Raw genomic sequence first — 72,089 nt, 5'->3', positions numbered from 1 at the left:
CTATGTCCTTTTTGAAACCTCCTCCCACCCACACAGTGTGATTCAATCAAGACTTCAATGACATTTCAATTTCTTAGGAAATACACTGAAAAACTGGTACATTTCTGAGACAGTGACCATCTGCAACATAGTTCCTACTCAGATCAGGGGTCAATTAATTAACGTTTCACACTGTTGTACACTGGAACACTGCAGTAACTATGAATTGTAAGGAAGTTTTAATCACCACGATGATAAAAAAGAAAAACTGAGGCATGAAAAATATAAGCCTAATTCTTATTTTTGTGGTGTACTCAGGGCTCATGATGAGGGGCTCAAAAGAGCACTCTGAAAATTGGAAACAGGTTTTACTTTAAGGCCATGAGAAAGCAAAATTGATGGACATCGCTAAATTAATGAGGAAGATGGGGAACATTGTGAACTCAGTGATGCTTTAGTTTAAGTTGGACCAATATTAAGGATGTTATTTCCTACCCATTTGAGGGATAAATCATAAAACATTGTTATTATTATTATTACAATCACATTGAAAGCTACTAGTGACACTTGGTGCTTCATTTTTGTGTTATCTAATTTGAGATGCTTTAAAAGAGTCTGAATTTTCAGACTGTTCTGAGCACCTGAGCTCTGAAGATGAAGTCCAATTAAGGTGGATCAGTTTAGACACTGCCACACTGAATCACCCCAGATCACTGATTACTTTTCAAAATGTAGACCTAAAGTAACATGGTTAAATGAGTAATAATAGAAACCAAAATTGTTAATTAGAAATCAAATTCATTGGGGAAAGGTGACTAATGCTTTCAAACATCCAGGAACATACAATTAAACCTGAAGGTTCAACCTAAACTTTATCCCTTTTTGCTAATGACTTGAGACTTTATATGAGCAAAGAGTTGTCACATAATATAATGCAATGTAATATCACCTCACAGTCTAGAAATTAGTATATGTTGCTTCTGAAACTCAGCAGGATTGAGAACACAGACTAGGCTGAGGAGAGCTTTGGAGTGCAAAGCAGCTTACACACAGTCTTTACACTGCCACCAAGCTGTGCACTCTACCATCTGACCAGCAGCTTAGTTGCTCTGAACTATTCAGGCTGCCTGTGAGAATCAGGGGCAATTACGATGCCTGCTGAAGGCAAAGGATACAAAGAAAAGCACTTCCAATCAGCTTAACCATTTCAAGAGCTGCAGAAAGAGAGAAGCAACACAAGAGTTATTGCACTATTAACAGACAGAGGATTCTACCATGCAATGATCTTCCTATGGCTGTCAACACCAGGTTTAGAAGGTGTTTTATCACAGCACAGTGGTTTAAAACAACTAATGTGAAAGGAAAGACTAGGCCTCCATACAAGAAAACAAACCAAATCTGTGGCAGATCAATTTAATATTTTTTTCAATTTATAAATATTTAAAGCTAAACTGCCAAGATAATGAGACATTGTTTCAAATGAATGGTGGTGAATAATTTTTATAGCCCTAGAATATCTTAAGATGTCAATTTCTTGACATGTCTATGTTATAGAAGCTATTTTAGGTAATTTCTAGTGGTTTATATGTTTTTCCCCCTCAGAGATCTATGCAGTTTGATTGATAATAACATAGCCAATTGATGGGTTGAGGCTGCAAAAAATAATCCTTATAATATGAAACTCTCTAAAATAGTTTCATAATATTTTTTCTTTTAAATGTGTGGTATATGTGGAATGCATAGAGTAACGCATGGAAAGCTGATGTAAGGGTTCGGTGTATTTTTATTTTCATTTTTTTGATGATCTATATGAAAAATAAGTGGCCTCACACTCACAAGTAATGTAGACATAGCAAAATCATACTGAAAAAAAACCCTACTATACTACAGTACCTTTTATTTTCTCTTTCTCTTGCTAAAGTCAATTTTGTAAAGTGTAATAGGGTCCACTTTCTTTGAATGAAAGGTGATCCATAAATGTAGGGCTACTAGCACTGGGCTAGTTAAGCTGTTAAAAGTATCTGTTAAATGGATTACACCACAGACAGGCTAAATTGGAGGCTGTGAGCCCAACAGGATGATAACACCAGTGTAATGGACAAAGCTAAAGACTCTGAGGTAAACTGCTTCTTCACTTGAGAGAGCACAAAAGTGTTTTAGTTCACTCACATACTACCTTTTCCTTCTGTAGAGACAGCTGATGTTAAGTGCTTCCTATTACTCCTTTTTTCCATTTGACATTCTTCTGCTGACTATGGGGTAAACTCTCATATTTTAATATTATGGTTTCACAACAAAGGTAGAATCATTCTGAGAATAGACAATGTATGGTCAGATTAGTTATTCAGGTGTGATGCGAAGCGGGTGCACGCAGGTGCACATGCACCCCCTGAGTATGGTTGTGCACCAGCTGTCAGCAGCACCTGCAGGCAGTCCGCAATCCCCACTGGCCACTGCCACCACTGCCGGCGGTGGCTGCAGGTGGTCACTGACCCTTGGTCAGCACTTGCCACCTCCTCCCTCCTGCCACCAACAGCACCAGTGGTGTCTTTGGGAGTTCCCCACTTAACACCACCACACTCACACCACCATGCTCCCGCCACCACCGTGCCCCACCAGCCGCCAGGGGCACACATTATTCATGCTTATCTTTCTGCATGATGGGACATGGCACCGGGAAAAGAATGGAGACAAAAACACTAGAATAAAAAGAAACAATGGAAAGAGAGACTAAAGAGGTGGAAAGATTTCCTATCCCTTTCAGGTTCAAAGTACTTTAGAATTGTATGTATTTTTCAGACATTTCCAAAGAAAAGCAGTGTTGTTCCTCTCCTTCCAGCTCTTTTTCTCATGTAGGTTTAGAATTCAAAACTAATTTCAAAATTACTTAACTTTCAATAGGAATTTGTGATACCAATGTCAACAAAAATGTGCTCACCTTGTGCATTAGATCAGTGGCTGGCAACTTTCCCAAGCCATGAGCTGGAACAAACTGGGTCTGTTCTCATATGGGCTAGGGTGTTTTGGCAGTGTGTTGGGGAGGGTACTTTGCTTATGCCCAGACCAAGGCTGAGGAGCTAGAAGGTGTGTGCATGCTATAGCCATATTCCACTTCTAGGGCAAGAGCTCTAACCACTAAGCTACTGGGCACAAGGTTGTTTCTTTTCCTGCCCTTGACTAAATAAGAAAATAGCCTTATGACATTAAGCCTAGGCAGAGGGTTATGTTTCTGAATTCCAGAGTAACATAAATGTTTAACTGAGTGCAGCAGGGAATGTATGAATGTTGTTTAACTGAAAGAGATGTGGGGAAGTCTTGGGCTATATTCATTGGCAGCACTAATGTAATACCTGTGGGTAATCTGCAGCACCATGAAAACCCAGTGAGAAATGTGCATATAGGTGACCAAGGGCCTGGTAATCCAGAGCAACACAGAGTGTGGCAAGGGCCTGTACTGCTAGTATTCTGCAGCCATGTGTGTGATGGTGTGCAAAGATCCCAGTGGTGTATTTGGGACCCCCATCTCTGAGGCTGCAAGGACAGCTAACTGCAGAGGAAAGTATCAGCTGGCTGGCTACCCAGGGGACCACATGCACCAGGGATTCTGCCCTCCACTCGTGCTAGGAATGCAAAACCACAGTGCATCTATTCACAACTTCAATGGCCATAATGGCTTATTAATTTCATTTCTAACCTATCCCATCCTACCACCCATGCACCATATGGCTTCTAATCCAGATGATTCTATTTTGACTTGGTTTTATAAAGTTATGAGACAATACAAAATAACCTTAGTCGTGGTTGATTCACTTTCAAATAAATGGAGGGACAAAAATGTAGGGTTTTGTTTGTTTGCCTTTTTCTTACTTCCAAAAGATGAATTCTGACAAACAATGGAATTAGTCACTGAAGTCATGTGGAAAAAGGAGTTTAGGGATGTGAACGCAGAGAAGACCAGGACTTTCTTACAGTCTTTAACAGCACAGAGTTGAAACCTGCCACCACTTCTTCAAAGTGTTCATCCGGGTCCTGTGTGCACTGCTGCATTGTGTGATATACTGCCACACAGACATGACCGGGGTCTCCAATTCACCATCCAGTTTGGAATATGAAAGTCCACAGAAGGAGAGGGAGTGGGGGAGGCTAGCTTCGCTTGGCAGTAAAGGCTTCAGAGACTCCCCTTCATCACAGCCATACCTTTTATGAGTTACAGCAGCCAGTCTTTGCACCAAGAACACACAGACCTCCTGGCTGTGCTACCTTCGTGCAGGGCTCTGACACTACTAGTGCTTCATGAGAGGCATTGAGGAGTTCCTCCTTCACTCTAGCCATCACATTTGCCTCATATAAAAGGAAGGACTAATACATAAGTTCAACTATCCAACATGGAGCCAGGAGGTAAGCAGGGACTGTGGCAAGTAGTGAGGAGCAGTGGTGGGAGGCAGCTGAGTGGAGCCAAGGAGGGTCAAGCACCCCCCAGCTCCTACTTAGTGCAGCCCCCAGGGAGCTGTGCAAACAGAGAGTGCAAACAGGCACACTCTGGCCCTGATGTGTGAGTTAGTGCAGGAGTTCATGCAGCAGGGTGCATGGGCAGGCTATCAGTGTCTGTCCTGAGTTGCCCCCTGGTTGTCCCACACATGGTAGGGCATCCTTCGGGGAACCAAAGCCCCTCCACATGAGGAAATTCCCCTAGCGTTGGACATCAGGTAAAGGGGAGGAGGGACCAACCCTCCCCCCCACTCCAGAGAGGGACCTGGGGACTCTGGGAATCCCCCAGTTTCTTGGGAAGCTGCTCAAGCCTGCCTGTTAAGCTGCAGCACCAGCAGCAGCAGCAGCTAGTGAGGACCACATGGGGGCAATAACCCCCACCTGGTCTTCTGCTTATACAGTCACCTATGCAGCCATGCGACCAGGGTCACCCTGCAATATGGTCATGGGTATGCCCTGCACCTCCAGGCTTCCTGGTTTGGATGGACCACCACCCCCAGTACCTCGGAGGCCTTCATGCAGACAGAGTCTATGGTCCCAGCCCCCATGCAGCTGGAACTCTTGAGTCCAGGCTGAAGGCCTGCCGGCACTCCTGCTGGTTGCTCGGACTGGGGCATGAGCACTGCCAATTGTGGGTTGTGCCCACTGCTGAAGGCTCTGGAGGGCCAGGTAAGGGAGCTAGAGGAGGAGGTGGACAGTCGGATTGTGCCAAAAGGCACTGTTTCGTTCCGCTTTGTCTTCCGTTTCGGCACTTCAACAGAACACTGCTTCATTTTGAGTTTCATTTCATTTTGAAAGCACTGTGCCATTTCATTTTGTCAAAACTGTTTCACTGTTTTGACGCTGTTTTGATGTTTCACCCATAGGCTATAATGAGGAAGCACAAAACTGCCTGTAACTTTGTCATTTATAATCTGATTAGGATAAAACTTGTAGGGATGGTATCCCCTTCTGAGGGCATGAAGCCTCAGTTTCAAGCAGACAGGTGCAGAGGTTTCTGGGAAACTTCACCACAAGGTGCTGACAAGCAAAATTGTCACTTGCCAGCCACAGCAGCCTTCTGTCTTCCAGTAGACAGATCTGGGGGCCTGCACCAAGGAGGGCTGCAGGCCTGCACCAGACTCCTCCCGGGGGTGTGGCTCCCGATTTGCCTTCCGGATGAGAAGAAGCTGCTGCTGCCTGCTGGGTCAGTGGCAGCACCAATCTTCCCAGTGCTGAGTGCAGGCTGTGCCCAGCACCAGTCCCAGACAGCAGGAGCAGCCTCCTGTGATCCAGTAGGCAGATTGGGACCCCCCCCCCATGCCTCCAGGAGGAGTCCGGCAGAACCCCACAGCCCTCCCGGGGGTGCGGGCCCCTGATCTGCCTGCCGGGCAGGGCCCTCAGTGTATTACCATTTAAGTCTACCTTCTGCATACCTTGACTATCTGTCTGACATCTAAATCATTCAAAGTGTTGCTCCTTGATTGAGATGAGAGTTTATTTACAGTTTATTCTTAACTAGGTAAGACTTTGACACCTCCCTATCTACCCAGGGCCTTTACCTCATTCTTGTTGCATTCCTAACATGGGTTAGACAATCAAGCCCTCTCAAGAGGACTTTTCCAAGAAGCTACAATAGGAAGGACTTTATCTTGTCCAGAAAGACAGACAATATGAGCACTGCAGCAATCTGCCTTCCTGGAACAGTGGAGTTCAGTGTGAGTAACAAAGGCATGGGGAGGTAGTGCAGGAGCACAGCCTCCTGGGATGCTGGAGAACCAAGGCACACCCAGTAGTGCTGCATGTAACTGGGTAGGAGTTACATGTGGCACTGGAAATCATCACACTGCTGAGAAGTCGCTACTGTAAAGAAATAATTAGTTTGCAGACCTGCTATATTGTTTTCATGAAAAGACTCTTACATGGCTGTATGCTCACTTTTTGTTGTACTAAAAGGGCTATTTTTTATTGAAATGTAACCCTGCCCATGACCCTAGATGCACTATTCACTTCCCCACTTTTTAATGATTGGCCTATTCATCTCCCTATATAAAGGGAAACTGTACATCCCACCTAGAACTCATTTGGTGTCTCAACTGAAATCCTGAGAAGGAATTAAACCAAAACTTCTGACTTCTGTTCTAACCACAGATGACAGCTTCCCAGAAAATGAATGAACCATATCTACTATACTTAATCATAATCATGAAATGTGAATCCAATTATTTAAACATTTTCATTTAAACAGTTCACCCATTGTATATTAAATACCAATACTTCAATACTAATCAGGAAATACCATTAGAAAAAAATCATTCATTTTGGTAGGAGACAATGAACCTGAGATTGACATCATGTTTTACTTCAAGTCATTAATGAGGTCTAATTAATTAAATCAATATCACTCCTCAGCATGGATAGAACAAAACTTAACAATGCTCTGCTGAATTATAGCCATTAATTTTAGATCATAGGCTATGAAGTGATGACCTAAGTAGGTAGTTTCATTAACAATCATTTTATACAAGTGAAGTTCAGGTTGGTCATAGTGTTTACCAGGCAGGAGGTAGACCTAATAAATCTTCCATGTGCTGCATTCTAATTTTACTTATACAAGGGAAAAATAATTTAAATCTGCTAAGGTTAAAAACAGTTTTATCATGTTTGTGGTCATTTTATTTTTCACAAAACATGTTTTGAAATCTAAATTCTGTAGAGCTGTTACATTTGTATTTTTATGAATATTTTCTCCAGTTTAGCAATAGTTCTAACACATTTAAATATGTACTACACACAGGTTAAAAAATTTTAATATATTAAGATACAACAAGCCAGAACTGCTGAGATATATATGTTCTTCCAATATGCTCTTATCACTTTTTAATTGGTATATATATACACCCATACATGCATGCACACACCTTAGGCCTAAATCTGAAAAAAGCAATAATTAGTTTTGCATGCCTCAATTTATAGGCAATTTATACTCTAGGCATATCTACACCTGCAAATTAATGCATAGCAATAAACTCTGATGCATATCACACTGGAGTTTATTGCTCCCAGGCACTGTGTTTACATGTATGCCTAGGATCATAGCAGTTGAGCTAGGTTGGAGCAACCCCAGCTGGGGACCCGGGGTTCAGCCTGCCAACTCAGGGCTTCTCCGACCTGGTTCAATGAGCTGCAGAGGAGCTGGCTTGGGCACAAGGGTGCTTCAGTGCAAGTCTAGCTGTCAGGAAGCACCCACGGTGAAGCACCTTCATGCCCTAGCCAGCCCTATTAACATTTACACGTGCATGAAAAAACTCTAGCAGGATAGGACTTTCATTTACAAGTGCTACCCTGCTGTGGAGTTTATTCATTTCCTTTGACCTAATAGGGCCACATTTGTAGACAGCCAGATATTTAGTGCCAAGCTAATTAGACAACTCCACAGTAAATGGCTCATGTAGACAAATCCTCTGAACCCTATTTTTCAGAGGTGTCTAGCACCCACAATTCCAGCCAATTCAACATCGTTCATTAGTCTTCAGCATTTCTGAAAATCAACCTCAAGTTTAAAACCTCAAAATCAAAATAAGTGGCTAGTTTTTCAGTTGTGGATTTGTCTGGGGGTTTTTTGTGGGGAGGGAGATAGGACAGTCGGGCAGGTGGGGGCAGTTAAAAATTGGGCCCTGGTAAATACACCTGCAAACAGGGCTGAATAAAGATTTCAAGTTTGGTTCCTGATCCTCTAGAATTCATTTGTTGGTTTTACCAGCAAGGCCATTTCCAAAAGGTTTCTTCAAGGCATACACTCTACGAAATCTAAATTACCACAGGGTGTCCACACCGATTTGCATCATCCAACAGGGCTCCAGCTCTTCACTTTCCAGAATACAAAGGCAATGAGCAATGAGTAGTAAAGAGCAATGCGGCCATGTAACAGTCATATACATACCTCCACTTTCTTTTGTGGAATGGGCCAGTAGTCTAACAACTTACTCCAAGTAACACAATTAGGGGTGGGTAAAGGGAGGTGACTGGGGCCCCAGGTGCCACCTTTGTGCTGGGGAATAAAAATCAGACAACCACATCATCAGCTGATTGCATCACTACTACTGACACAGCAATAGCCAGCACTGCCCCATGTGTCATAGCTGCCCTGGGCATGGAGCTGCATTGCTACCCCTGACTTAGTCCTAAATCAGTTATCTTATAAACATATCAAATATTGTTATTAAGTCAACAACACCTTGTACTTATATTTCGGTGGCTTCTTCCTTGGGGTGAGGGGAAATTCTTCAGGTGTCATAAAGTTTTTGTTCCACCTATCTCTAACTGACTGCTGAGTCAACAGAGCAGACCACTACTCACAACCCCAGGTTTAGAAAAATATCTTGGGTTATAGGGAAGGAAAAAGGGAAACTTCTGTTCCCATTACCATTACAGGCAGCAGAAATAAAGGAAATGCCTCTCATGCAGCATTAATAGAATCAACAAAGGCAATAGTAACCCATAAGGCCTTGAAAGATAGTTAAGTGGCTTGGCGGGATTTGCTGTGTGGTAGAAGCTGAAGCAACACAGTATGATGAAGCATGGGAATGCTACCATTAGATAAATGCTGCATTTGCCATTGCACTAAACTGAGAAAAAACAGTCTTGAATAAATACTGTAAGTCACATTCAACTTGATTAGCAACAAATTCTGCAATTTTTTCTGCTTTCTGCTTGAAACAAAGGAGGCCATTCAAACTAGCAAATGCTACTCAATAGGAATATATTTGCAGAATCTCAAGCTTAGCTTTTCTTCAGAGCCTTTTTATTTTGCTATGTTCCACTAGAAGAGCTGAGAGTTTGCACAGCAAGTGTTAAAATATAAACTTCAGGTTACCACATGAGGTCTCTTGTGTTCCGGTGAGGTACTTTGTATAAACCATGGGACACTGAAAATATTGCAAATCTGGAATCTTTCTATTGCAAATTTTTATCATCTTAACATCATACTGGGCACATCTACATGTGATATTATTATATGACACAATAAACTTCCAGTTAGCACTGCAGTGGAACACCCTTGTGCCCCAGCCAGCCTCTCCACAGCACACTGAGGCAGGTCAGAGCAGCCTCAGGCTGGCAGGCTACCCACCCCCCTCCCCCAATGTGAAAACACGGCACCCAGAAGCAATAAGCCAGAGCTTATTGCTCTGTGCTAAAAGCATGTGTAGATGAATCCACTGAGTACCTACAAATAATCTGAATAGCTCAATGTACTGAGTCCAGTATATAAATCTCAGTATCTTTGAGCATATTTTTTAAAGTGTAAGCAACTGAAACTGAACTTGACTCTATTTCTTTTCCCTATAGTGTAATTACATCACTTAGGGAGCCCTTTCAAGACTTCTTTGAGCAAAGAAAGAAATAATTAGAATAAGAACTGTGAGCATTTTAAAAGAAGTTTCTGAGTTGATGGATCAGTATTTCCCTGTGGCAAAAAAAGAATGACAAAAAAGGAATCTTCGTGGAACTTAAGTGCCTGGATAAGGCAATAAATGAAAGATTTATGCTTTCCACATTATATAATATTGTTCCTGAATTAGCTGAAGCCTGTGTTTTTGCTTCACTTATATTTCAAGTGGGGTTTGGCAGATACTGCTGAATGCTAACAAAGTTCAATTCACAGCACTTTAGAAACTGAGTGCATTAAGGTACACACCTAAAGGCCATGTCTAAACAAGATGCTGACTGCGCAGTCATTATCGTGTAGTAACTTAGTTGTTCGTATTTAGTAACAGGAGTTACTGCACAGTTGCACCAAGGAATGGCTTTTTTTGTGATGGTGACTATGTAGGAGCTCATGACATGTCACATTTCCTGCCATGCAACACTACTGCACAGTAGTCACCAGCTACTGCAGAGTCAGCATCTCATGTAGATTCAGCCAAAGAGACCTGACTTTGATTCTGGTGGCAGCTGTAACTGCTAAGGCTCTGTGAAAATCAGGCCACTTTTAGTTAGGAACTTGAAGGTATATTCAGGTGGGTCAGTTTCAGTTTGAACATTATGTACAATATTTATAGTTTCATAGTAGCTAGGATCAGAAGGGACCTGAACAGATCATCTAGCCTGACCCCTGCCACAGGCAGGAACGAATGCTGGGTTCACAAGACCCCAGACAGGTGATCATCCAGCCTCCTCTTGAATTTCCCCAAGGTAGGGACGAGGACCACTTCCCTGGGAAGTTGGTTCCAGTTTTTGGCCACCTTAACTGTAAAATATTGCCTTCAGATCTCTAACCTAAACCTGTTCACCATCAGTTTATTACTGTTGTTCCCCTTTACCCCAGATGGAGTTGGCCTGACCCCACAGGGCAAGAGGGTGTAACAGTGGTGCTGGGGAGAAAAGGGCTCTACCTATTTGCTGTTGATCTCCCCTGATGAGTTTGTAGGCCTCCACCAGATCCCCCCTCAGCCTCCTCTTCCTGAGGCTGAACAGGTTCAGGTCCCTCAGTCTCTCCTCATAAGGCCTGTCGTGTTGCCCTCTCACCAAGTGGGTGGCCCTCCTCTGAACCCTCTCCAGGCTGGCCACATTGTTTTTAAAGTCTGGTGCCCAGGACTGGACACAGTACTCCAATTGCTGCCTGACCAAAGTTGCATAGAGGGGGAGTATCACCTCTTTGGACCATCTTGAGATGCATCCCGTTCTGCCTCTGTGCTTTCAAGAGGGGAACTCCGCAGCCTGTATGTATGCTGTGGATTCCTTCCCCAAGGTGCAGCACCCTGCATTTGTCTATGTCTAACCCCATCCTATTCTCATTTGCCCGCTTTTGTAGTCTGTCTAAATCTATTTGCAGCCTCTCTCCCCCTTCAAGTGTGTCTACCTCGCCCCACATCTTAGTGTCATCAGCAAACTCAGACAGTGTGCTTTCCACCACCTTGTCCAAGTCACTGATGATGTTAAACAGTGCGGGCCTGAGGACCAAGCCCAGGGGGTATGTTAGAATTACACTTGGGAGTTTGTTTTCAAACAAATTCTATATGCATCATAATACTGCAGGGGCAAAATTATAAGTTCCTGAAAGAATGCAAAGGTTAGATTCAATAATAGATGCATTATTGTACAAGATAATGGGTTGGAAAATGATGCATGCTTTCACAGTGTACTGACTAATAGAAAGAAGCCCCTGACACTCGCTGAAGAAATCTATCAGACCATAAAAGTGAACTTGCATATTTTGATATTAGGAAAGATTAATTCAAATTCCAGGCAAACAGAGGAAAATTATCAAGGGGCATCTTATCCCTCAGCCTCTTTAGGGCTTATGCTAATATCACTCTGGTCAATTTCTGTGTAGATTTGCTCTTTATAAACATCTGTGACTTGCCTAGTGGCTCATCAGTTGAAGGAAAGAGTTGTTTGATGTGTGGAGACATGTTTAGTAACAGGCTACTACTAGCAGAGTTAAAACATTTGGGTGGTTTAGTGAAAGAGGTTGTAATTTAAAGATGGTCCCTAACTAAGGAGACTGAGGAAGTTGCTAACTGGGTGATGGTCCCTCAGGTAAGTAGCTAGCATATTGTAAATCTATAATTTTGTGACTATCGTATGCTCCAGTACTATGCTTAATATTATTGGAAGGCCTAAAGTTGTGACTGCCAGTAAGAGTTCTACACTTTAAGGCGGTAATCTGATGCAGATGTTTGGGGGAGTGCTTTTTGAACCTGTATTTTGTTCCCAAATGCTAACTGAAATTAATTGAAATGAAAAACAAATATGCTAACACTTAGAAAGAGTGGTTGGCAGGGAATGGAAGAAGCACTGTACAATATGCCTGAACCTTCCTAGATTTAAAACACTCCATCTACTCTGTAAGTAGACAGAATACTTATGGCACCATCGATCAACAGCCAAAATATAAATCAACACTCTGATGTGTACACCTATTGATTAAATTTATGAGATTCAGTGCAAAGGTATAACCCATTCCAGAAACAAGCCTGATTGCTACCAAGTTTATCAACAGACTTATAAAACATCCTTTTCTAGAAACATCAGCATTAAAAGCTGAAGATATGTACTATATATATATATATATATATATACACACGCATGCATATGGAAACATATATATAAAAGCATGTATGTATGTACATGTACACATTTCAAGTCAATGATATAACAGCCTTGTTACACGTTAATTTTGGGTGGCTCCTGGAGCTCTTAAGCCCTGGATTGTCCACACATTAACACATGAAACTAGTTTTAAGCACATTTTAGGTGGCTTAAAATTATGCTACTCCAGGGTAGATTTCTGCTCTGTGTTACCAAGCTTATGTTCCACTGATGTGCAGCCACTCCCCACAGATCAGCCATCCAAGTTGCAATATTCCAGTACCCCAAGATATAGCATTCCCTTCCCACTCTCCTGTTCTGTACGGACAAAATTTCCACCCCCTGAACTCTATTACCCAAGGGGCAGTTCTGGCACCAAGCCAACTGCCACTCCTTCCTCCTAAGGGGGATGTTACCTTTTCACACCATGAGGTAAAAGTACATGCAAACAGCCTACAGAACACCTGCCAGCTAGCCAGGTTGCAGGGCATGGACAAATCTAGGGTGGTTGGAGGGGCAGGAGCAAGGTAGGGGGTTGGATTGGGTGGCCTAGAACGAGCTTTATTTTTGGTAGGTATTTGTTTTCAGGAAGCCCACCAAAAGCATGGAGTCTGTGCTTTTTCACGGAGCCTACACATTTTCACAGAGCCTGCCCAAAGTCACAGTTTCCAAGGAAATCACAAAATCAAGATTTCAGTAGGTCCTCAGTTTTTAAGCTCAAAGGTGTCACTTCTCCAAGCTCAAGCTAGCACTGACACTGATCAACTTCTGAGCAGTTCAAAGTGCAACATGGAACAAGGCCCTAAGAGAAGATGATATCTCTTGCAAGATTTAGACCATATCTTGGAGACAATTTGACTAGAACCCGAAACAACACCACACCAGTTTGAGTTTGTACCTAGGTTTCAGCCACACCTTTTACACATATTCATCAGTACTTACAAAACTATTAATTGTTTCACTGTTTTGAAGCATACACCATCCCAACACCCCCTGATTACCATAGGAATAATTGCCTGCTAATGAGCTCCAAGACAAACATTAAAAGTCACAGATGCTCAACAGCCCATAGAATGCTTAAAGCTGTTCTAGGTGCCCTTCCTTTTCTTACACAGGTTTTGACAGAACTGAGCATATGCTTGCCTGTAACAAGGGAGAGGCGTTTGGGGGAGTGATGCTGCCGCACGAGAGAGATGAGAAAGGTACCTGAAGTATTTTTACAGAAATTCCATTTCAACTCAACCAGCCACAATTACTCTATGGGCCTCAGTGTTATGGTTGTCTTTATTTTTCATGCATAAAAAACAAGTCTCCAAGGAACTTATACAACAATACCAAAATGTCACTGCCTTGCATCAGTTAAAGCAGCCAAGTCAATGCGTTTGTGCATGTGCATGATGATTATATTTTCCATTTTCCATTTTAGTTATCGAAGTCATACTTACTGGGAGGGAAAAATAAGCTTTACATTATTCTGCTCCAATATGTATGTGAAAACCATGATTGATGACATTCAATGGCTCAGAGGGATAAGCTTCAATGACATCTGTGGCACAACTATGGGGTTACTAATAACCACAACCGGCGAATTGAGAAAGAAGCCCTTAAAAGTGACTGCTGACAAACACAATGAAAAGGATTTATGGATTGTGTACTTCAAGGGTGCTCATCCCTTGTGGAGTAGATTGTTTGTCTCATTCATTATGTTACTGTGACATGAAAATAGTATTATGCTTTTTTGAGGTCTCAACTGAGTGAATGTCAGAGACTCCCTTCCGGGCAAAATAATAAACACGAATCATCCACCCACTGAAGTTTCAGGGGTTTTAGACCTTCATTCCTGTAATGTTTCAGGAAAACAGGATGTCTTTAGAACCCAACAAAAGGGATATCAGCTTATCAACAGTAGAATCCAGCAGGAGCATTATGTGGCTCTGAAGTCAAAGCCATTTTTAAATCCAATTATCTGGATTCTTACAGACTTTAGTCCTGCCAAGTTTTTGTACTAAATCACTGAGGGTTGATCTCTCCAGTGTTAAATATGCTTGAATTTCACTTAGGTTCTGACAGCTAGGAGCCTCTCTCAAGTGTGTTGTTATAAAAAGTGGCCAAGAATAGAACACTAAGATCTTTTTGTACATTCACAGATATCAGGTGTGTTATCTTGCCTCTCTGGAAAAAGGGTATATGAAAGATAAAAACCACTCATTTGGTCAAATACTTAAAAATAAACATAAATGAAAAACTGATATTGGGAAGACACTTTACACCTGACTATTCCTGGCACCATCACACCCTCCTTGACCCTGCTGGACAAGTATATAACTAAACAAATCTGCAAGAGAAATAGTTATCTTGCCTGTATATTTCAAAGCTTCTCTGTCACCATCCCTAGTCCAATGAAGATATAGGCAGACTTTAGTCCCTTGAAACTGAAGACTAAGCAATTACTGAGAGATCTAGGGCAAAATCCTATTTCACTGTATGCACCCAAAAGGCCAGTTTTCCATAACTGCAGTAGGCTATGTTCCAGCCTGGCAGGGATGCAGGTACTTGAGCAGAAATCCCCAAATTCTACAGGGGAGGCTTCTTCCATGTTTTGGTCCCAATCGCCAAGTGGTTAGTGCCCTCACCCAGGATGTGAGAGATGCAAATGGTATGGCCTTCACAGAGCAGGTTTTAAACTGCATCTTCCTAATGACCTAGAATAATGATATAATGACCCTGACTGTGCCACAGGTCAGTAATTACACAGGGTCTTTTTGAGCCCTTCTCTTGAAGCTGAACCACTGCACCCTGTATTTACTATTTGGAAAAAATAGACAGAGAATAGTGGAGGAGTAAAGGTTCAGGCTAGAACTTGGCTCCATCCAGAGTAGCATCCATAGCACTGAGCCACATGCTCTAGCTTGCTTGCTTTCCCTCTAGCCCCAAACATCTCCCTTTCTTAGCTGCCCAAGGGTCCATCTTTAAAAGGAGGAATAGAGAAGGGCCTTGATAGTGCCTGACCTATGACCTTGTGAATCTAGTACTGGACTGGGAACTTGGAGTGATACAGTTTCAAATCTCAACATGGTGAAAAGGGCCTAAAAGCTGGATCTTCTGCTTCCTGATTACATGATGTAACTACTAAGTTATTTGGTCTAAGACATGGGAAGTTTCTTCTCTGACATCAAAACACTGCTGTTTTTGTTTTGTTTTTTTTTGTGGGGGGGGCGTTCCCAGTGCAATTTCATTACTTTGACTCAGTGTATGTGCATACAGAGCTACATACATGCCCAGTCATGCACAGCATATTGTGCATGCTCAGCAGCCATGTGAATGCTTATGTTCCCACACTGCATAGGGAGTACGAATGCTAATTGTGTGTAAGTGATATCACTTATTTGGCTGGAAGACTGCCATAGAGACACACACAAAAAATCTGCTACTAGAGCAGATACCAAAAGAGAAGAAAAGGCACTTACTGAAAATTTCCACCTCTGAGCACAGGTCAATACCTATTGTGCTATGCAAAGACAGAAGCTATTTTAAAGGAGTTAGTACAAAGTGTCTTCTTCCCAGTTTATATACAATCAGCAATTTCCAAGCTACATAAACCACAGTGACCAAGGAACTTATTTCAAATCTACATTAATAGGTGAGCTGTGACAAGTCAAATCAACCTCTTTATCTATCTATATTCCCACCAATCTCTGAGCACATATCCTACTCCATACCACCTCAAATGTAGTGTAGTGTAGTGTAGTGTAGAACAATTTAACCACAATACATATGCTGGCATCAAAGTACTAGAAAGGGGCAGCTCAAGGCAAGTACATGTGAGCCCATTTATGTGCATGTGCTATTTTGCATTTGCAGCAGTACAACTGTATTGTCTCCTTACTTATTGTTGTCTGAGCATTTTTTTTCTTTTTGATGACACATTTGGTATCAGATGCACAGGTTGTTCAGCTTTTAGCCATCCAAACTATGTCAAAGAGTTGCAGAAAAGACACAAATAGGCATATAATTTGGCTCCTGAATTGACAGGTGCCCAAAGGGCCACATTGCCAAAAGGCAAGGGAATGATAACCTAATACACAGCTATAACCTGAAAAAGGTTGACCTTACCAGCAGACTTTATCAGGACTTGCTTTGTTGATGTAGATTTATTTTGGTTCCTTAAGGATCTAAACAGTATGCCTCAAGTTCCAACAGCAAATAAATACGTTTTTGTCTTGGAGTTCAAATGAGGAAGATCTAGAAATGCCTATAGATTTATTATAACTATTGCAATTGTTATTGTAGCATCTAGGGGCACTTTTACATGTGCTCCAGTGCAGGGCGGGAAGGGGGCGAGCCAGAGCTTTAATTAGAGTGACTCTGAGCTGCTCTATTAAAGCACCACACTGACTTGTGTATCAGCGCTTAAAAGCAATGGTGGGGGCACTTGAAGAACCACTACAGTCATTTTTAAGCATGGGCCGCTGATACGCAAGATTCAGGAGTCTGCTATTAATTGAGTCTGCTCTGACACGCTGTAATTTGGATAACCTCCATGCTTGTGTACAGGTGCCCTAGGAGACTACTCATGGCCCAGAAGCCTGCTCTGCAAGGTAGGTGCTATGAAAACAGAACAACAAACTGGTTTCCTGTGTCAATGCTTTTACATTCTAAATCTAAAACAGGAGGCAACAGGCAGATAGAGAAGGGAAAAAATGGAAAGTAAGGAAGGAAGATAATATTGTTCAGACAGATAATTAATGGTCTCAGTGAACCAACAACCTAAGCATAGTCATGGTATCAAAGCGAAGGAGAGTTTTAAAGGGGGGTTTGAAGAGGAATATATTTGCAAGTGTTTACAAGGCCCTAGACCTAAGCTTGTGGAATTAGACCTGTCAACTAATGGGCATGCATAAAAAAAATAAAATAAAATAAAACAGATCTATAGATTGCTATCATGCTGTACATCTATGCATGACATCCCCAGGAGTTATTACAATTTTTGAGTCATCATTTGCTAGTAGAGTAACGATACCCATTTTGAAAACTATCTTAATGTATAAAATATGTCAGTGGGATCCATTAGAGCCTGTCAGGTAAATAATAATACCTGTTACAAACTTTAAAGGTGTGCATAATATTTTGTTCTAGTTTCAGTAAAATTGAGCTATTTGGGGACATTTTTGTATTTACTAGCAAAAACCTATATAACTTTATTTTTGTCATGGGGAAAGAGTCGTCTTAAATGTACCAGACATTTGTAGCTTATTGGTCTCCTAAAGTCACCTACAGCTACTGAAATGGAAATTTTAAAATGCAGTTGTCCTACACTATTTTCCATATGAATTCCCAATAGGTGGGCAGAAGGCTATGTCTTATATACACAAAGCAAGAACCACATATTTTCTCTCAACTGGTAATAATGCCTATACCTAAGATACCTAGCTTTTATAGAATGAGTCTCATCATTAAATTTCAAAGAACTTTACAAAAGAGATCAGTACTGTTATCCTCATTTTATCAGTAGGGAAACTGATACATATAAAAAGGTGAAGTGGTTGGCTTAAATCACTGAGCTGTACAGAGAGAAGTTAGTTCTCTCTCTCAGGAGAGTTCATCGGTGCTGCACTTACATGGCTACATTACTTCCACTTCAGGAGATAGTTTGAATGGAGTGGATGCAGTATGCCTCACTGCAGCTCTTCCTGGCACAGGACTGATACAGGGTGGATATGGATATTTATTCATCCCAATAAACTGAGTTTCTGTGTTGTTACAACCATCTTGAACTCCCTCATGACACTGCCTAGCTCATCTGGTAGGCAGGGGGTTATTCACATTTGAAAAAAAAGTAGTAACCAGGAAACAGAATCAAAACATCCCCCCATACGTATCTAGTTATAAATGTCAGCACACATCTGCCACTGTAACTGAGAATTACAAGTCCCTTATGGTTTTGTGGATATCCTTTTTCCTCAGTATTATTTTTGTTCTACCAGAACAATAAACTTCATTTTTTCCCCCAAAATTAAAACATCTGCCCTTAGGATGTGGGCTTTCCAATGGATTTTATGCATCTGGCTGGCTGAATAACATTCACTGAATACAGTATCTGGGGTCCTATCATGAGTTCTGCTATGAACTGATCAGGAAAATAGATGAAGATGAGAACCACCCATCCTCCTCATGTTTGCAGATGCCCTATCCTCTGCCTCTTCCTCAGCAGTTACACCACCAAGTGCTTGAAAGTGGTTGCTGACTTAAATCCACTCCTCTTCAATTCTGGGGACCCTCCTGCAAAAAGTCCCATTCTCCTCATTGTCCTTTGGCCCCTCCAGTACCAGCATCTTGTACCTCTTGTCCAAGTAATCTTCCTGGTTATACATGCAATGCAGCATGAATACCCGTGCTTCCAATCTGTGCTTCTGCTCCTCCAGGGCAGGCACCAGCTTACACTTGGTGCACATGAAGTGCTCCTGACCCTCTGGAAGGAACACAAACATGACACATCCCACACAGGTCACCTGACCCAGACTCCATTTGTACCTCCTTTGCTCTCTGTAGCACACCTCTGCTGTTAGGAAAAAAAAAAGAGTGGGGGGGAGGGGGAAAAAAGCCATATGACAAGAACCTGCACGCCAAGCACCTGCACCAGGGTTCTTGACCATGCTCCCACCCACACACAAATGCATGTACACACACAGAATGTCCTGCTCCCTGGCTCCCTCCTGGGTGAACTCCCTGTGCAAGCTCTTTCTGTGTTTGCCACCCTCGGTCCACCATTCCCATGCTTCACTAGAGCTAGGGGCTGCCTCTTTATAAAGCTGCATCCCTCCTAGCTCCACTCCTCAATTACCTAAACCACCCCTGTCACTTAGAAGGGGGAAGAACAAAAAAGGAAGAGAGGAAGGAAGGGTATCTACATGAGATGCTGTGCAGTAACTGAAAAATTATGTGCAGTAGTGCATCACAGCATGGACAATACTAATACACTACTAAGCAGTATTATTAGGCTACTGCTCATTAACATCACCTAAAATATGTTCGCCCATGCTACTGTGCAGTTACTGAGCATGACCTGTCTTCTTCTAGTAGCTCTGTGATGCTCCATATGATGATCTTCCATATGATGAAGTGATCTTCAGCTCCCAAAAGTTTATGCTAGATATATATATCTACTTGGGATAGTCAGTCAAGTGCAAATCTACCATGGCTTCATCTTCCATATGTTCATAGTGAGTCATCAACTAGACAGGGCTGTATTGCCCTATCACAACATTGTATGTAGGCTTGCAACTTGTCAGTAGGATCTCTCTTCCACATATGTGGTATAGAGTGCATAGCTAATAGAAAACTGGCAAACACTCCTGGTCTGTTATCATTCATGTTATCATTGTTATATGGATAATAATATCATTTATCTTTGTTCCTTCTGATGTCTCAGTGTTAGCATCATTGTGTCTTGCAAAAAAAGGTCCAGCTACATTTTGAGTTCTTAACTCGGCTGATAAAATGCAAATTGTTTTTCATTCGCCTTAGTGTGTTTATGGCTGCTTATTACTGCTTGCTATGTCTGCCTGCTGGCAATGAAGCTCTTGCTGTTTCAGCACTGGAAAACCTGGATTTTTCTTAAATCATAGCCTCTCTTATGAGAAACATGTAAATTTTGTGGTCAATACAGCCTTCAGCTACTTACAGCTGTATTCATCATTTTTTTTTTCAATCATACCCTGGAATGGTTATCTGTGCTTTCATTACCTCCAGATTGCATTAATGCAATTCAGTGCTGACTGGTTTGCCTGATAAGACTATACATAAACTCAAAGTGGTGCAGAATGTGACTGACAGTTTTTAAAAGAAAACCAAAAATGAAAAGCACATATCACCTAGCTGGAAAGGGCTGTATTTGACTGCTATTTAAATATATGAATTTTTAAATTATTTCTTTGATATGCTGTATAGAATTTTACATGATCTAATTATAACGCATATCACTTGCTTCTTATGTTCCAGAATGCTTGAGATAGCCATGTCAAATCATCCGCCCAGGTTTCCTTTAGCTGAATTAAGCCTATGGAGATAGTACACAGTCAGTGAAAGTCAAGCGAGCAGTTACTAATAGCAGGAGGTGTTTTCAGGGATTTACTTCAACAACGAAAGACACACGACTACAGAGAAGACTGAATGTTCCAGGTACTCTGTACTTCCAAGATGAACCTGAATTCTGTAGCAAGGTTTATGCAATACTGACTGAGACAGACAAGATAATTCTGGGACATATTTTTCTAAATTTTAAATTGGAGATTTCTCTATAGAATAGAACATAAAACTGAAGCATACAGTCAGTACAGAAACCTGTCATCTAATTTGTTCAAGCTTTCTTAACCTCTGGCCATGTTTTTTATTTTTAGTGTATCTCTACAAATTTGTATACTGATGGCAAGCAGCTGCATCACAGAAGCTGCTGGAAGAGAAACTTAAGCTCCTGGTAGCTGAGTAGGAAACAGGTGGAGCCCTTGGCACTATCAGAGGGCATTTTTTTTTCAAATGAACAGAGTTTGGAAGTACTCCATTCACAAAATTGACAAAAAAAATTTGTTAAAGTGTGTCAAACCATTCTTAAATTAAATGTTTTCCTTGGGGAAAAAACTGAAATGTTTTGTTTTGACATTTCCTAAACAAAGCTATTTACCTTTGATTTTGAAATAGCACACTTCATTTTTTTAAAAATGACAGAAAATTTAATCCAGACAGAAAATAACATTTTGTTTTGATTTTACAAAAATGTTTTGTGTTTCATGACAATTTTCAGTGTTTCTCATGTCTTGGAAATATTTTTTTTTAAAAGGAAGGAAAGAAAAAATCTCTTTCAATTCAACATGAACCAATTTTTTTGGCTTGACTGTTGGAAAAAAGATCCAGCTAGGACCAGATTCTATTCCTCTATTAGGTGCATAAATGGAGTTATGCATTTACATGCCTAAATGCATAAATAACATTTAGGCACATAAATGCAATTGTCACCAATCTTGCTTAAGTCCCTATAAAAAAGTAGGTCCTCCTCCTCCTTCCTACTTTTTTGTGACAGCCTTAAGGATGAAATAAGTGTTTAAAAAGTTTTTGATGTTACATCCACACAAAGATGAATGAGGCAGCTCAGTCATCACTATAGTTTTAGGCTGTCTGCAAAATCAGGAAGACAACATCACTGGCTTAAGTACAACATAGGCATTTTAAGTTGTTGCCTTGTAGGCCTTTGTTGCATGTTTATTTCCACACAGAACCATTTCTTTTTTCTTGCCTTTTACATACTCTTTGACTTGACTTGAAAGCAATTAGTTTTATTCTAAATCACTATTTACTCTTTGTGTTTACCTTTTTTCAATATATTTCCCCATTTGTTTGCCTCTTGTTCTATTTCCTACAAGCCTCTCTGTGCTGTCTTTTCTTTAAATAAAAAGCCTGTTTACTTGTCTTTTGTACCCTGCTTTTCTTAATAGCAAATGATTCTCTTACCTGCTTTATGCCATCTGCTGTTGTCTATTTGTAGGCAAAATTAAAGTAGCACTCTGACTATATCATCATGGACAGCTCACTGAAGACATCTGCTCAACGAGTAGCTGTGGTCAGAAAAGCAAATGAGATGTTAGACTGCATTAGGAAGGGAATAACTAGGAATATTGAATTGATTTTCAGAGGTGCTGAGTACCTGCTGTTGTCGAGACTTAGATGGGAACAAAAGGCACTGAGCACTATTGAAACCAAGTCAAGTATAAAATGTTTCTTCATCTTGAATGTGATATCCAGTTTTACTCCTCTTCGGCTCATACCTACGAGCAAATAGGGACGAAGAGGTCAGAAGCCCATAAACAGTGGGTAACTATGTGTCCTTTTGTGCAGTTTCATGTGGCAACTTTAGAAAACTAGGCCTTTGTGTAATAACAGGAGAGAAAGGGAGAACAGAAGGAGGAAAATGCCCACAGCAGGGTAATGAAATTAATTAGTGCTTTCCTCCTGGCAGGTGCCACAAGGAGCTCAGGTGGCACTGCTCAGCAGGGAGACAGAGGAGCTGTGCTTTAGTCCCACCTCATTTCTCTGTAAATTACTACTGTAAGGTGAAGACTTCCAGTGGAACTATAAAAACTATACTTTACACATAAACCCTTCTTCCCACAGAGGCAATGCACTCAAGCCACCTAGTACTCACCTCTGCCAGCACCGGCGAATTGCTCTCATCCTCATACTCTAATATCTCCAGAGTCTAACCACCATCTTCGCACTCTTTCTCGAGAACCTGCAGACTTGCTTGGACTAGAACTTATGGGAGCAGGTGCAAGCACATGTCAGTGCACCTTAATTTTCAGGTGTGATCAACCAACTTAGCATGTCAAAGGAGGAATGCATGGCTAGGTTAGACTTTTAAAATGTCTTAGCTAGTATATATTAGCTAACATCATACCACATTCCTTTGCACACCTAAGGGCATGTGTAGACAAAATGGGGGCCCTAAATTGAAGCAGTGGATTTTTAAAAACACCGCTTCAAATTAGGGCCCTTTAAATCCCCATGTTATGTACACACCCCACTGACTTACCTGCCTCTCTGGCAGCAGGGAGGGGAGGGCAAGCTTCTGGCAGGCAGAGCAGTCCCTAGGCTGTGGTGGGAGGTGGGTGGTTCCCTCTGTGGCAGCGGTACCCCCTCACCCCGCCCCAGGTGGCACCAGCCCGCAGGCACCCAGCTCAGGTGATTCTGGGGGGCACTGCAGCCGTGGAGAGAAGCACTGGGCCCCTGCACAACTCAGGCAGGCAGGTTCCAAAGGGAGAAAAAAAAGATCAGGCTCACCACTTTTCTTGGGTGGAGCCTGCCTTCCTGGGTTGCTGCTAGGCTGCCTGCAGGGCTTTCTGCAGAGCCCCTGAGCCCAGTGCTTCACTCCACAGCTGTAGGGGCAGCAAACTAAAACTCTTCCTCAGAGTTTTAGTTTGCTATGCCCCAAGTCATTTAAAGCACATTACATGAATTTGCTACAGCAGCTGTAATTAATGCACAATACATTGCCCATGCATGCAAACACTGATACCATTAAAGAGGTGCAAAAGCATTTAGCCCACTTTAAAGTGTTGTGTACACATGCCTCTCACTTCTTCTACACACAACCCTAGTTTAGAGAAGGCCTAAAGTGATGCCATGTAGTTTTCAACTTTTGCAACAAGATATTATAGCATTGAGCTGTGTCCAAAAGTAATAATATTATTTCTATTTGTTATGGTGAAAACAAAGCACCATTTTCTTTTTGCAGTATACCATTAACTATTACATTGTTTAAGCTAACCTGGGTAATAAGCCAATTAAATAATGAGGAAGAGGAAGAAACAATATGGTATTGGCCCTTTAAATCCTCACAAATTATGCTATAATACCTTATTATTCCTATTTGCTGAATATTACAAATAATGACACTCTAAGGTCCCTCCTACACATTAACCAGTTAATCACATCTTAAGGTGTGACCTGGCCATGCATTCAATCAGTTAGTGGCATGATAAAATGAGGAATAAGTCACAAAGTTATTCCACAAAAATGTGTAATAACTTTGTGGTTCATTCCTATAATGCCATTAGTGTTGGCCAGATGCTCTCCTGTGGCTGGGAGCCCCATCAGCTATGGAACTATCAACCAGGGGAGCGTGTGAGGTGCTTCTGCAGCTGCTAGCTCCATCACGTGACAGGACTTCCAGCTGCTCATGGCTATGAGCTTTGTCAGCTGTGGGTTCCCAAACACAGCAGTTTGCTACTTGCCAATGCAGGGGGAGCCTGGGATTGTGATCTCGGGCTCCCTCTGCACTGGCAATAAGGCATGATGGGACCTGATGCTGGATCCCACAGGCCTCCTGCCATGCACATGTGGCAGGGCAGAAGCCGCAATTGTGTAGATTGCACATCAGATCCTATCATGCCTTTACCTGCATATTTGGCAAGGGCCTAGCAGTGTACAATTATTCAGAGCCTGATCTTGCCACCCTTATTCATGTTGATAGTATCCCAGTCATCAAGTTGTCCCATTTAAAAGAAGTAAAGTAAGTGACTGAGGGACACATTTGTTTGTCTCTTGTAAAGATACACAAAGGGTAGACTTTGTTTCAGGCATGTATCCTCGCCTGGTCAGAAGGGGGAAGGAGAACCCTTCTTCAGCCTACTTAGACTGGGTTTTATGTGTTTAAGGGTAAGTATGACAAGTGGAAGATATGTACCAGGTTATTTCATCTCCACTTCCAGGAAAGGCAAAGGAACTGGTAAAACTGTATCACTGATGTTCCTCAGTTTTCTGGCTGGGAGAGAGATTGTTATTTCTGTTAGTCAGAAGTCAGGCAGAAGGCAGGGTTGATGCATCCCTTACAAACAGGAGAACTGAGTCAGTATAGTGGATGAGAGCAATGGAAGACTACTGTTATGGTATATCAGCAAATTATTGCCTACTTGTAGCAGGAAAGGTAATAGGAAAGGTAACAGGATGGATCCACACTTATAAAGTAATTGTGAGGAATGGATATTCTGAGAAATTCACAGACATAATATATGATGTTACAATTTATAGTTCCAATATAAAGCTTTCTTTATGCAAATACCTCTACTGCATTATGAACAAATAGCAATATAGGTGTAACCCACTGTAACACATCTGTTGTAAATGTCATCTTCAAACAAAAAAAAATCCAACTTACCTATTCAAAACATACTTGTTCTAAGTCATAAATAAAGCTAAGATTATTGTATGCCACTGAATACTATGCTAGCCAGTATTATTCCAGGAATACTGGGACCATGTTTCTGCAGCCAGCACTTAGATAAGAATGTGCATTAGTGAGACACAGTGTAATTTATGGGCAAGCCTAAAACAATTTTACCAACTTAACACTGTACTAGCCCTTTGGGGTATTAGTGCTGACTGCTTCCCTGCAAATCAGAAAATGGATAGCTCTATGATGAAGGCATATGAAATTGCAAATAGTTTTACTGCCTGGAATGTTTAACTGCTTTATGAGATGACCAAAATTGCTGAATGATTTGTTGTTTTAAATCCTGTTGTTCAGGATCCCGTTGTTCTCAGAGTAGTATATCAAGAAACTCACTACTCAGAGGCTTACTGAATTTGGAGACTGGAGAAAACACAAGGGTCAAAAGATAAGCAGTTAGGTGTGGACAGTGCCAACCTGTCATTATGTACTGCTTCTGAAATGACAGAGCTGTTATTCTTAACCAAACTGAGCACATCCTGGCTCTACTAACATGGTAATAATAGTTTAAATTTACACCTGGAGATCCCAAAGTGCTTTACAAGGAAAATATTAAGCTTTACAACTACTCTGCAAGTGAACAAATTATTTTCTTCCTAAATTTGTAGAATGAAATTCAGACAGAAAGAAAGTTAGGGCCTTATTTGAAGAGGTGCCAAGCACTATAACTCCCCATTAAAGTTCTGGGACCTCCAAAAAACAAGCTATGAACAATTTGACTTGGGGTTTTGGACCTGTAACGGAGGCTAGAATAGCCCCTATATATTCTGGCACCAAAATGTACGATATAACCACAGTGGTTGTCCTCTATTAGAAAGAATTTTTCTTTTGCTGGAAAAGGAATATTTGACAAGGACATTTTCAGCCCGCAATATTATGTGAATGAATGGTTTAGGCGTACCTTGGCTATATAGCTAATCACTTAAACTAAGTACAGGCACTAAAGAAGCCTCAGCCTGAATTGATTCAATCTTTGCAGGTTAGTCTAACCTGCGTAAATTGAACTGACAAGCAAGTGAATAGAAATTCAGTTTTGATTCTGGAAATGCAGGCACATGCCTACACTGGCTCAGATTAGAAGCTGGAGGGCACTAAAGCAAGCCCTCCCTTCCCTTCAGGCTACAGGGGAAGCCTGGGCAGGCTGAGTATGACTAGAAAGGGGTTTGAACCCCTACCCTGCCCTGCACATTCCCCAGCCAGTGTGCCTGGAGGGAGAGGGGGGTGAAGCAGCCACTGCCAGGGGTCCCCAGACCATCCCCCATACTTGCTCACTCGCTCACTGCTCAAGCAGCAGGTATGGGGGCATGGACAGACCCTAGTAGCCTAAGGTGAAGGTGGGGTGTTTAATGCCCCTATTGCGGTTGGGGGTGGCATGGGCACTGATAGGTTCTGCTTGTGCATCCAGTGCCATGGTGCCCAGATGCCGGTAGCCGGGAGGGGGAAGGTGGGGAATGGCATGGGCACTTAAACACTGGCTCTGTCCCATGTTGAAGATTCCCTCACGCAGGACCCACACCACAGTGTGTGGGCTGAGTCCCTTAAAGGAGCAGCAAGCAGCAGCCAATGCCAATGTGCCTCCAGCCGCAGGAAGCGAGCGAGGAGGAGGGATGTAGCTTGCCTGCAGGCATGGGGGTGGGAGCCAGCCGTAGGGGATGGGGGTCAGCTCCCACCACCTCCTGCCTCAAGCCCCGCATGGGAACTGCAGTTTGCAGGTGGACTACAGCTGGAACGTGGATCTCTGGCCCCTTCCTTCTACTGGCAGTGGTGGCAGAGTGAACCATCATGGCAAATGGAGGTGAGGCACCTAGCACCTGTTGCCTGCTTGTGACAGCACTGGGTGCTTAAGGCAGACTGCCATGGGCTAGTCACTGCCCATGCCTCTGGGCTGCAGGGCTGGGACAAACCAGGCTGCAGCAATCCATTGCCTCCCGCTATTGCTGCCGATGCCCCTGGCCTGCAGCAGCCCACCCTGAGTGCCCAGCTCCAGCACAAGCAGGCAGTGAGTGATAGGTGCCTCACCTCTGCCTGCCATGATGGTTTACTCTGCCACCATCACTGTGAGAGGGAGGGGCTGATACAGCTTCAGTCTGCCTATAAACTGTGGCCCCCATGCGGTACTGGAGGTACGAGGCAGTGCATGATGACCCGACCCTCTAGGATCACCCTTGCCTGGGCTGCACTTCTGCAGCAGGAGGTATCAGTGAGTTGGGCTCGATGATTAGCCCTTGTTCCCCCCCAGGCCCCTTCACACTTGTAGCCAGGTCACATCCCCCCTCCCTGCAGCAAGATCCACCTTGGCATTGGGTGCTGCTCGCCGCTTCTCTGAAGGACTTGACCCAGGCACTGCAGCACTGACTAGAAAATATCACTAGTGACCAAATCCCATAAGAATTACTCTACCCTTCCATTGGTTTTAATGGGATTATTTGTATGAAAAGGCAAGCAGAACTTGGCCATAGGAATACAATGGAAAAACTAGCCTCAAATGGCTGATGTTTAGGGATAAAAAAATCAACTAAAATGACTCGTTACTGCAGATATTTTGTATTGCAGGGGTCTTGTAGAAGCAACTGGCACATGATGTAGTGAAAGGGTAGGAAGCTTGTTTGATTGCTGAAATGACTTAGAGAACACCTATATTGTGAATGACCATACAAGGTGGTGCCATGATGAAATATGTCACATTGTCCCATATGCACCACCACCCAAACAGAAAGTTCATAGATTCATAGATTCATAGATGCTAGGGTCGGAAGGGACCTCAATAGATCATCGAGTCCGACCCCCTGCATAAGCAGGAAAGAGTGCTGGGCCTACATTACCCCAGCTAGATACACATCCAACCTTCTCTTGAATACCCCCAGGGTAGGGGAGAGCACCACCTCCCTTGGGAGCCCGTTCCAGACCTTGGCCACTCGAACTGTGAAGAAGTTCCTCCTAATATCCAATCTAAATCTGCTCTCCTCTAGCTTGTGGCCGTTATTTCTTGTAACCCCCGGGGGCGCCTTGGTGAATAAATACTCACCAATTCCCTTCTGTGCCCCCCTGACGAACTTATAGGCAGCCACCAGGTTATTTAGTTTATTTAATTGTTTTGGTGTACCGTGACAGAAGGCATTATTAGCAGGAGTCGCAGTGTGGACCTGGCTATAGGACTGACTAACATTTTGGGCAGCAGTGCACACAGAGCAGCTTGGAGTACTTCAGCACAGGGTGACCTCATATGGTTAATTAAGGGCAGTTTACACTCTAAAGGCAATTCCTATGAATTTTTCAGCTCTCATAAATTAAAAAGGTAAGTGCAAGGTAAATTTGTATATCAACTACATAACAATCAAACTTTCAACTCTTAGTGACAGTAGTAAAATCCAGGGTCTTTCACAGCTAAACAGATTTGGAAGAAATTCAAGCAGACACAAAAAAAAATGGGACCTGACTTTCTAATGACTTGCACTTTGGACTGTCATTTATACATATAAAAATATGTATAAAAATGAGTGTGATACACTCATTCTCATTGAATGCAGTTTTCTATCCAACCTACATACCTATAATTATAAAGTGCTGTCAGGTACACTAGAAGTCAACATCAGACTTATTTCAGCTGAAAATTCAAGTTCTCTGATGGCCGAGGAAAATCAGAAAAATCAGCTATGAGCACTGTCCATCCTGCCATGCTGTCTCATTCTTTGCTGAGTTGCAACATTTACTGTAAAATATAAGCCAAAATCATTATTTCTGCACTGAACGGAATGACACTAACCTTAGCATAGCTTCCATTATTAAGCTCATTAATAATATAGAAAAAAATTCAGAATGCCAAAGCAGTTCTTCCCCATGGAAATAATTTTAGAGCAAGTTGCTTCTATAGTAGCCATGACTCCTGTATGTTAATATCTCAGACTCAAAAATAGATCATTAAATTAGTTTTAAGTTAGTTTGTCTCTGCTTAAATTCAGGAAACCAGCTCTTGCTTAAATTAAGAGTATACCAAAGGATTCTATACCATTAAACACTCTTAAGTGAAAAACAGCAAAATCTCCATAAGCTTGAAAACCTCCTAGAACTCTTTTTGAAACAGTTCTATTTAAATCAGATGAGAAATTAAAATAATAATCAGGTTGGCCTCTAGTGGTAAAAGTTTATGTATAATACCAAAAAGACACTGAAAGTGAAAAACACAACAAATAAGTTATGGAGGTCATTTCAGTTGCATGAAAAATAGATAAACATTGACTAGAAGAGATAACTAAATCTAAGTTATGGGTGCTCCCACATGGACCTGAAGTAGTACATTGGAACAATTCATTATTTCTTAAAGAAAGAAATAGCATGAAAAACTGTCATTTACATTATAAGAGCAGCAATTTTCTGCTCATAAATAATAAAGTATGTTGTAACTGCCAGGTCATACAAAAATTTAGAAAAATCCATTTTAAAAGGCTGATGCAGTGGAGAGAGAAATGCCAAGAAAGTGAGCAATAAGATATTCAAATGAATGTAAAGTCTTCAATCAGGGGTTCCAGACTTGTATCATGGCCTCATAACATACAACATGATTTTACGGAGGGTGGAAACGGATGTCACATTTTGTCATTTTTATGCTGCCATAAACCCAGAGCTGCCTGAACTCTCCAGTCTCCAAGGCAGCTGCTCCCAAGGCTGGAGGGGCTCAGCCTAGGAATTGCTGCACAGAACTGGGCCCCTCTAGCCCTGCGACCCACTGCCTGGCATTCTCCACTTCCAGAGGTGCACTCTCAGGATCTCTGAGGTATACAGGGTCTCTGGAATACATCACCCACTGTCCCTCCCACTGAGATCAATAGGTGGGGCAATGGGTGATGTATGTTTGGCCCAATGAAGCAGATTAGCTATGCCAAGACACATCCTATAATTCTATCTATTCTTTCCAATACTCTTTAGTCCTTCTTGCTGACCAGTAAGAAAAAATGCCAAAGTGCTTTCAGTTCATGAAGGATAAGGTCCTTTAGAATATATGAATGTAATACTGGAAAGGATCTCCTGAGAAATTGAGTCTGATCCCAAACTGAGACCTTATTCTCAGTGATTGTAAAAAACCCTAATTCTACTTGAATCAATTGCACTGCCAACTGAGCACCTGGCTGAGGAGAACTTAATTCCAAAGATATATTTCACAAAGTTCAATCCTATTCCTCTGTTTACTAAAGCAAGTAATCAAATGGCATTGGAGGGCAACAGATGCTGATTTCAAATGGGGAACAAAGAGGATAGAGGTACCTAAGAACAGAGCATCTGATGAAGATCACTTTAAATAATAAATCTCATTAGACTAAAAAATAATTGACTTTTCAATTTCTTGTCAAATCCAAAATATTGAGGAAAAGAATGTTTCTGGTTGACCTGAAATAATTTTTTGTCCTAAAAGGTTTGCCAAAATCATGACACTAAGGCTAAGTCCAGACATTCAAAAAGCCCCTGGCAGAAGCACTCTATCACACTTTATTTAAAACACAATAAATCAGAGCGGGAGTGAACCAAACAGATGTTCACTGTTCACTGGAGGGGCCTCAGAGCCTTCCAGCACTGGCCAAGGCCAGTGGGTAGGGGGCTCTCCTGCACATCTGTCAGGAGGCTGCCAGAATGGCCCCCTCCCAAGCCCTGCCCCACCAGCTGGTAACTGTCAGCAGGAGCTGGGGAGGCAGTGTGGTGGGGAGGGAGCCAACATGCCATGTGCCCCCCCCCCAGATTGTCGGGTCAGAACTTTGGGGGGCCAGGCAGGGTCCACACAGCAAGCCTACCCCCTCCCCCCAGCCTCTGTGCAGAGAGGAGACAGAGCCTTTTATGCCATGATAGCCTGGGGGTGGGACTGGACTGGTACTTGCCTGGAGGAGATGAGCAGCAGCCAAGGTTAGCTGCCCAGCAAGATGCCACTGGGATGCTGGGAAAATGTGACCTACATTAAAATAAGATGGATGTTCAAAAACACACTGTAACCTAAAGCACTTTAGTCTGATAACACATCCATTGAAGCTTAACTTAGAGCGGGGTCCACCATTTTAAAATCATTTTATGTGCTGTGAATATCTGTTCCGTTACAGCTATAAAGTGCTTTCTGCATACTTAATGCATAGTAAATGTAACATCTATACCTAGCCGTAAATTCAAACCCCAAGATTTGTTTTGGTCAAATGAAAAAAAAGGAGATACCAATGATTATGGGGATTTTGAAAGGTGTTAGAATTAGTCTGACACAATGAAACCAAAATAGGAACACAGGAATGGAAGAAATCTGCTGGGCCACCAAGCCCAGTCCTCTGCAATTGCTATTTGAAGGAATCCCCAAAATTACCATATCAAACCCTTATCCAGATTCAATGAATTATATTTAAAACACCAAACATACTCTATAAAATGCTATAAGAAAGGCAATGATGGTAAGAGCAGGTTCATATATGCTCAGAAGTGTCTATGAAAAGGACCATAGGCCATACTACAGAGGAAGGTAAAAACCCCACAGTCTGTTCAGTCTGACCTAAGGGGAAAATTCCTTCCTGACCTCAAATGTGGTGATCAGTGTGACTGAGTGGAAGGGCAACACTCTTTTACCAAGAACTTCTGGGCTTTCTAGTACTAAGAGGAGCATCAGCACACCTCAATCAAAACCCTCTATCCTTTGCTACAGCTAACATCTTTTTGCTTCAAAGGAAAGTGACACCTTGCCCCTGACAAGGAGTCAGGAGTCTTCCTGATATTGAAGGAAAAAAACAGTCTTTCCTGGCCCCAACTAGAATCCGTCAACATCCCTAAGGCATGCTGAGCTACACTGGTAGATGTTGCCAGTAGGTCAAGGGAAGTGATTAGTCCCCTCTATTCAGCATTGGTGAGGCCACATTTGGAGTATTGTGTTCCAGTTTGTGCCCTTTGCTAGAGAAAGGACAAATTGGAGAGAGGCCAGAGGAAGGCAACAAAAATGGTGATGGGGCTGGGGGACATGACTTATGAGGAAACTGGGATTATTTAGTCTAGAGAACAGAAGACTGAAGGGGGACTTAATACCAGCCTTCAACTATCTGAAGAGGGGTTCAAGAGAGGATGCAGCTAAACTGTTTTGAGTGGTGGCAGATGGCAGAACAAGGAGCAATGGTTTCAAGTTGCAGCAAGGGATGTTTAAGTTAGATATTAGGAAGAATTTTCTCAGTAGGAGGGTAGTATGAAAGTGGAACGGGTTACCCAGACAGATGGTGGAAGCTCCATCCTTGGAGATTTTCAAAACCCAGCTAGATAAAGCTTTGATTAGGCTGACCTAGTGAGGACAGTCCTGCTTTGAGCAGGAAGTAGGACTAGATGACCTCCTTGAAACCCCAACTTTCTACAATTCTATGGGATTACCATATCCCTTCTACTCCTATGCCCCTTAGGGACCTTAAATAGATAACTTTGTACACCAGAAATCCGTATCCTATCATACCCTACCTTCCATAAATACAAGAAATTGGTGAAACCAAAATGAATTTATAGAGCATGTTGGTATTGCTGTATTTTTCACCAAAAGTGTTTTATCCACAAATTTAATCTAAAAATGTTTCTATAACTGTACATTAGCACTGATAGGCAACTCCTGTTAGAATTAGAGATGCAGGCAGAAGATTTTTGAGATTGACAGGTGCAATTGTCTGAAGCAAGATGCAGGTGAAATTATATCTTTCTATAAAGTATGCATAATGAAGTACGTTGATGGTATTATTGTTGTAGCAAATGAAACTGATTGTGATAATAATACAAGAGTCATAAAGAAACAAAGTCTAACAGAGAAAAGTTACCATATAACTGTACTGTAGATGAAGCACACAGCACTTGTGAGGCTCCAGTGGGAGTTAAACTGTGATAATGCAAAGGTTAGAGTTATATAACTCAAATGGCAGCTCCCATAGATCATAGATGAAAAACAGTTTTACAGCCACTATTTTCTGTGTTCAGTTAGTGCACATAGGATATTTCAAGAGACACTGATATCATTGCATTTTGAGTACACTTTTAAGTAAAGGGATTATGTGGTAGGTACCCCAAAAGAAAATACACTTGCAATAGTAATTACAATGATGATTAACTCTCAGCAACATACATATCCTGATCCTGCATGTTGTGACTAGGACTAATGGTCCTACCACTATTGATTCAAGTAGATGCACTAAAAATGGGGTGAATGTTAAAACTTATGCAAAACATTTTCCCACTATCATCTATTCTAGATCTTTCTTTTCTGCTAACAAAATTGTGAGCAAAATTTTGTGAGCAAAATGTAGCTGTTTGAAAATTCCTTGTTGAAAGATAAATATTAGCATAAAATAAATGTAAATGTAATGGATTTTTCGTCACATTTAGTTTCTGTTTCATCCAACTCTATTAGAATCAAGAGCCTTAGTGGCTTTCTCGGTTTATGCAACTAGTGGCTGAAACAGACTGTAACAGTGAACCCTTACCATATTACTGGATGGAGAAAAAAGAGGAATGGAGGGACAGGGAACAGAGGGGTTAAAGATAAGAGGCTAACAAAAGGGAGATCAGTGGGAGAATAGAGGATCCTCCCTCTGGGCTAGGAACAGACAGACATTTAAACAGCTTGATCCTGAATGAATTGCAGGTTAGTCTAACCTGACTAGGCTAAATCAGTTTGTAAGCAGACAGACATCCCAGAACTGCAGGCACATGCCTGCAATGCCTCAGGCTAGAAGCTGGGGGGCACTAGAGCAGCATTCCCTTCCTTCCACATCATGGAGCTGAGGCTGCAGCTCTGATTAGCCCAACAGGGAATTGATAACAGTGTTTATCACCCAATTTAGAAAACAACAGAGGGACATTAGGAGCTACATGTTGATTCTGCCTGTTGATTGTACCTGTTAATTCAGCACAGACCATAGCCAGCAAGTGGTCCTGCTTTATAAGGCTGTCATGCTGACCACCCTCCTCTACTGCACTGAAGCCTGGACAATCTACTTATGCCACATTAAGACCCTTGAGAGCTTTCACCAGCAGTGCTTGTGTCAAATCCTTGGGATCAAACGGGAGGACTGCCAGACCAGTGCAAGCATCCTCCGTGAAGCTGGGTCCAACAGCATCGAAGACTTTCTCTTGAGAAATCAACTCCAATGGGTGGGGCACTGCATTTGGGTGTCCAAAAACTGCCTCTCTCACCAGATTCTCTTCTCCCAGCTTTCTGTTGGCCAATGCTCAAAGGGCAGCCAAAGGAAATGGTACAAAGACACACTCAAGGTTGCCCTCAAGCATGGAGGCATTGACACCAACAACTGGGAGGAGCAAGCTGCTGACTGTTTGGTATAGAGCCAACTGGTTCACCAAGGTGTGCACCACTTTGAGGCCCAACGACTTAATACTGAGGCAGAATGGTGGCAGAAGAGGAAGGACAAGAAAACCAATTCAGGCCTGTGAATTCCAATCCCCCACGCAGCAACATGCACCCATAGCTGAAGAATGCGTGCATCCAGAATGAGGGTCCTCAGTCACCTGAGGACGCATCAAGCCAGACGGATCTCATCCCCAACTTTGAGGGACCACCAATGAATACACAGACACCTCCTTAGAAAGGCAGAGCAGAGTGGGGAGTGATAAGTGGGGGAGCTGCAGCCAAGGAGCAGAGGGGAGAGTGGTGGCAAATGGCCCTGCTGTGGAGCAGAGAGCCCCACCCAGCCCAGAGAGCAGCTGGGATACTGGGGGACTCTGATTTATCTTAAACCAGCAAAGGGTCTGGGACAGACACTGCATAGACCGATTTGAGCCAAATCAGTTAAGTCTGATACTACATTCAACCAGATTTATCTCAAACCAGTTTCAGCCATTCTGAAACTGGTTTATGTGAACTGAACATCTGTTCTGTTACAGTGTGAAAGAGTAAATAGTGACGCGGCAAAAAAAGCCAGAGAATGCCACTTCCAGAGCTATTACCATACTAGTATAGAAGTTCCAGGAAAAGACAAAAAAGAGAAGGGAGTCTCAGAAAGGGGGGGAGGGGGGGAAGAGCATCTGAAAGAGAAAGTGAGGGAGAAAGAAGATCTCCAGGAGATAAGACACTTACCTCAGGATTTTTCTTGTCACTGGAGAAAGCGGAGCTCTGAGAAAGAGGGGCGAATCCTGAAAGAGGCACCAGAGACGTGGCTGGCAGCCACGCTGAAAAGTAAACAAACAAACAAAAAAAGAGAAAAGTGAATTGACTCACTCCCACAAGCTTAATGAAAACAACTGAGTGTTGACCACAAGGATTCAAGGCTTCAGGCACCCACCAGATAAAAGGTACACACTCAGGATAGCAAAAGTAAAGAGAGAGAAATAACAAGGCTTGAAGAGAAAAGCCTCCTCTAAAAAAAAAATAAAGGGAAATAAACAGAGAAACCAGAGTTAAAGGGACTTTGTTTACCAACACCAAGTTCGGTCCAATCAAACTGATAAAGGTTAAATAAAAACAGTATGTAGATAGAATTATAAAGTTGATATAATTGCTTTAAAAAAAAAAGAGAGAAAAAAGGACCACTCCTGTTTAAAGATAATGGAAGTTTGTACAGTGTTATAAAGAATAAAGATTAAGACTAGTGTTAATTTGCATCTGATTGTGAATATATATATCAGCAAGTATGTGGGAATAATTGAGTGAAGTTTTCCTCTATAATACCGAGATTCCTAATAGAGACACCAAAAGAGCAAAATAAAACAACAAATATATATATAACAACCCTCCTGAGAAGTGACATCATAAAGCAGAACATATTATAATAACATCTAAGACATGGCAGGTGGGAAAGTCAGGGTACTTACAGCTTTTTGGGAGATTATAAAAGGATACAGAGAGGCAAGGTCCACCATCACAGTGGTGCATTGGCCGGGAAGCGACGATGGCCTGATCAGAAGACAGCATGGATAGACAACCAAACCCCATGGGGAGTCTAGAGCCTCTACAAGAAACCATGCATCTAGTAGGGTAATTACTACAACAACAACAAGCCACTTGACAAATCGCACTTGAAGAAAAATGGATACAGCAACAAAGATGGGCTCAACAACACCAGGTCGAATTACAAGTCCCGAAAATGACCCCTCAAGATGACCCAGAGGCCATCCTTGAAAGCTTCGAAAGAGCAGCATTAGCATACAGGTTAGAGTGCAGCCGGTGGGCTGACCATTTAGGTGTACTTTTGATAGGAAGAGCACAAGCGGCTTATCAGGCGATGGTACGAGGTGAAGCGACGGACTATGATAAGGTCAGGAAAGAGATTCTGTGTCATTTGAATATTAACCCAGAAAATTATCGACAGGCCTTCTGCATGCAAAAGAAAAAAGAAGAGAAATCCCCACGAATTCTGTTGCAACAATTTGCCGATCTGTTAGAAAAGTGGTTGAAGCCACAGGAGGTATCCAAAGTGGAGGTATGTGACCAGATCCTGTTGGAACAATTCTTAATAGATTTAAAGGAAAATAACCAACGTTGGATGCGGTGTCATTGACCAAATTCATCGGCAGAAGCATTACGCTTGGCTGAGGATTTTGGTAGTGCTCAAATGGATAACTACCAAAAGAAAGCCCCGAAGTCCAGAACTCCTCAAGTTGGATGAGAGAATGAACAAAAGGAAACTCAAGAAGGGAAGAGACCGACTACAGTATGTTTCAGGTGTGGAAGAATTGGACATATTGGAAGGGAGCGTGCCAGTCATCCTCAATTGGGTCTGCGACCAAGGGAAATACCATTCAAAACCTGCATACAAAGAAGTGAGAGGAGTGACAATGGGCAGATGGAGATGATGGACTACAGCATTGGGGAGACACATTGGGAAGCGTCAAAGGAAAAACCCACTGTGTGGACCCAAGTTGGAGGGAAGAAAATAAAAGCTATAGTGGATACTGGATGTGCCCAGACATTGATTAGAACCAGCATAGCTCCCTGAGGCTGGGCTCTGAGTGTAAGCGCTGTAAAAATTATTTGTAAGCAAGGCCAGTTGTTGGTGTACACCCAAAGGAAATATTGGGTGGAAATCTTGGGCACCACCTGAGAAATACTTTACCCAATGATATTGGGCAGAGACTGGGAGGAGATTTATGAAGTCCTAGACACCGTGAGGAGACAAGAAGTCAAAGTAGAAGGTTTAACCAGAGAGAACAGCGAAGATTACACTAAACCCAATACACTGGATTTGGAGAGTTTAGCAAGCAGCTCCTGCTTTCGAGAGGCTCAACAAGCCAAGGACCTGTTTCGACCAATAAGACAAATGGAGCTGCCCAAGCAGGATGATCAGGTAATTTGCCCAGAGAGATGCCACACATTCCTCAGGTATGAGTTGAGGAAAGGCTTGTTATATAGGATCAAGGCAGGCCATGTAGAAGGAACAGAGGTACCGCAACTGCTGATACCTTGAGACTACAGGGAAACCTTCTTGAAACTTTGAACAAGTTGAAGACTATTGCAGACCCTGCCGAATTTGCCAGAGAGTCAGCCTTCAAAAACCCCCACGGGCTCCCTTACAATCTATGCCAGTGATAGTACAGCCATTCTCCCGTATAGCCCTGGACGTGTTTGGACCATTACTAAAAAGTGTGATGGGTTACCAATTCCTACTTGTCTTGATAGACTATGCCACTCAGTTTCCAGATGCCATCCCATTGAGAACAGTCACTGGACCTCGAATAGCAAAAGAATTGCTTAAGTGGGTATCCCGCTTTGGTACTCCTAGGGAGATCATTACGGAATAAAGGGAAGAATTTTATGTCCCAGGTTATGCGGAATCTGTGCCAAATATTAAAAATAAAACACTTGCAAACCACGGTTTATCACCCCCAAACCAAAGGGTTAGTGGAGAGATTAAAAGGAACCCTTAAAAATATGATGCGTAGATGTACACAAGAGGAGCTGCGGAAGTGGGACTTGGTCATACCCCCTCTGTTGTTCGCGGTACGGGAAGCCACACAATCATCCTTAGGGTTTTCCCCATTCAAGTTGGTTTATGGGCATCAACCCCGAATCCTGATGGACGTGGTCTGAGAGGGATGGGAAGAAGGAGGAACCCCAGGGGTGAGGCCATCTGAATATGTCAATGAATTGAGAGAACAGTTACAAAAGGCAGAAAATTTAGCCCAAGAAAATCTCTGACAAGCCCAAGAGAAACAAAAAACTAGGTGACCAAAATACCAGTAAAAGGGACTTATAACTGGGACAAAAAGTGTTAGTCTTACTCCCAGATACTATGAGTAAATTTTTAACCTGTTAGCAAGGTCCGTTCAAGACATCCAGGCGTGTTGGACCTGTCGACTATGAGGTTCTTCGCCCTGGACAAAAAAAGAGGAAAAACACATTTTTCACGTTAATTTATTAAAACTGTGGAAAGAGTGAGAAGGTTTAGTAGCTTCGTCTATGAGAGGGCAAGCAGAAAATGAGGGTACAATGAATAGGGAACTTCAAGATGGGCCAACAAGTCAAGAAGTCTGTCTAGGTACCCAGTTGATGGCTCAACAAAGAGATCAATTAAAACTGCTTATACAAGAGCTTGGAGACGTGTTTAACGAGAATTCCGGCTATGCTACAGGGATTAGCCATAACATTGTTACACCAGAAAGAAGGGTAATAAGGGAAAGATGGCAGAGAATCCCTTATCATAGATACGAAGTAGTGAAGGCAGAGATAGACAGGATGTTAGAGCAAGGAATAATAACAGAATCCTGGAGTCCATGGCAAAGCCCATTGGTAATTGTTCCAAAACAAGATGGGTCCCTCCGTTTGGGCATTGACTTTGTAAATTAAATGCAATTTCAAAATTCGACGCTTTTTCTATGCCCCAAATCAGCGAATTACTGGAGAGAGTAGGACAAGCCAAATACACATCTACATTAGATTTGACAAAGGGATATTGGCAGATACCCGTACACAGAGAAGACCAAGCAAAAACTGTTTTTGGCACACCATGGGGTTTGTACGAATTCAAGCGAATGTCGTTTGGCCTGCATGGGGCTGCAGCCACTTTCCAAAGACTCATCGATTGGGTCCTAGCACCACACCAACAATATGCAGCAGCCTACGTAGATGATATTATAATTTATACAGATGAATGGGAACAACATTTAAAACTCTGAGTGCCGTTCTCCAAGAACTCAGGCAAACAGGCCTCACAGCCAACCCAGGAAAGTGTGCCCTAGGTAAGGCAGAAACTAAATATCTCAGCGTCCTAGTAGGACAAGGATGTATGCACCCCTTGGCATATAAGGTCGAAATGATACGGGATTATTCGCCTCCACAGACAAGAAAACAAATGCATGCTTTCCTCGGTTTAGCCAGCTATTACCACAGGTTCATACCACATTTTGCCGAGATAACCACCCCCTTGACCAACTTATTAAAAGGATGAGGCAATAGGCCTATAAAATGGGAAGAAAAACATTTAGAAGCTTTTCATAGGACTCAACAAGCCTTATGTAATGATGCAGTCCTTCATACACCTGATTTCACCCATCCTTTCATTTTACACATGGACACATCAAGTTATGCTGTGGGTACTGTGTTAATGCAGGAAGCGGATGGGATAGAACGCCTGATTGCCTATGCTAGCTGGAAACTTAACCCACCAGAACAAAGTTATGCCACTATTGAATATGAGTGCCTAGCGATAAAGTGGGGAGTAAAATATTTCCGGTATTATCTCCTGGGCCATAAATTCACTTTGGTTACTGATCATGTGCCCTTGAAGTGGTTAAAGACAACCCAAACAGATAATACATGAATCACCCGATGGGCGCTTGCCTTACAACCATTCCACTTTGATATTGAATATAGGCCGGGACATGCCAACGTGGTAGCAGACTTCCTATCTCAATATCCTCCTGGTACCCAATCCCTAGAGGCCTCAAATACTCAGGACGATCTGAACTCCATCCGCATCAAGGATCAAGATAAACAACAAAAGGCTCCTAGGGGCGTCTTAAGGGGGAAGGTGTGTAAAAGAGTAAACAGCAATGTGGCACAAAAGCCAGAGAACGCTGCTTCTGGAGCTATTACCATATTAGGATAGAAGCTCTGGGAAAAGAAAAAAAAGATAAGGGAGTTTCAGAAAGGGGGAAAAAAAAAAAGAGCATCTGAGGGAGAAAGTGAGGGAGAAAGAAGATCTCCAGGAAATAAGACACTTGCCTCAGGTTTTTTCTCATCGCTGGAGAGAGTGGAGCTCTGAGAAAGAGGGGCGGATCCCTAAAGAGGCACCAGAGATGTGGCTGGCAGCCACGCTGAAAAGGAAACAAAAAACAAAAAAGAGAAGAGTGCATTGACTCACTCCCACAAGCGAGTGTGTGGGAATAAATGAAAGGATGGGTGAAAGTTTTCCTCTATAATACTGAGATTTTTAATAGAGACACCAAAAGAGCAAAATAAAACAACAAATATATATATAGCAACCCTCCTGAGAAGTGACATCATAAAGCAGAACATATTATAATAACATCTAAGACATGGCAGGTGGGAAAGTCAGGGTACTTACAGCTCTTTGGGAGATTATAAAAGGATACAGAGAGGCAAGGTCCATCATCACATACAGGTTTAAACCAGTTTCTGATGAGGAGTGTGCAAAGCGGACCCTATTAGATTTGGATTTGGATTCAGCCCGAATCAGGGACAGTGAGTTGATTAGTTGATTCAGATCACTGTCCTGATTCGATTTGGCTGAATCCAAATCTGAAGATTTGATGCTGATTCGAAGAATCAGCAATTCAGTCTTAGACACAGTTTTAAATGTTTTTTCTACATACCTTGATGTAATAGGTTTGGTTCATGAATGCTACGACGATGGGGTAGATGGAGCATCCCACAGGAACACGGGGGCCCTCCACGTGCTCAGCAGTGAATCTGGAAGTGGACTGGAAGTACTTCTGGTCCACTTCTAGGTCCACCAGGGAGCATGTGGTGGGGGGGGCCCTACACCCTCCAGGCTTAGCAACCGGCCACAGGGGGAATCCAGGTGCCCCCCCAGACCCAGGAGGCACCGGTCACCAAGCCAGGGGGCATGCCTCCCCCCCCCACGAGTGATCTCTGGCAGACCTGGAAATGGACCAGAAGTGCTTCTGGTCCACTTCTGGGTAAGCTGCCGACCATGCCTTTTGCACTTCTGTGGGACACTACATGTGCCCCAGCACTGGAGCATTCATGAGCCACCTGCTACCTAGAGGTATGTAGAAAAAACATTTAAAGCTGTGTCTATGTCCAAATCCCCAAATCTTTCCAAATCTTTCTCAATCATTTCAGAGGGTTCCAATTAGATTCAGAGAGATTAAAGGGTGCTCGGATTCAATTCAGATTCAGAGCTTCAGTCACTGAATTGGGCCAAATCTCCACTGAACTGAATCAGGGACTGAAGCTTCACACAGCCCTATTTCTGATCACTTAAAGCAGTTTATTTGTAATGTCTGTCCCTAGCCTTAAGGGAGAAGATAGCAGGTGGTAAAATGGCTTGTAAATCAAATAATTAGCAGACAAGGTTTTTTGGGTGAATCTGATATCTTTTATTAAATCAACTAAATAGTTGGAGAACAATTTTTAAGTAAGTTTTTGGGTTCAAAACCCCTTCATCAGGCTAAGGAAGTTTCAGCAGTTGGTGTGTGCTCTTCCTGAACAGAATAAAAAGTTAAAAAGCCAGAGGCTGGGCTGGTATGACAGGCAGTCAGTGAAAACGTAGATTGAGGAGTCAATGGGTGAGAGACAAGCTGGGTGTGAGGGAGAGAAGGGGGATGAATAGTAGAGAAATACCTGGGAAGTGAGTTAACATGTCAGTGAGCTAAAACAAAAAAAGGAAGCTCACAAGAAGTGGAACCTTGGACATACTAGGGAGAAGTATAAGAGTATTGTTTGGGCATACAGGGATGAAATCAGGAAGACCAAAGTGTAATTGGAGTTGCAGCTAGCAAGGGACATGGAGTGTAACAAGTATGTCAGCAATAAGAGGAAGATCAGGGAAAGTGTTTGTTTCACACTGAACGGGGGAGGCAACCTAGTGACAGATGATTCGGAAAAGGCTGAAGTACTTAATGCTTTTTTTACCTCATTCTTCACAGGCAGGGTCAGCTCCCAAAGTACTGCACCTGGCAGCACAGTTTGGGGAAGAGGTGAGCAGCTGACAGTGTGAAAAAACAGGTTAGGGACTGTTTAGAAAAGCTGGACATCAACTCCATGGGGCTGGTCCCTCTGAAAATTGGAAAAGGGCAAATATAGTGCCCATCTTTAAGAAAGGCAAGAAGGAGAAGCCAGGAAACTACAGACCACTCAGCTTCACCTTGGTCCCTGGAAAAATCTTGGAGCAGGCCCTCAAGGAATCCATTTCTAAACACTTAGAAGGAGAAGGAGGAGATTAGGAACAGTTCGTATGGATTCACCAGGGCAAGTCATTCCTGACTAACCTGATTGCCTTCTATGATGAGATGACTGGTTCTGTGGATGGGGAGAGACCAGTGACTATGATATACCTTAAATTTAGCAAGGCTTTCGATATGGTCTCCTGTAGCTTTCTTGTAAACAAGCTGAGGAAGTCCATATTGGACGAATGGACTATAAGGTACATAGTAGTACAATGGCTCAATGTCAAGCTTGCAGCTGGTGGAATGGAGTGTCCCAGAGGTTGGTCCTGGGGCTCATTTTGTTCAATATCTTCATCAATGATCTGGAAGATGGGATCAAGCCCACCCTTAGGAAGTTTGAGGGGAGAGGTAGATATGCTGGAGGGTAGGGGTGGGATTCAGAGAGACCTAGACAGGTTAGAGGACTGGACAAAAAGAAGTCTTCTGAAGTTCAATAAGGACAAGTGCAAAGTCCTACACTTAGGAAAAAAGAATGCCATGCACTGGTACAGGATGGGGACTGACTGGCTAAGCAGCAGCTCTGCAGAAAAGGACCTGGAGGTTACAATGCACAACAAGCTAAATATGAGCCAACAGTGTACCCTTGTGCAAAGAAGGCTAATGGCATACTGGGATGCATAGTTGGAGTACTGCCAGCAGAATGAAGGAAATGATTATTCCCCTCTGTTCGGCACTGGTGAAACCACATCTGGAGTACTGTGTTCAGTTTTGGGCCTCCCACTACAGAAAGGATGTGGACAAATTGGAGAGAGTCCAGTGGTGGGAAACAAAAATGGTTATAGGGCTGGGTAACATGACTTCTGAGGAGAAGCTGAGGGAACTGGCTTATTTAGCCTGGAGAAGGGAAGACTGAGAGTGGATTTAATAGCAGCCTTCAACTACTTAAAGGGTGGTTCCAAAAAGGATGGAACTTGACTGTTCTCAATGGTTCTCAATGTTGACTTTTAGTTTTGCCGTGGGGATGAGGGGCCCTAAGAGCATTTATACACATTCCTTTTCATGCTGAGACGTGCCTGAGATCAAGCACATTGGAGCAGATTCAGTTAATTAAGTCTGCTTTGCACGTAGCAGATGTGCCTGGCGCTGCATTGCATGCATTTGTATAAATGCCAAAATGTGCGTCAGCGGAAAATGGTGGTGGTGTGCTTTTGAACTAAAACATCTTCAATGTATTTTAGTTTAAAAGCAAGCTGCCACCGTTTTCTCAGTCCTGATGCACATTTTGCCATTTATACAAATATATGCAATGCTGTGCCAGGCGCTTTCAAAAACCGTCAATACTGTGCCACGCACGCATTTAAAAATGCCCAATGAGGATAGACATGTGGAAAGTTTTACACATTTCAGGTGACAGCCCTTTTCCCAAGGGGGGCCCCCATATACTCAGTTTCTCTGGTGGTGGCAGATAACAAAGCAAGGAGTAATGGTCTCAAGTTACAGCATGGGTAGTTTGGGTTAGATATTAGGAACAACTCTCTCACTAGGAGGGTAGAAAAGCATTGGAACAGGCTGGCCGGAGAGGCTGCGAAATCTTCATCCTTGAAGGTTTTTAAGACCTGTGTAGACAAAGCCTTGGCTGAAATAATATAGTTGGGGATGGTCCTGCTTTGAGCAGGGGGTTGGACGAGGTTCTGAGGTCCTTTCCGAATGTAATTTTGTATGATTCTATGATTTTTGGCCAAATATTTACAACTAAAAAGGTTTTTTATTGCTTTCTTTTTATGACCAAAAATCAAACTTTTCTAAATGCTTCTCATTTTTAAAAACAACAAAACAAAACAAACACTTTTCTGTCAAAAAGCAGTTTCAAAGGATTCTTTTCCACATATACTTCTGACTGCTCTCCCTTTCCCATCTAAATTGATCCTGCATAGATATGAGCACTTTATTCATTACACTATGGAAGTGTGGACCAACTAGGAAAATAACTGAGAACCACTCCTCTAGAGAGACTATCCAGTAATCCCCTGACTGGCACTTACTCTACTGAATTCCTTCCTGAATGTACTTTGACTGCATTTGCACTAACGACTAAAATTTGCTTCCACTTAACCAGAAATGCAACAAATAAAAAATACAGAGTGAAAATGTATTTCACACGTCCCGGTAAGTGAATAAAAGACTGTCCATCACAACAATTGCTGAATAAAATATTCATGAAACAAAAGCTCAAGAAGCAAAAAAGCACAAAAGAATTGGACCCAAACATGGCAAACTTTGAGCGAATGCCAAATGAACTGCTGAAAACTGATTAGAATCAATGACTGTTCAGAAAGTACACTGTGGAAGAATAAGAAGTGTTTGAAGCCAAGATAGACAGCATGATACAATCTGTGTTTATTACAGTAGAATCTAGGTGTCAAAAATGACAAAAGAAAGTAATGTAGGTTAGCAAAGAAACAAAAAACAGTATCAAATACTAACAGTGAGACATTCAAAATGTAAAATGATCCTGAAAAGAAATAGAATCACTGACTTGGTTACAACAAAAGGAAACCCCAAATGAAGAAATATGGAAAGGGCCAGCTGCAGAAAGAAAATAAGTCACTAAGAATGGATATTTTAAAGTAAATGTTTCTGTTCAGTTTTCTAAACAAACTGCACCCAGTTCCTTGAAGTTCTAATAGGAGAGAGTAGTAGTAGCTGCAGGACCATGTGATTATATATATTATGAAAATTATTTTTGAAATACTGTTAGTAGTTTCTGGAATTTTGCATGTACGTGAGATGCAAAGTTATGGAAGAAACTGGCAAGCTACAGCAGCTTTCATGTGGAAGTTACATATTTGTATGTTATTTGGCTATTTATAGTTTGCATACTTAGTGTTCAAGGACCTGGCCATGCATTCTTTCCTTAGAAGAGAAAGTTTCATGTAGGAAGGCCTAATTCTGCAAAGTACCCTTGTCTCCTACATTTATTCTTGCAAATTAAGAACACTGGCTACCACAAAGGGCTAGGCCCTGAAATCAGAATATTTTGGCGAAAAAAAACATTTCCCTGGGTAATATTCTGTTACCGTTCCTCAAATTCAGTTTGTCTGTTACTTCAAGACTACACCAAAATGTACCAAATTTTTCAATTTAAGGTTCTATTCATTGTCTCAATAACATGTCAGTAATTCAGCCATCAGCCCTTTAAACCTATGTAGCCTGTTGGGAATTGTTCAACAATCTACTGCATAAAATATGTGCTGTTTTGTAACCATGCACATGCTTCTGTATCAAAACATTACCAATGTAATGTAAGATGCCACCTCTGAAAGATTTCAAATGCCTGTAAAGCCCTTCAAAGGGCAAACCATACAAACATACACACTATTTCAAGTTCTTAGAAATGCCCAAAGTGCTCCAAAATAGCACCTGTTTGAATGAGGTACTTTTAGAAGTGCTTCACTTCTTCTTATGTCTGTACAGTGTATGAATAAGCATGATAAGGGACTCTTGGGTCCTTTAGCATCCCACAGTGATCTTCTCTTCTTCTCAGAAGGGGAGGGGGAAGGAGAATACTATCAGTGGGCACTCTCCTGCTCCACCAACTTCCACCAGTACAGCTAGGAAGGACCCCATACCTACAAGAGCTGGGTAGATCCTACCCAGCCCTCTCTACCCCCATTGACCCCTCTGCTTCTGCCAGATTTGGTGGAGGAGCATAAGGTCTCTAATCTCAGGGTTTTGGTGAGGGGCATTCCAAAAAAGCAGAAGTGGAGCAGCAGGACATTTCCCACCAGTATTAGTTCTAACTTTCTCTTTTTCCCTGTGGTGGAGAAACAGAGATAGCCCTGGAAAATGGGACCTGCAGAGAAATGGTGACAATACACTAGGCTCCCCCGACTCTGTAGGGTGGAAAAGGGGGAAGTGGATCTGTAGGTTGCCACAGCACCCTGGATGGAGAGCACACGGCTGTATGTGGCCACGCAACTGTGAAGCATTCCATGCAGGGGCACAACAAGTACTGTATGCATGTCTGGAACACCACCTTTTCGTAAATGTTTCCAACCCAATCATTTGTTTCCAATGCTATGTCTATGTGACAGCTACTCTGCAAAAGGGGTAACCGCCTGTTTTCCCTGGTCCCTTGGGGCCAGAGTCACTTGTCACAATCTTTCTCAGTCCCCACTTTACCTCCTTTTCTCACCTGCCACGACTTGATCTTAAAGGTTTATATTTGGGAGGTGAGTAGCAGTGCTGGGATCAGTCTCATTTTATGAATATTCCCAAGACATGTTATGAATATTCCTATTTTGCAAATAGCCAGTCACGCATGCATTATAAAGCCTTGTTGGGGCTCATCTTAACCAGTCCAGGTCCCTACCAGCAGCTCTTCAATGGCACTGAGCCCATTGGTCCTGTGTTCAGGCATTGCTTGGATTTCCTCCACCCTTTTGATAGTTCTAAACCCAAACCTCCTGTTTTTTCAGCTCTTGACAAAGAAAAAATAAAACAGCCAAGTGTTTGCTTAATAACATAAAGATCCTTTGCCTTTGATGCAGTACAGAGGTAATAAAGAAAGCAAAAGGTCCTATCCTTTCAGATGATCCCTCAATACTTCAGTCTCATCAGCCAACTATTTTCCCTTCTTGGAAATCATCCTCTACTTTTCTGCAGCTAAATCTTTTTGTTATAGCTTCAGGGCTTCTCACTGCTGCTTTGCCCACCTTCTACATGACTGTGGTCCCTCACACACACTTCTCCCTCCTCTTCTGGTCCCAGGTCAAGGAATTAAGTATCCAGGTGTCACACACAGTCCAAACTCTGGGCACCTATAAATGAGCTGCTAATTATTTATATGTAAGTGAGACCAAACAACAACTGCACACCAGAATGAACGCACACAGGAAATCTATCAAAGACATGAATACCTAATCACCTGAGGGGGCAGTTTTCTCACAAGAAAACCACTCTCCCTCCAGTCTCTCAGTCCTCATCCTCAAAGGAACCTTCAAAACACTTCCCAAAGATGAGCCTATGAACTCCACTTCATCTACCTCCTGGGTACTAAAAATCATGGACTAAATATAAACATTGGATATATGACCCATTACAACCTGCCTGACAACTGCTAAGCCAAGCTGGTCTTCTGCCATAATTTCTGGTCTTCCTGCTCATCAGGATGGTTCATTCCTGCCCCCTCAGTAGGATTAAAGTACAACCCAACTCTCCTGGATTCCATTCCCCATCAGACTGGCCTCCCAGGGGATCCTACCCATCAGTTCCCCGAGTGAGTTAGTCTGCTTTTCTGAAGTTCAGGGTCCTTACTCTGCTGCTCTCCTTCCCAAAATATGTTGGCTTTGTCTATTTTTTCAACTAGAGAGTGGCCTATGTTTACTTTTACCTTCTCATATTTTTAAGGCAAAAAGTATATGTGGTCAGATTTTTTGATCAAAGCAGTATTTTGATGAAAACATGTCTATTAAACTAAATCAAAGTTCTCATTCACTTTGGTCATCATCTAGTTTTTTAAATGAAAAGTTTCAACCAAAAAACACTGTTCCCAGAAGCAAGTTTAGATTTCAGTACTAATTTCCCATGTTTTCATTTTCTTGGTAAAAGCTTTATGTGAGCTCTCCTAAAACATTTTTGAATAATGAAAACTTTTTAGTTTTATTATAAAAACAGTTTTATTTTTCATTTGACAGGAACAAAACTGTTCAAATTATCTCTTGAAAATTAATTGGCATTTTTTTTTTATCAGTTCTAACAGACTTTTCAGTGATGGAAATGACCCACTCTTGCTAATCCACTGTAAGAAATCAGGAAAGCTTTTAAAAAATGATTTAGCATTTAATTAAGGTATTTTACAAAAGCTGTATTTCTGTTAACTCACAACATGTCCAAATATATAGCCAAAACATTTATATTGCAAGAATTTATAATGGCTTTATAACATTTTTTTAAAAATTCTGTGTGAGAGGAAAAGTACCCAACAACAGTCTTCTGAAGTAATGAGTATTTCTTGCAAGGTGGGTATCAAAGATACTCAGTGGGTGTATCTGCATGTGTGCTTTATTGCAGTTGACTAATTAGCTCTACAGTAAAGCATCACAGTCTATACGTGTGCTGTTATAGGGGTGAGATAAATTAATTAACTTTGCTGTAAGACTGTACTATTGGGTACAGTGCTATCCTATGACAGAGTAATTATGTGTGCTGAAAAGCATGTGTACACAGTAACAGGGGCTGGCTGGGGGGCTAAAGTGTGTGGGCTGCTAAAGTGTGTGGGCTGCCTGCCACATGGCTTCACACTTTAGCACTCTTGTACCCCAGTAAGCCCCTCTGCCAACAGACACCACCAGGCTGAACCCCAGAGGCTGTTGTCAGCCCAGGGCTGCTCTACTCCAGTTCAAACTGTTGCAGTCCTGGGCACACATGTAGATGCTGTGCCTGGCAGCAGCTGACTTCAACACAAACCATGCCAGAGTTTTTTGCTCCACATTAATTGAATGTGTAAATGCATCAATACCAGTTTTGTGCTGGGGATGATTACAGATATTTTTAATCAAAATTTTACATCCTGATTCCATACCCATTGACATCAATGAAGAAGTTCCAATGCACATTAGCTGGCTTTTCAGGGTGCTAGGTTTGTTTGTTTGGGGGGGAGGGTTGGGGGGGAAGTTATTTTCTTTTGGAAGAGGAGAGTTTGGGATAGCAAATCATTCACAGAGATTTTCATTTCTTTGAGTTTAACATTTGTAAGCACCAGGAGAGAAATTTAAATAAATTATTCTCCAACTATGATTGTGATTTATTCAACATCAGTTTGCTTTGATTAGTTACTCTCCATTCTTTGGGGTTAGAAACTTGCATTCAGTAAGACACTTAAGCTGGTGCTGATCAGGTGTTCAGCTTTAGGAATGTGAATAGTCCTACCAATATCAGTGAGTTTATTAGTGTTGCTTATCACTAGCATTTGTATTAGTGTATGCTTAATCAGAACCAAACAGATCTGATCTTATTTTAGTTACCTGAATGAGTAACATTTTAAAGATGGAAAAAACCTGCAAAGTACTCACCACACACATTTTCTGACAAATAAGTATTCATATTTACATCTGGGATTCACAACCCTTTTCGTGATTACCCAGCAGTTGTCAAAATTCTCACAAATGACTAACAGGATGATCTTACCAATCAAAGAAAGCTAAACTAAGCCCTTTTATTCTCTAATCCATTTTTTATTATTTTATTATTCAAACATCTAATTAATGATCAAAGCTGGAGTAAAGGTGAATTAATCAGGGGTGCTTAGGGACAAAAGAGAACTCTCCATATTTACCAATCTGTTAAAGTCAATGAATAAAAGAGACAAAGATCAATGTAGTTGTGACAGAGACCTTTGAAAGAGTCACCATAATTCACTATAGTACCTCTCAAAGAGCTGTAATTTTTAATCTCATGGCTATAATTCATCCCCCTCAAACTTGAGCCACCCGTATAGTGCATCAATGTTTTTTTTTCCATTTTCAGGGTCTTAAACTGAGTATATATATTCACTTGCTTTGTTATTGCTGCTAGAGTCACATAAGCATGCTGTTGGATGCTCTAATGTCACAACTGTCATCTCTATGATACACCTGCGGCTTATTAGGCCTGCACCTAATTAGCCTGACATTCTCTTGGGTTCAGTGCCTGTGTTCTGGCTTTGTTTGCTCATGTTAATTTTATTTCATTTTACTTTTCATTCCCTCTTGACATAGATATTAGATACACCCTTAACTGTTTTGCTATCTTATTAGAATGCATACAGAACAATAGAAGCAGTTAGTGTATGATTTAGTGCAGTTAGTGATTTTAAACATAAAATCAGAAATAAATCTCTACTCAGATAACAAAATAAACTTGCTTTGCATCTTGTAAATAAATATTAAGCTTTTAGCTGCCAGACATTTCCTTACCTCAAAGGGCTTATAATTTAAAGCACAACATTATATATAAAAAGGTATATTTTCACAGCAAAGTTTAGCTTGGGCCCTTCTGCCTTGTTGCCGATAATATTTAGCAGAAACCTCTCCTCTGAATTAGGTGGTGCTTTCAGCCAGGACTAGCTAGCCTGCCTAGGAGTGTGAGTTAGAATCAAGATTCAATTTTCGTTGAAACTGCTAATCCACCCATTGACAATCTTCCCACAATTCCTCCTACAGACTCAGTTGGGAAAAGATTTGGCGAGTCAGACGTGGACACAGCTTTAAATTTTCCTACATACCTCTAGGTAGCAGGAGCTCATGAACACTGCGATGCTGGGACTCATGGAGTGTCCCACAGGAGTGCAGGGGGCTCCCCAGAGTGCTCGGCAGCAGACCTGGAAATGGACCAGAAGCACTTCCAGTCCACTTCCAGGTCTGCTGGGGAGCACACAACTCCCCCTCCCCCCTTGCTCCGTGACTCATGTCTCCTGGAGGGGGGGCACCAGGGGTCCCCCTGTGGCCAGTTACAATCCAGGGAGGTATGGGGGGGCAGCACAGTCCCTGGCAGACCTGGAACCACTTCTGGGTTCACCCTGCACTCCTGTGGGATGCTCCATCTGCCCCAGCATCACAGCAATCATAAGCCGTGCCTGCTACCTCAAGGTATGTGGAAAAAACTTTTAAAGCTGTGTCTATGACCAAATTGCTGATTCTCTGAATCAGCATTGAATCTTCAGATTCAGATTTGGCCAAATCGAAACAGGGACAGTGATATGAATCAACAAATTGAATCACTGTCCCTGATTCAGGCTGAATCCAAATCCAAATCCAAATTGAATAGGGCCTGCTTCACACACCCTTAGTGTTTAATGCTTGCTTTATAGGGGAGGGAAGATCTGCTCTAGGTGCCAATCAGAAAGCAGGGCTAGCTGTCCAGTGGTTACTGCAGACACTTGAGACTCATTATTTCTGAGTGCTTTTCCTCTGTGAGCCAATGGCTGTCTGTGTGACTGTCTGTTTGACTTTAGACTCTCTGAGCCAATTCATTATTGTTCTGACCCTGAGCTAGCAATTTACACATATAGAAAGTGAATCTAATGTTTGGGGTTGTGACTCAGGAAATCACACTGTGTTGTAAACCACCAAAATAACTACACAAGGCAGAGGGCAATGGCGAATCAGGCTCTCTATGCCTAGATTTATGGAGAGCTAAATGGCTACTGTAATAGTCAACTCCCTTAATTAAAAGTTGATATTTAGTTAATGTGAATGCTCTCTTCCTATGTAATCCAAGGTGGGGTGGAGGTTTAAAAATCATGCTGCATGGCCCATCACCCTCAGGACCTAATGGAGTTCACATAACTATATTATTGTATGTTCTGAAGCTTCTTGCTATAGACACCCCTCTAAATGTATTGCATGACATAAGTTTCCCAGACAGAAGTGCTTAAATCCAGTAATTGTTGGGTACTACAGCTTTGTCAACAAAAAGAAAGGGATGCTGTCAAAGGTGGGAAAGGGATTGAAGAGATACTTGCACATCTGAATCATTCTCAACCTTTTCCCAAGAGTGCCTCTCCTATGTATATGCTTTGGTCTACAATAACTGCCAGTAATTCACGCATGCAGATTAATCGCTGTCTGGATACTGTACTCTCATAGAAAAGCTTCATTTATGCTCTGAGAGGAAAAAGGCCAAGTCAGCTAAAGAATATAAATAGATAAAGGATGAAAGAAAGAGAATTTCCTTTGTTTAATCAAACAAAATGCCAGTAAATCTGGATGAGATGAAACATATTGTTCATAGTGGTGTCTATGGGGACAGAAAAAGCTTTAACTTTCACAACCTTTCCCTCATCTGTTTTCTTATCTTACTGCTTTTGTGATATATTGATTTCACTCCGGGAAAATGGTATAAGAGGTCTCTACACACAAACTTGTGATCATCAGCTAATGCTTCCAATTTATCAACAAGACTGGCATGTGGCCTGGTTTTATGGAGTGCTACCAGGCATATTCAATTCCTTCTGAAGCCAGGAGGTGTACAGCCCTTCACGCAACCATGTATTTTCAGTGCAATGCGAAGAAAAGAGCATACAGACATATAAACAATTAATTGTAGGATGAAAGGGAACAAGATTTTACCACGTCAGCTGATTTATAGTAACTGCTTCTCACGCTTATGGCAATGCATGGTAACTAATTCCTGTGTGGAAGAGGGATAAGCTGCTGTGATTTAGCATCTATTTACCATGGGATAAGAGCATATGCATAGTCTGTCATAGCAGAGCACCTGCTATTCAGTTACATTCTTGAATCTTTTACTCCGTCCACGCTTTAAGAATGTGAAAGGTAAAGTTTAATAGCTTGGCTTTCTCTTTTTTATTAAAAGTGAAGAAAAACACATCATTCTGAATACAGCTAGTATAAGGGTGCTCAAGCTCCAGTCTCTGGGCCAGATCCTACACTTAACACTGCAGTCATTCCCCAGCCACCAACTTTCCAAGCCCCATACGGCTGGATTAGCCCCAGCTGGGCCAGCCTGAGCAAAAAGGATAATGCTCCATTCCCACATGGCTGGATCAAGCTGGGACCTGACTAGGCTATTACTGCATGGCTGAATTGGGCCCTGGCCCCACACAGCTGCATTGGTCCTGTTTGGATTATTTCCATGCACCTGGACTGGATCCCAGCTAGACCAGCACAACATGCCAGATCTGGCTTGTGAATGGACCTGGCACCACTCATCCAACCCACAAGGCGAAAGCTTTGGCACCACTGAGCTCCATGAATGTTTTTCAGTTATCAATACATTTGTAAAGTAGTGAAATTTCAGGAAATATATGACACTTCAGCTGGGAAAAAAAAAGAGGACATTTGAGCCCAATTCTGTGAATAATTCATTTGAACAAAATGAGGGAGGATAGATGTTTCAAAGCAAAACCTTTTGACTATTATATTTCCAAACAACATCTTTGTTTCTAGTGACCTACATTTTTTTTTAAATTGTGGGGCACTTTGTGTTTTTGTTTGGTTTATTTACAAATCAATGGATTACATTAAAAAATAGAAATGGATCATTTTATGTCTGATTGACTTCAATGTTTTGGGATGATCCAAAATTGTGTTAAAAAAAATAGTTCGATTGAGACAGTTGGCAGCATAACTGCAAATACCTTCTTCACACAACTTAATTTTAGTGTTGCTTATGACAGCGTGTTAAAAAAGATCAACTAAACATTTTGTTTCTAAAAGATTAATAGCTCGTTTGAAGCAACACCTTATCTAATGATATGTGTAAAATACATGAATATTTGATAACACCTTTTGTCAATTATGAATAAGTTCCTAAAATATGTACATTGCATAGTTGCTCTACTCTGGCAATTGTATCTTTAAAAGAGTACCAAAACTAAAAAGTTATGATATTCTAATGCAAAAGATGAACATTGCTGTACTCCTCTGTTATGTTAGCAAATACATTTGGGTCCCAGTCATACAAGATGCTCAACGCCTAGGAAAAACTGAGCATCCTCTACTCCCAGTGACTTAAAGCAAGAACAACTGGCACATTTCTAGATCAAGTTCTAATGTATAAGCTCCTGACTGATGACCTTCTTTTGTTTTGAACAAAGTCATTCACTCATGAGGAAACATTCCCAGTGTCAGACTTTCCATTGTGATGCTGAACATTTTATTAAAGATACTTCTACCTAACTAAGTCCTTACCAACAAGGACTTGCTTATAAGTACTTCAGAGCCAACAGAAGGGCTGTTCATTTATTAGCACTAGTCCTTAAATATTATGAGCTATCTGGTGTAAGTCTAATAAATACATTTGCACAGTATAGCTCACCATATTTTTTAAACACACACACGCACACACACGTGCACACACATGTATATACAGACACACTTTATCCAAACCAATTTACAGGCGATTTATGTGTAATATACAGCGTGCATAAGGATTGTAAGTTTTTTACAATGGGGTGAATTTCATATTATTATTTTACAGTGCGTGAAAAAGATGACACACTGAAGATCAGAGGTAAAGAAAAGTACGGGATTTGAGAATGAGATGAAGAAAATGATAGGTAAGGAGAGTATCACTGAAATAATATGACTGGAGCCTAACAGTCATTCCTTCACCTACTAAAAAAGCTGATTTATGTGAGAGGAAATGACTCAGGCTTTGCGTAGAAGAGTGCTGGTAGACAAAAGGAAAAACTGGATCATAGAGAAGATGAGCAAAAAGCTAAGGAAAAGACACAGAAAACTAAATAGCTGTCATAAAGCTGATTTATCTAAACTAAATGGATTAATGAAAAAATAGTTTACTCTCATTAGAGAATGTAATTATACATTTATATTTACAGAGACAAGTGATTGATAAAGATCTATTAATATGATTTAGAAATAATTATTTATCTTTCTTGTAAACAACCGAAAATGTTTTGAATAAATATTTTCCATCCCTATGATACACTGTATAATACAAATGTGTTCATTATACCTACGTCAAGAAAGAATTATGGGGCCAGATTGTGGACCCCTGAATTACTAAGGCAAGCTTTTATTTTCTCTGGTAGTTAAGTGCACTACATCCAGGACAAAGGACCCAATCTATCATTGTAGGTGCTTATGTGTGTATTAGGCAGAATTGAAACACCTTATGATCATAGGAAAGTTGGTCTGGGAGGCACATTGTGAGGACATCGAGTCCAGCACCCTGCTCAAGGCAAAATCATCCCTGACTAAACCATCACAAGCGTCTGTCTAGCCTGCTCTTGAAAACTTCCAGGTGTGGACATTCCACATGTTTTCTAGAAAGCCTATTCCAATGCTTGACCACTCTCAGGGTGTATATACACGAGATGCCTTACAGAGCAGTAGCATAGTTTACTGCACAGAAAGCATGTGCATCCTACATGTGCACATGCTTACTGCAGAGTAAACCTTGCTAATCACAAGTAAATTTGCTACCTGCACAAGTGAGTAGCAAATTTACTTGCTATTAGTAACTGTGCAGCAGCACTCATGTAGACGTCTGACTTAGAGCAAATGGCAGGCTCTGCCACTATGCCCCTCTGCCCTGGCAGCAGGGAGTTCCAGGCATGCTGTTCCAAGATCATGACTGGGGAGCCAGGCTGGGAGATAACGATCTCCCAGCCCCTGTTTTGTCATCACAATCAGGAAGAGGGGGAGGGTGGGGGGAATGGGAGATCCTTATCTCCCAGCGATAGCTCCTTGACAGTGGGGCCAACGCTGGGAGATGTTTATCTCCCAGCACCCGTTCCATAGTTGCAGGGCCAGCTCTGAGAGAGAAAGATATCCCAACTTGAGCCCCATGACTGTGGAGCTCAGACTGGGAAATAAGGATCTTTCAGTGCTGGCCCAGGGACCACAGAACAGGTACTGGGAGGTAAGGATCTCCTAGCCCAAGCCCCAGAACTGTGGAGCTCAAGACAGAAGATAAGGATCTCCTAGCACTAGCCCCACAACCATGGAGCTGGTGCTTGGAGCTCCCTGCTAGACAGGGCTGGGGAACAGGCTGGAAATCTTGTACCCTGCTCAGCTCCATGATCATGGAACTGGGCAGGAAACAGGCTCCCCAGCCTGTTCCTCACCCAGCTCCACACTCACAGAGCTGAGCAGGGAACAGGATCCCCAGCTTCTGCCCTGCTATCATGGAGCAGGAGCTGGGAACTGTCCCAGTCAGGGGCAGGTTCCAGCCCTGTGCCCTGAGGTGATTGAAGCATGGGGCCTGGGAAGAGGGGCAGGGGTGGGGTACATCCCAGCCCCCTGCCCCATCCACCAGTGGGGCAGCTAGAAGTGAGCTAGCTCCTAAGTGCTCCACTGGTGGATCAGGGCGGGGGCTGGGACCTTCCCCCTCCCCTGCAGCTCTTTCCAAGTCCCTTGCCTGCAATCAGGGAGCCAGGGCCAGGAGCACTCCAGGGGCAGGGGACAACTCTGGTCAGGGGACAACTGTCTCCTGGTCTGGTGCTGCCTGCCCTCCTTTGGGCTAGCATCCAGGGGGATCCTAATGCTCCCTCTGGTGGCAGCACGGGCCCATTGCAGGGCCTCAGGAAGCAGGAACAGTTTGCTGCCATTAGCAGCAAATCTGCTCCAGCTTCTCTGTACGTGCGGACATCCCCCTGGCCACGATTGTTTACTTGCTAGTAGTTTACTAGTTTGCAAGTAAACTACTCCTGGATCGAATGCACATGCAGATACACCCTGAAAGTCAGAAAATTCTTCCTAATCTCCAATCTAAATTCTGTCTACTGTACCTTGAGGCCATTGTTCTTAGTCCTCTTCTCTGTGGCTTCTCAGTCCTGTTCCCCTAAAAACTCTATCTTCAGTCACAAGTGGTTCAAATCTATCTTGTTCCAATAGGCAGTAAACTTCAGAGGTACCTCAGGAATAAAGCTGTCTATGTCTTAGCCCAAAGAAAAATTCTGCTAGATCTATTAAGCAGTCAAGAATGCAAATCAAGGGAACAGAAGGAGAGCAAGCAAGAGGGAGCATGGTTCTGTAATAAGGGCACATCCCCTATGAGAAAAGCATCTTGGGTTCTGGTCCCTGATGGTTTTATTCATTTTGTGACAACCATTGGTTAAAAAACATTTTAAAATCCCCATAGTGACAACAGGGATGATCTTTGTTTCCCCTGTTTTAAGGGACTGCAATAACTACAGGGCTATACAAGGAAAATCCCTCTTCCTTGTTCTTCTGGCCTTATGACTCTTGCATTCTTGACAAGCTTGCTCCCAGTCAGCCATCTACATGTGCTGTACTGTTCAGTAATTACTTGGCAGTTAATTTGCTACTTTTATTTGCAGGTAGCAAATTAACTACCGAGTAGAGGAAATTACTGTGCAATAAGGGTCAGCATGTGTAGACAATGACATTTACTATGCATTAATTAGTTGTAATGTACAATAAAGAGTCTCATATAGACATGCCCGGTGTGAGGAAGGTGCCTCCCCTCTGAACACTGTGGGTCCTGAGATGAGCAACATCTCAGTTGCAGCCCTGAATTATGCTCCTAAGTTCCAAGAAGAACCACTTGGCACCACTCCACCCTCCTCACTAGCTAGTATTTCTTGCTGCCTCCCTGTTCAGTGCTTAGGGACTCTGATCACTCTTCATTGACTTTATATGGATCCAGATACCTATCCCTGTTGATTTGGATGGCTTATCTGTAACTTAGTGCCTAATTTCAGGGCACTGCAATGCCCAAGTGAAAGCACCTACAAGAATCATTTGGATCTGGCCTTATGTGTTCATCAGGTCCCTGACAAATGTTAAATTAAAGGTGTGATGGGATCTGATGCAACAATTGTGCTTCTTGCCATGCCACATGCGCACAGTAAGAGGCATAACTGTTGGGACAGAGAACCGATCCCATTGTGCCATGTTTCTGGTGCAGGGGGAGGCCAGGATCATGATTCCAGGCTCCCTCTGTGGTGGCAGGTAGCAAACGTGGCTCCTTGCTCCCGCAGTTGGGAGCCCCAGTCAGCTGACCAGGGCTCCCAGTCTGGGAAATGCATCAGAGTCAAAGGCTCCCCTGCATCCCCATGGAGCCCATGGATCCAATGTGCTCCCATGGCTGGAAACGCTAGTCAGCTGATGGGAAGTGGAGGATAGGCTTTGGCTCCAATATACTCCCTGCAGCTGAGAGTGTACTCCTAACCTCTAGAGCACACAGTCTCGAAAGAGTCTTGAAGGGCTTCACATTCAAGTAAAATGTGATAGTAACCAGCCAGAACATTATTTTACATATTTTGTGTAATAACTTTGTGGCTTGTTCCTCATTTTATTACCATACACACATATTAGCCATTAATTGACTGAGCATGTGGCCAGGTCATGACTTAAGATGTGATTAACTAGTTAATCACATCTTAAATGCAATAACTGTCAGAGGCCTTAGAACTCTATAATATGGCTGTAATAGCCAATAGAAATTCTGTCCAAAAGCCAATCCCTTCCTTTTCTAGACTTTTTCAAGTCTCTCCAGTAAAGATGCTGGGCAGCTTTCCTTCCTTTTAAAAGTGTCTTTCTTTCTTAATTTCAAATATAAAACCCAGTTTTATATCAATTTTATCTCAAAAATATACTCCAAGTCTTTTCAGGGGGGGTTTCTAAATTGCCATTTTTAATTGCAAGGGGCTGAAACTTTAGTTTGCAGGTGATCAGCTTCACTGTGAATTTATGGAATACAGTACTGGAAAACTATAGGTAAGCTGTTTTTAATCAGAGAGGGGTTAAATATAGCTGTTGCAAGTCCCTTTTTCCCCTTAGGTTGTAACTAGGTGTACAATGCAGTGTATACTAGGCGGAGGAGGGGAATGGCTCATTAGCCAGCAGATTGCTGGTAAAAGAACATATAATTTTTGCTCACACTTCCAATTCAGAAAATTTAACAAATACCCCTGTGGTTTGTGGTTAATGGAAAAATGGTAGAAGGCGAAGAAGGGGGGATATCACATCTGTTATTATAGCTGCTATTCCCTATAAGGGCCTGATCTTTAGAAGAATGTTGTGTCCAAGAGCTGCAAGAGCTCATAACCTCATAGGATTATGACATAGACAGGCCTCAATTCCACATGTAGAAGAACCAAAGGTCTACTCAAAATGGCTACAAAATAAATCTTATGGGTACACACATGCCTTCCAACTGATTATCTGAGGTAGCTTTTTTTTTTTTTACTGAAAGCCCTATTTGTCCCTAAGGTATTTGATTTACCTCTGGTTGCAATGAAGTTGCAAAGCTAAGGTGTTGAGTACTAGTTTAAAATAGGAATAATAATATGAACACAAGTGTTTTTCATGAAACTTTAAACCCAGTTTTTATTGATGCCATGTAGATAATATTTTTGTTTTTACTTGATTCCCTTTGGGAATTCATCAAAAATGAAAAAAAAAATCCACCTTACAAATGGCAGGTCATTAACCTGAAAAAAAAGAAAAAGCAATAAGCCAAAGACTGTTGTTATCTTTTTTCATACTAACCAAGACATAGTGCATAAGTGCTGGACATAATACATCTTTCTAGCAGCATTAAAAAGAAAGGAGGATGCCACAAAAATAGCTGACTTACAGAACTGGTTGGGTTCCTGACAAGGAATTAGGTGAATTTCCGACACATCATCCTGATATAAGGATTGTTTTCAAGACAAGAAATTGTTTATATCCTAGACATATTTTACCCTCAGGTTAAGTAACTTGTAACAGATCTAAGTTTTAAAAAATCAACATTATTATTTATCACTGACAGTTATCTTCATTCCAGGATAACTAGATGTGTCTCTGCTTTTCAGTAATAGCAGAATCTATCTCAAACTGTCAGTGAGCAGAATAAAATGTAGTTTATATGAAATGTATAGAACAGTTTTTTTTTCTCATAATACTCTAGATGAGGAACTATCTGCTCTTCTAGTGTTTTCAGTTAAAATGTCATTTAAAGTCAACTCTAAAGATGTATACCATCCTAGAATGGGATCTTTACTGGAGAAGAAACTGTCTAATCCTTCAAAGAATCCAATAAAATACTATGCTGTCAGTTATAGGAATTGTAGCGCTCAGCCAAAGACATGCATACCTTCAATTGATTAAATGTACATGTCTGTGTATTTCCGGTTCATCTCACAGGCTCATAAGAAAGTAGGGCTGGATGGGATTTCACAAGGTCATCTAGTCCAGTCCCCTGCTAAAGGCAAGATCATTCCTGACTAAAACATCCCACCTCAGTGTGTGCATCTGGTTTCTAGGGGTGCATCTACATGTGCAGTTAGCACAACTGAATAAATTCCAGCATAGCTTGCATCAGAGTTTACTTCTCACAGGCACCACATCTTCACATGAGCCCAGGACCACAACACATTGACCTGGGTTGAAACAGCCCCAGATGGCAAGGTGGTTGTGGGGGTCAGCCTGCCAGCCTGAAACCGCTCCACCCCAGCTCAACATGCTACAGAGAAGCTGGTGGGGGCACAAGGGTACTACAGTGCAGGGCTAGCACCCTTGCGCCCCAGCCAGCCCTGGTTACTATCTAGATGTGAGTTGCGGCAGTGCAAATAACTCCACCATAGGATAGGACTTGTGTTTGGCAGTACTGTCCTCTAGCAGACTTAATTAGTTTACTCTGGCCTACTAGTGCCACATGTGCAGGTGGTGATGCTTTACTGCAGAGCTAATTAGTCAACTCCGCAGTAAAGTACTTATGTAGATGCCCACTGGTAGGAAAAAGTAAAGCTATATACAAAATAAAACTGCTAATCTAAGCATCTGAACCTTCATGGATGTTAGCTTCCAGACTAGAACCTCATAAGAGGCTCCTAGCCTTATAACAGATGGAACAAAGCAAACTGCCTGCTCCCACACAGATGTACCTGCTGACATCGGAAAAATATGGACCAGATTTGGATTCAGATTCAGTTTTTATGGCACTTCTCATAGAAATTTATCTTGGACACTTGAGTTAAATAAGAAACTGGGCAAGATGGGATGGCAGCCAGGCCAATATATCTAGCCCGGCTGCTAGAAAGCAGTCTAGCCATCAGAAAGAAGGCAGTCCAGAAGAAAACAGGATAGTGGCTACCACTTGGAGAAAGACTGTCCTGGATATAGTTGCTCTGCAGTAAGTAGCCAAGGGACAGGCATCTAACCAGCCCAGAAGCAGAGAATGGCAACCAGCTAAGCTAAGCCACAGCAGTGAAGGGCAGGCTGGTCATTAGGACAAAATGGAAATCCCTGTCCTGGAGAGCCACCTGCCAGGAAGCACCTGTGTGGTGCTTAGGGGCACATAACACCAGTGCCTGAGAATAAGCAGTTAGTCTAGTTTTGCAGGTAGTGGGATGACTAAAGGGAATGACTTCAAGGGGATGGACTGGCTAGCATCGATTTCCCAGAAGGCTGTGAAGAAAGAGTTGAGGGGGGTTCATAGCTCGTGGGGAAATAATGAGCCATGACCCAGTGGGAGAGGATTTTCTGTGCTTCTGTTTGTGTTTTGATTAGACTAACTGGAGGATGGGTTGTGGCTACAGGGGAGGTGTGGAGGCTGTGGAGGGGTGCCTAGCAGGGCATTCCACAGCAGGCAGCCTAGTCTGGGATCAGGAACCCAGAGGAATGAGGCTGGTGTGATGAGTTAAGCTGAAGCTGGGAGAGCTCAGGCCGGTGTCAGGCAGCCCAATCAGGGGGCTAAAAACAGGGAATTAGCTAAAGCAGCCCAGCCTGGGGTCAGGGATCTTAGAAAGCTGGGTGGAACTAGGCCAAGGCCAGGAAGAGCAGAGTCAGAAGCCATAGCAGCCTTACATCATGAAGGGTAAAGACTAGTGGAAGGGGCAGAATGTAAACTAGGGGCAGGGGGCCAGGGGAGGGAGAGAGCCTTGCCAGGGCCAGGGGCATGACAGTTTGACTGAAATTGTTAACAGAAAGTCCACTAGACAAGGACCACTGGACAAGGCTGTACCTACGCCCATGCCTTGATCAGGCCTTCACCATCAGCTGCCCAAAGTTCAGAGAGTCAGCAAGGAATATGTGTGGCTGCCAAGAAGACATTCATCAAGAGGATGAGGCCAACAGGAGAGAACCAAATCCTGCCACTGGAGCAGTATGCCAACAAAGGAGTGGGAGGCTGCTTTGATGTCCAGCACACCTAAATGGCTCTAGTACCTAGAAGGCTACAAGGACTCGTGGTGAAGTCCATGTCTCCATGGTGGACTATCTGCTGAGAGTCAGATTCACCAGGCCCATATTGGGAGTAAAGGAAACCCAATGAGGTGTGAGAGAGAATAAAATAAGGGCACAAACCTACCAGTCCAAGTCTCCTGTTTAACTTTTCCTTCCATAGATGGGGGTTTTCCCAGCTTTGATTTGATGAATGACTTTTCATATCTCTGGTAAGTGATATGTTGACTAAGATAATAGCTTTCTGCAGATGAGAAGATGGAGAAACTCAGGAATGGGAGCAGAATAGAAATGGTACCAACTAGGGAAATAAGAGTCTGATGGAGAAAGGAGGGTTGTCATTGGAAATGAGACTATGCTGATAGAGCTGTCTGGAAGTCCTTTCTAAGGGATGCAGCAGGTGATAACTTTATGTGATTGCTGAGAGTCTATGAAGCTGCTTCTCAATAGGCCCCAACAAATGGAGTATGCCTAGCCATGGAGTGAAAATTTCTCTAGGTGGACACAGGAGTCAAGCCTGGACACCCGAGGAATAGTCTGGCTTTGACTTTCATTGGCTGACAGGCTTCTGACCACATTATCACTGCATGGCGATTTCTTGGTAATTGTACAGTGTGAACCCAATGAATTTTGCCATGGCCAGGTTGTTATTTTATATTATGATGTGTATGATAAAAGTATTTGGAGACTTTGTCAGGGTCAGGCCCCTTTTGGGGGAGGGGGAGAGTTTGTTGCTGAAGTTCAGTAATTTATTACCTGATATACTGTATTTGAGTTGACAATTAGAATTTTAGATGACAGGTGCTTAGCAACTGAATAGCAGAATAATTGTGTGTGAAGATTTTGGATTATCAGTTCAAGAGGAATTCCCTAAACACTGTATGTCAGCACCAAGAACTTTCAGAGTTGAGAGGAGGTAGGATGAAAGAATTCTTCCTCCATGGGAACCTTCTAAGTTGACTTTTGGTAGGTGTGTATCATCACGCCTATACAAGTGCACTTAAGGGAAATCCTGCCAATGAAGTGAGTGAAAATCTTCCATTGATTTCAAAGGGAGCAGGAACAGATACTAAATAAATACAGTTAACTATTAAAGATCCTGATTAATTACATTTACCCCTCTGCAAGGTGGCTGCATGCATGTATACATCTATTGCATAAGCCTTTGTAACAGAGGTTAATTATGATGTAAACATTCCATAGGATTTGTGATGGCACTCTGCAAGGTCATGAGGTGTTGCAAAAACCTTTATTTTTTTTTACAATTTAATTGAACATGAGTATCACCAATATATCTAGAAACAAGGATTCACAAGATAATGATGATAAAGTGACATTCTTATTTTGTTATTGCCCTACTTTCTATGTGATTATAACAGTGAGGATAACTGATTTTTCTGTGTTTAATGCAAACTGACTGACTAAGAATAGCATGGTTCAGTAGCATTGGTTTACCATGTTTCTTCAAATATAGCAAATTGCTAATTATTGCTGAAATAAGAAAGCTCAACAGTAAAGAAGTATGGGGAGGTTTTCAAATGCACAAAATGGCTTTAAGGGCATCATTCCTTTCTATACCTCTATAAAGGTCTACAGAATGAACAAGGTTATCTTTTAGTATTTCCTTCTTATTATCTTTATAATGAATTCAGTACTTACTGTGTATGAAATAAGATGCCAGAAAAAATGTTACTATTTTTACACCAGTGGTTTTTTTCTTTCATCCCTTTCTCTGCATGTCTCTTTCCCTTTGTCAATTTATTGTGAACTGCTCTGTAAATTCTGCAATAAAATTAAGTATTTGACATGCATGGAGAAAAGCAAGGAGCTTTGGCTTGAGACCCAGAAAAGTAGAACTGGTCAATATTTTTTTTCAAATCAAATCATTCATTTGATTAAATGTTGCCATTGTTTGTCAAATGATTTACTGAATGAAAGTATTTGAACATGTGTTGAGTCCATCACATACAGCCTGAAATATTTACTGAATAAAGGATTCAGTGTGAAATGGTAAATACTGTTAAACGATGTATTTGCTGAATACATGAGTCCCTCAGCCCGGAGGTCAAGTCACTTGTCTGAGGTCTCAATCTAATGTTAGTCCAAAGCTAACTATTCCCCTCTTCCTTTCTGTTATTTTGTCTTTGTTCCTCGGTATAGTTCTTTTTTTTCCTGATATAATTCTTACAAAAGACAAGATGCTTTCTGGCATACTTTTACTAATCCCCAGGACGACCCAAACTGACTAACAAGGAAAGAGCAGAAGACAAAATAGTCACAGGTTGGCACAGCAGGCACAAAGGCCCAAGTCCTGAGGAATTCCATAGACAAAATATGGTTAGATGAAATAATATAGGGAAAGAGGAAGAAAAAGAATCAGACTCTAAAAGGAAAGAACCAGGATCTGAAAGACAAAAGGGGGAAAAGGAAATAAGTTAACATTCTCATATTGCTTCCAGGTAAAATAATGCATTAATGGCTGCAACACTGTCTTGAATTCTCTCTCTCATTATTTTCTATATTACCTCAGTGTATCCTGTCAAAGATTTGATTCTCTGTGTGGCAGAAACAAAAAAAAATACTTTACTATTTTTATCAAAACACAAAGCCTCACAAGGAAAAAGATGCCTCTCCTTGCACCCTGCACTTTCCTGTAGATTCTCTTTACAGCACTCCACATCTGGCACTCTGCCATTTCAGACTGTTGAGATGCACCTGTAATGTTGAGAAGCAGCATAGAGCAAACAGTGCATCCAAATGCCTTTGTTTATGGAAACCCACTGCCTTCTTATTTCCACTGAAATACAAGGTAAACAGAATTTGAGAAAATTTACAGGGGGCTTGAGGATCCAGGTTAACTCTGTGGAAGTCCATTTGGTGATGTATCCACACTAATATTCTCATGTCTTTGGAATTTAAAATTAAGTCTTGCCAATTACCTCCAATACAACCATGTTGTTTTGCCCATAGTTTATTAGAAGGGAAATGGAGGTACTGCACTGGGTGATGCACCATTTCCAAAGATAGGGTGAGGTTTGGAATGAGAATTAGATTACTTCATATTGTTTGCAGGGACAGAGGAAAAGCAGTCTTCTCTAAAAAGGCGGAAGGACCCCATTTTTCCTCCCTCTTCAGTGCAAACATACATCTGATTCCATGAAGGGCTAAATACCTTCCCTCCTTAATACTGCAATGTTTAGTACAAGAATAAGCCACATGGCTACAGGGTCAGGTAGTTGCAAGCCAGACATCTTAAGCCTGTATCTGAGGAAGACTTATCTATGTCTCAGGCACACTTGTCTGTGTCAGAGATAGGACAAGTTGGTGTTTTCATCCCTCTGTGCCTCCAGCTGTTGCTGTCATGTGGGGAACAGATGGCTCATCTACATGAAATGCTTAATGGTGAAGTAGCATAGCTTACTGTGAAGTAAGTATGTAGGTCTATATGGATACATGCTTCTTTCACAGTAAATCTCCCTAATCCCAAGTGAATTTGCTACCTGAGAATGCAAGTAGCAAATTTACTTGACATTAGTAATGGTGCCATAGTGTTCATGTAGATGCCTGAGGAGGAGCCAAATCTGCTCCTGATCAGCTGTCCACGAGAGGGTGGGAGATTGCTCTTTGCCCCCAGGAGCTGCCTGCTGCTGGGGTGGGCTCCACCACAGAAGCCCGGGTAAGGACAATGTCCCCCTTCCACAGCAGCAGGGAGCTCCAAGCCCCCTGCTCCCAAATCGTGATCATGGAATGGAGACTGGGAGATCCTTATCTTCCAGCCCCTGCTCCATTGCGATTGGTGAGCAGGGGGGCTGGGAAACCGTTATCTCCCAGCAGCTCTGCAACCATGGGGCTGCTGGGGGATGCTTATCTCCCAACCTGAGCCCCACAGTCACATGGTGTGGGCTAGGAGACCCTTATCTCCCACCTGAGCCCCATAACCGCAGGGCTCAGGCTGAGATAAGGGTCTTGCAGCCTGAGCCCTGCAACCACATGGCCTGGGAACTCCCTGCATGGGGACAGTTTTCTGCCTAGCCTGGAGTTGGCTGGGACCTGCCCCTGACTGGGACAGCTACCAGCCTGTGAGGGGAACCACATGCAGCCTGGAGGTGGATGGGTACTGTCCTGTTTCAAGCAGTTCCCAAGCAGCTCTGGGTTGCACATTCAGACTTCCCCGTGCAGGCCAGGCTGAGAATTTTTGCAGTCAGGAGAAGGTCCCAGCCCCACGTCCCAATTGGGTGAGGGAGGCATAGGGCTTAAAAAGAGCTGCAAGGCTGGAACCTGCCCCTCCCCTTCAGTTCTTTCCAAGCCCTGTGCCCCTGATTGGAGAGCCAGGGCCAGGAGCACCCTGCTGCTGGGGAGGGGGATGTTGTCCCCACACAAGCAGCAGGCAGCCCCTCAGAGGCAGAAGATAGCTGTCTCCTGGCCCAGTGCTTCCTGCCAGCCACCACAGCTCCCCCTGGTGGCCACAGGGATGCATGGCAGGGCTGCTGGAAACTGGGAGCAAATCTCCTCCCCAATCTTCACATGTGTAGACACCTACCCAAAAACACAGACTGTCCAGTCAGGACACGTTATCCTTATTTGGAGGTTTCCTGAGGTTGTTCTGTTATACTGTTTTCCCTTTGCTTTTCCTTGTCACATTTCTTATTGCAGAAAATGGAAGATGTTCTGCACTTATGTTCATTCCATTCTTCAGAGGACTCAGAACAGAGTGCTTGGTCTGAACTGATTTCCTTCACAAAAGTGTCAGATATACTCTCGTTAATATATTGTAATAAGTTATATACAACACTATGGGCAATACCTTGGTAAAATAGGCATTCCAATTTGGTATCTATGACTTTATTTTCTTGAAGATGCTAGTCTAAGGAAGACTTTCGGCAAATATAGTATAACAGCATTTAGTACAATTCTTTCACTGTTCTTAGACCTACAATAGACATGAAAAACTAAAGCAAGAATGTTCCCATTCTGCACGCATTATTAAGTGTCTAGAGCTTTAGAAGGCCAAAAAAAATCTTCAGAAAAAACTAAAAAATATACATAATATTGGAAGAAAAGGAGTCAGTTATATCAGTGTAGATTCAAATACTGAAAATGTACCATTGTAACAAAGATCAGATATCAGGATCCTAAGATTACATGAAAATGGACATACAATAGAAGTTTGCCATTGTCTAGTAAGAAGAGATTTTGATCATAAACTGTTCAAGGGAACAATTTCTAGGAAAGAAGGGACAAGTTTCTCACTCCCAGATGATGACCAGGTTATAAACAATGACCAGAAGCTAATAATGAAATGCTTGACTAAGTATTAGGAATATACTTTTAGCAGCAAGAGGCATTCTTATAAAACAGAGCTGGATGATTGCAGCAAATGAATGTTCACAGGCTTCTATGCAATAACACTGCTCTCTGACTCATAATACTATTTGTTTGCTTTCCGTTAACAGCAGTACAAACACTCTTCTGTTGAGGTACTTCCAAAAAAAGAACTTGTGGCACATCTATCTCCAAATACATATTTGCAGTTTATTCCAGATGTCTTCAGTGATGTTCTTGAATAATTTTATTTGTGATTCCTCCAATCAGAGAACAGAACTAACATCTTGTGACTTATGATGTTTGTCGTACATCAGAATCAAATGGTAAAAAAAACAATGAAGTAATATTCCTGGCAAAGTCTGAGCAAACAGAACATACGCTAAAATATGTCTATGTAAAGCATTCCTTGGAATGAAGGAAACCTATCCAAAAACATGGCTGTGTGTGTGTAGATTGTTCACAAACAGGGAAAAAGATGATGTATTTTTTGTTTTGTTTAATAAATTGTTTGCTGCAAATAAATAATCCAGCTTGGCTCCCAGTGAACATGGTTAAGACACCTGCAAATAGTCAATATTAGATGAGATGCTATGAGATAAGATGTGGAAATAATTTAGTAAGTACCCTTGAAAAAGTCCCATGGGGCAAAGTAGCTGACCTAGGTGATCAATTCTAGCCTTACAATCTGTGTTTTTTCATAGGAGTTAGTTGCACTTTTTATCTCAGTATGTCTTGTAGTAAGAAAAAATTTGTTAAGGTACTTGTAGAAGGATTAGATAGGAGGAAGGATGATGGTTCAGCCTTGGCCCGATGCAGGTGTGTAGTGTATGTGGACACGGGTGTAGGTGTCTAAAGAAGAGTGTAAGAAGCCTTCCTTTACATTAAGCAGCCAGAGTATTCAGGATCATGAATCACGAGTAAACCAAAGAGCCCGAGTCCTTGAGAAGAATAGGGCTTAAATGACACCCTTCTCTTTGGGCTTTATTGTTGACTAACTTAGGCAATTTTCCTTTTATCATGCTGGCTTTTCTGGGTCAAATTCTTAGGCATCTTACTTTCCACATGCATTAAATAGCCTAGACTTCTGACTTGGAGCTGGAGAATCTACATTTGCATAGCCACAAATACACTGCCACACTCAGCATTGTAAGTCTGTGGTCCAATTTGAATGTGTTCCTGGGGCACTTAAACAGGGTTTATGTAATGTTCAGATGGCAGGAGTTCAAATGGGGATTCAAAATGGCCCTACATCAAGAACCTCAAAATCTATCAGGTGCTCACCTATTGGGCAGCAAAATGTGGTAACATCATGGTGTCAGACAGAGAAAGGACTGAAGATCAGGTCTCTCTTCCTTAGAGAGGGATATAACAAGTAAACTACATAAACAGACCCCATTTCATTGGCTCCTAGAGCTGTTTGTGCCCATTACATAGACAGATGTTGGTTGAAAAACAGAAACAAGCCTAGCGACTGGAACTGGAAACTCCCCCTCCTAGGCGAGTACTATAATCACTGGGCTACGCCAACAAGCTCCTTTCCCTTATTCTCCATATTTCTTTGATCTTGTTTTTCCAACACAAAGGGTTGATAAAGCCCTCACCCATACCATTAAATACTCTTTAGTCATTAGTGCATTCTCCAGAGAAATGAGAAGTGTGGGTTAAAATCCCTTCTTGCTGACAAGAACCAAAAATCTAAGCATCCCACTTATGACTGCCGGACTGGGGCCCTCCCCATAGGTGGTTCACCTTCGGTAAGAGGGATGCCGCTGATCACACCAGATCGCTATGGGTTTGGTGTAGGTCTCTTAACGTCCATTCCCCGCCTTAGTTCTCGCCCACCACGACTTGATGTTAAATTCAGTTAAGGTCGATTCGTGGGTGCTCTATGGCCCAGGACTCCTCAGCGGTCACGTTACGGGGCTCCGCCACCCCTGGAACCCGGCCTCACGCCACCTCTAGTGCTCTCCCCTCTTTTGTGGGTCCGACCTCTTGTTGATGGGTTGGTAGCTCCCCTTGGCCTGACCTGCCCTTGTAGGATTACTCGTGGGCCTGCCTGCCCCGTCCTCTCCTTCCTATGTCCTGTTTGACCCAGTACTGGGTCGCAGCACAGGTTGGGCCCCGCTAAAGTATCCTTGCCCTATCTCCCTGAATGTGCCACCTCAGCTGTTCCTGCTGGGGTACCATTTTGACTGGGAAACAAAACCTATAAACAACTTAAAGCCCGGCCCCACAGCCCCTTACCGGCTGGGGCTCCTATTCGGACCTCCCTGGATCCCCTTAGGCAATATCTGTCGCTCAATCCCCCTAGTACCCCTATAGGTTTCCGACCACGGCCGCTTGGCAGCGACCTCCGCCTGACTACACCCTCTCAGGGCTCTTCCGGGTCCTGGCCCCCTCTGGCAGGGTTGTGTCCCTGCACCACCACCCCGGCACTTGACCTTTGGGTCTTGCAGGCTTCAGGTCCGTAACCCGGAGGTCCCTCGTGGAACGTTCTGCTGGCTTCTCTATCCTCGTGGTCCATCTCCGGCCTCCTTGCCTGCCTCTGCTCACTCAACGCCCTGCAGCCGGCTGTTGCTGCTGTTTTCTCCTCCGGCTGAGCGGGTTACTGCTCTTCTCTGGGGCTTTCTGCCCCTCTTCCTGGGGAAGCTGCCGTCTGCTCTGCTCTGGGGCTTTCTGCCCCTCTTACTGGGGAATTTGGCGCCTGTCCCACTCTGGGGCTTTCTTCCCCTCCTGCTGTGGGACCCGGTCCCGGTTCCTCCGCCCGACTCTTCCTTTCTCCTGCAGCCGTTTTTATCCCTGCCAGCCGCCTGCTCGTGATTACATCATCTTCTGGCCACGTTGGTATAAACAAGCAGCAGACGCGCCGTGCAGGTTTTCCACTGCTGCCAGTAAGTCCCGTCCTAGCTCCCCAGGACACCACTTCCTGAAAGAACTCTCTAACCACTTATTTACTGGACAAAAGATGGCAGCACCACTGTATCTGAACCACTCCTCTTCAGAAACCCATGACTTCAGAAGGACTAGATATTATGAACTGCTAATCAACAGGAACATCTAACAAATAACTTGAGTCAGGGGTCTGAGCTCTTGAGAAGAGAGGGAGGGAGGTGAATCACCCTTTCGAGGTGCCTGTTGCTTCTTACTCTCTGTAAAGCACATAGGCACTCATCTGAATCACTCGTAGATATGCCACAAGGCTGTCTATTAATTGTGTTGATACATATATGATGTTTGAGAGCAGGCCCAAAAGCCAACAAAGAAAAATACTGCTGAGAGGCCATAAACAGGATAATCATGAACTCTCTGTATGCAGGATGACATTAGGAATGTGAGTTGATAAATAAGGATGGTACAAACTGAACCCACCTTGAACCCACTAGCATAAGTAACAGTGCTGAAAAGAAAGTTGCATATTTGATGATAAGGAAGATGCTTATGTGTAAGAACTGCTCAAAGCCTATTATTGTGTAGCTGTAGAAATTAACAAGACCATAGATAAATCTACAAAGCAGATTCAGTGCTTCAAAGACACAGCTGAAACAATCAAAGATGCAATCCTCCTCCCTGATTTAGCATATCAAAACAAGTATGTAGCCAAAAGCCTGTTTGAACTAATTAGAAGTTTTCTCACACTAACCTGATATCTTGCTTTCTTTTACAGTGGGACATTCCCACCTACACACGTATCGTGTCATGCGCACTAGAAGTTTTTAACTAACCATAGAGGTTGAGTCAATTAAGTGTAGAATTTGTGATGCAAAACTGTCTATAGAAACTTGCTTACTTATTATCAAGGGGGGCTGGTTCTTGGAGGAGACGGGCTGCTCTTTGTTGCTGTATGCATGCTTCAATAAAGAGCTTTGAGATAAGACCTTGCTGGTGTTGCCTGTCTCTTGTGGTCAGACAACGGACCTGGGAAGTTGGGGTTTGAGTCCCTGACAATTTTGGCACCCCAAATGGGACTTGTCTGACTCTCCAATCTGAGATTGGACTCTGGAGCAATGCAGCACACATCCTCAGACTTTGAGGAGCCTTGCCCAGTGGCTGGATCCTGCGTCGGCAATAAGGCGTTGTCCCATGAACCAGCTGAAGCCCGTAGAAATCCAGCAACATCAGCCTGCCCTTTGCACAGGACCCAGTTGGAACTAGGTAAGTGAGCGCTCGATACAGAATAATGGGACAAGGAGGCAGTAAATGCCCGGGGGACGCCCCGTTGTCTCTCATCCTAAGGGATTGGAAGTTTATATCTGGGACGGCCGGATTGTCCAAAGCTAAGATGAGAAATTTGTGTTGGATCCAATGGCCATCATTTACTTCTCATTTGTCCCCGACTGGAGACTGGCTGGAGTGTGGAACTTTTTCCACAGAGAGAATGAATTTCTTACAGGATATTTTGGTTGATATCAGACCAGGAAAAATGTATTATTTGTATGCATGGTATAATTATAAACCAACGGAGGGACAAGTGGCTTTTGAAGCTG

Source organism: Crocodylus siamensis, chromosome 1, assembly GCF_052110815.1.
Source record: "Crocodylus siamensis isolate JL-2025a chromosome 1, ASM5211081v1, whole genome shotgun sequence".
In the NCBI taxonomy this organism is placed as follows: Eukaryota; Metazoa; Chordata; order Crocodylia; family Crocodylidae; genus Crocodylus; species Crocodylus siamensis.
The sequence above is the reverse complement of the archived record's forward strand: the minus strand, read 5'-3'. Positions refer to the sequence as shown.